Here is a 71,365-nt window from a genome sequence, read left to right on the forward strand (position 1 = left end):
TCAATACAAGAGATTGCTTGTACACAGAAGAACTGCTTGAATTACCACCTCGAGTTTGAAGAATAGTGGTTTCTCTTGCATGTGAAAAATGATAAACACAATAATTTTTATGATAAATTTCATAACCACGTTTTAAAATGAGGATATTGCTGTAAAATACTTTATTAAAATAGTATCACTTTGCAAAATATTTTCATTTTACCTCACTTTATAATGACGTGTTGTAAAATATATATATTATGAAAAATATTATGTGGGTATCATTACTCATCTCTTATTTATATGTTTTTTTTTAATTTCTGAGGTTTTAAATTTAGAAAGAGGGACGGAGAGCTTTGGAGTTTACTCCAAGAGGTATTGTTTTATAAATCTGGGGTGAACTTTGCTAAATTTTAGTCATTCTGAATCCTGGTAAGATATTGCGACATATCCAGCATTTATTACCCAAAAAGACATTTCTAGCAATAAAAAAAACCAGATAAATCATAAAAAATAAGAATAAAAATAATGAGTATGGCACATCAGCAATACAAATGGGACCATACGTGGAGCCACAAAGAGATTAGCAACATGACATATCAGCATAACAAGTGGACCATGGGACAACATAGGAATAGAAAGTTTAAAATTTTAAAAAGTTGAATTATTTATTATATTTTATGTAAAAATTTTAAAAAATTATAATAATAAGATGAAGTCATTTCTGTATCCAAATTAAACAAACAAAATGATGTTTACAACTTCTAAGAAGGATATAGTACTCATATCAGGGACCCAAAAGAACCCTAGCATGGGTTATCTGCTTAATTCTGATGGATGAGTTTGCCACATATATTAATGTTCAATCGGCCATTGCAGTCATCTTTTTGGTCCTTAGATACGTTGGGGTCCCCCTCAATCCATTACAACAGTACTGGCATGGCTACAGAGCTAGAATGCCTGGCCGGGCCTCTTGCTTCCCCAAAAGAAACTAAAGAAGAAGAAGGAAAGAAAGAAGAAAACAGAACTTTGTAGCCTGAAAATGAATTTGTGTGGGTCAGACTACTTATAAAGCATGCAATCTGATATTCCATATTAATGTGATGAACTCGTAACGTGACAGAAGCATTCGATATTATTGGTGCAAGTAAAGGGGAGCAATTTCATTTCTACAGTACTACACAATCTCCTAAATGGCCCTCATGAACCTTTTGCCACCTGCTGATCATATATGCATGCAGGAAGTAATGAAGACTTCCTGCCTACTAGTACTGATATATGCGCGCATGCTGTTGAACGGAGCAACGAAGAAGTTATATAATTTTAAAAACTATATTTGACGAAAATATTTTCATGGATTTCTTGTTTATTTTGTGCACTTAAAAATAACATTTATTTGGGTTTGAGACGGTTAATATTATATAGTCGTTTTGAAAAATAGTGAAATTTACTGTTAAAAAATTATTATTTTTCGTGTAAATCTCATATTTATTTATTTTTAAAGTAATTACACTATATTTACACACTAATATTACAACTATTATTTTTCATGTATTAGATCTATCATGTGCACCTATATAGAGCCAGTGGATAAATCAAACTAGTTAGCTAGTCATTATCACGTTCTTCAACAATAAATACAAATATTAAATACTAATTAGTCTAGTGACAAATACCTAATCAACGAACGAATTTAATCAATTTAATTGAATGTGGACGCGCGAGTTCCACATGCATGCCAATCAAATGGTCATAAACGGTAGACACGATATTGATTTGTTCATGCCACATTATTATAATATATGGAACGTGCCATCATTGATAGATATTGGTCTTAAACCAAGCTAATTATAAATTATATTATATATAGTTAATAATTTTAAAAAATAATTTTGTTATTAGACATGACGTACCAACATTGTCATCTCTCTCTCTCTATAGATTTTTTTTTTCAAACTCAAAATTATCTTGTTCTTACTCCTGCGTCATGCATTCATTCTCTTCTACTCCAAGATTTCTTTAAAGGTGTGTGAATGGTGGACTTTGCTTTAGGATAATAATTCGAAGCTTATAAATCATAAAAAGTAAGTAATATTGGTAAAAGTGGGCCGGCAATGAAAAAGCAGCTTCTATATCTACATATACATATAGGGAAAAATATAGTTATAAACATAATTATATACTAATCTGTACATCAATATGATGTGATTGATCAAAAAATAGATTTTATTAAAAACAGTGTTAATTTAAATTTTAAATATGAATAAATCAATATTAATACACAGATTAATATGCGATTATGCTTGTATATAATAAAACTTTACATATATATATATCATGTGGTGGTAAAGAGTTTGATTTGCGATTATTATTCTAATTTGGTTTTTGTTTAATTAATGATAGAAGATGAGCTAATTTGCAATAAAATAAAATTTGGAATCCTCTCGATCTTTTCAGCGCGCAACTTCTGCATGCGTGACAAAAGAGGTCTCCTTCTCAGAAAATGATATCTCGCCAATCACCGGCCAGCTGCATGCAACATATATGATTCCCTGTCTTTTTTCTTTTCGGATCAAACAAGTAACTATCGCCCATCTCCCATCCTTCTTTTTGGGCAAATAGAGAGATCTTTACACCAATCTTTAAAAAAAAAAAAAAAAAACAATGGAATTATAGCGCGCCTTAATTAATCCCCTCCTTAATTATAATTAAGCAGACCTTATAACCCTTAATTTTGACCCCAAATTATTTTGAATTCAGCGGTTAATTTAATTAAAGATGATTTATTTGGATGTCTCCTCCGCTGATCATCTCCATTTCTGTTTAGACCACGTACGTACAGTACGTACTGCATGCCAATATTTTTAGTTATGCCACAATAGTTATAAAAAAAGGTCCATTTAATGGGGAGGATGATGAGTATGACACCTAGCTAAGCTTATCTGCATGCAATGGTTCTCTATCGCGCTAATTAAATTAAACGAGACAATGCATGCTTTTGCTTTCTTTCAACTTCGTGCATGATGTGTATGTGTTGGCATGCATGCAGTTATCCCTTTGAGAACCAGAGAGACCTTCCACTGCTGGTGCCCAATGATACCGGATAAAAGGATTAGATCACCCTATCAATATCCCAGAATGCAAGAGAGATTCTGACCTTTCACTACTACTTTGATTTTCATTTTTCATAATTTTGTTATATATATATATAATATAGTACTGTATATGCCGATAAATTAGAGTTTATCTTTTTGCTTAGCGATCAGATCGCCACATATTCAATTTCGGCCTGATAATTAGGAAGAGCCATATCCGTATATGCAGCTCTAGCTAGCTCTCTCATGTAGTCCCTACATCATCTATCATGTCAATACTAATTTGTGTCCAGACTTTCATGCAGACGATCAGTGCTTGTGGGGTGTTAGGCCTTCATTTGGCTACACAGCACAATCAGTCTTATCTTTATTTAATCATTATAACATTTTCAAACTCTCACATAAAATACAATAAACGATTCAATTTTTTTAAATTTTAAAATATAATTAAAATTAAAATATATATTTTAATAATATTTTATTCAACTTTAATTTCATCTCATCTGTTTAACCAAACAAAACCTTAATTTCTACCCATTTGCATGTACCTATTCAATTAGGGGTGCCACCCACACTGGGGCAAATTGGCCCCTGATTATGTCTATCTCCTTCCACCCACTGATGGGCACCAAGGTCAAGGGATTTCATTCCCGCGAGTTCATATCACCCACTCATGGGAAACACCAATAAATCACCAAAACTTGAAAAACAACAACAAATCCGAAAAAAATCTCCACCCTATCTACAACAAATCTGTAGATCTTTACAAAAAAAAATCGAAACACAACAACAAAAACTCAAAACAATGATATGATAGCAAAATACGGTATACCTCAAGGTGGAGAGAGAGAGAGAGAGAGAGAGAGAGAGAGAGAGAGAGAGAGAGAGAGAGAGAGACCTCAATGACGAAGAGACTCAAGAGAGATTGAGAGGGGTGAAAAGCAATGAGAGTCGTCAGTAGGGAGAGGGGGAGAAGGAAAGAGATAGAGAAAGGGAAAATAAAGATCGACGGGGGAAAGAGGGAACAGGATATGGTTAGGTTTTAACCTAATCCTAAATGACGTTGTTTTCGACATTTATTTGAAATAATAAATAAAACATAAGATAGAACGATGTCGCTTTATTAATAAATTTATATATATTTATATATAATTATAATTATTTTGGGTTGGGCTATGGGGTGCCAGGCCCTTCCCCACCTTTCACAAAAGAGGGCAGGGTACCCCGACCTCGCATCGGACAGGTTAGCCCACTCCTACCATGCAAGGTGGGGTGGTGGAGGGCAAGTGGACGGGGCGTGGTTCCCCCTACATGCAATTGCCTTATCTACAATGTCAATATTAAATAATGTCGTAGACTACGATAGTATGACGACAAAAGACAAGGTTTTTGAAATTTTTTCTAATCTAATTCAAAAATTGACATGTATTTCTTGATCATGTGAAAAGATACATTTTATTTTAATGAAATGGCACATGCAATGTTTTACAATTAATACTTTTAAAAAATTATGTGTTTGACCTTAGACATTTTTCATATTTATAGATAGATTGGCACAATTTTATGGGCTACTCCTACACTAGTGCCCGCTTGAGGAGGTCCCAAACGGAGTGTTGCAAAGGGTCGAGCTGACATGGGATGTTCTGATTCTTATGGGCCCGTCCTGATCTTACGTGGGCGTGATTATTTCATTGGGCTTCTTTTTCTCTTTTATGGGGGTTTACTATAATAATGCTATGTTAGCGGGCCCTCCGGGTGTGTGCTGGGGTTTCTACAATTCTATTGGAGTGAGTGGGTTTCTAAACCCAACAGCCCAGCTTCCCCACCCATATGACCTTGAGGGAGGGTCCAAATTACTCCAAAAGCCCCAAATGTTCACCTGTCAATGCTGTCATCTTTTTACTGGAGATTTTTCCCACCCGATACATTTTCGCGTAGCGTTAGCCATTACCGCGCAAGACTTCCTTGATCCCTCCTCTCCCTCGTTGCTCTTCTTCTAGCACCAGCTGGTTCTTCTTCTACTTGTTCCTAAAGCCTTCTAAAATCCTTCATAAATTCTCAATCTATTTTCTGTCAAAGTCCATTGCGATAACCTTGTAGCAACACTCGCATCATGAGCCGCTATGACAGTCGCTCCGGCGACCCCACTTCGTACGGCGACCGCAGAGGGTAACTCTCATTCCCCCAATCTCTCTCGCTCATAGATGTACAGAATGCGTATATATGTGTGTGTTTCCCCGATAAATTTCCATGTGGGTTTCGTTCAATTATCTGTAATTTCCTCTAATTTCATTTTTACGTAAAGTTTAAAGTTTGCCCAATTATTATGAATGTCTCTCCCTTTCCCTCTTCTCTATTGCGTAGGTTTATTTGTTACTTTGCATACATTACGCATTTGCGGGCTTGCTTTATATACATTAAACTTCTTTTAATTCGGTTTTGTTGTTCTTGTTGTGGATTCTTGGTTTGCTCAGTGATTCTGGTTCTTGTGTGCCTTTCTCAATTAGGCTCACAATTAAACATATCTGTTTTTTTAACTTAATATCTACCTGAGTTATTCTGAATTGTATTAGTGTATACTCAATGCCTCATTATCAAGTACGGGCTAGCTTGGTGAAAATTTAATTTATCTACCGTTTCTGTGTTTGCACTCTCCGTCTATCTCTCACTATCTATTAACTCCAAAGTTAACTCTCGCACTCTCTTCAAGATATGTGAATTAGTTTACGATAATGAGCATCCTATGATCATAAACTGCCTAGTTTTGTTCGAATTACATTCAATTTTGTAATATGATATATGAATGTATTTCTTCTGCTTCCCATTATCAGGTACTGATCACTTTATTGCAAATTCATTTTGTGAAGTTCGGATTTTATTCTGGCTTCAATGAGCCGACACTGACTCATTTTCTATGAATTGAATGGATATTAATTTTCGGTGAATTTTGTGTTGTTTTAGCGATTCGGGGTTTGGTGGGTCTATGGGGTTCAGTGGCTCAGTTCGTTCCTCATTAAGCAGGAATAATTATGAAGGTGCTGAGTCACCGAGGAAGTTGGATTTGGATGGGTTGACTCCTTTTGAGAAGAACTTCTATGTTGAGTCGTCATCAGTGACAGCAATGTCGGACAGGGAGGTTGATGAGTATCGACAACGAAGGGAAATTACAATTGAAGGCCGTGATATTCCAAAGCCTGTCACTAGTTTTCGTGATGTTGGGTTCCCAGGTAACTTATCTTGGGAGAAAAACTGGCTCTGTTCATTGTTTGGGGTTTTGTACATGTTTCATTTACCATTTTAGAAGAACCAAAAAAAAAGACCTAAGATTTAAAAAAAAAAAAAAATCATATATATATATATATATATCTTGTAACTGCCTTGCACTTCTGTGAACTTGTTGCCGTTGGAATAGATGCACCGCTAAATCTATTACTGAATGTATCCCCAATGTCATCCCAAGAAAGAGAACTGCCAAAGGTGGAGTAACTGAATGTTACACCCTCGTATAAAAGTTTTTTTATATTGAAATTTAGGGCATGTTTGGATACTTAGAGTAGCTCATAATTTTGTAAATAGTAGTAAAATAATTTGAGTGAAGATGTTTTATTGGGTTTTGTGAAAGGATAGAAAAAAAGTTGATAAAAAATATTATAAAGTTAAAAAATTGTTTAAATATAATTGTTTAATATTATTTTCATTTTGAAGTTTGAAAAAGTTGTATTGATTTTGTGTTTGAATAATGATTAGATGAAAAAATTGAAAAGTGTTTTGTGTTTGAATAATGTTTGGGAATGAAATTATGAGCAATTTTGAGAATTCTCATAGTGTCCAAACATGCCCTTAGTCAACTTACCTCAACTTGCAAGGTTTTTATCTTAAGCGTTGCCATTCAGCATCCCTACACACCACATTTATTTTTATTTATTTTTTGTTTTATTCTTTTTAAATTAATTAAATTCTTCTACTCATCCATATACCACATATTTGGAAAGAGAAAAAAAAAGTGTGGTGCGTGGGGATGATGTAATGTCCCAATAGAAGGCCCAAACCACATAGCCTATACTCCAAAATGACTAGTCAATGATACAATTGGAGCCTCATTGGAACCTTATAAAGAGCAATAACTTCTCATTCCCAAGCAATGTGAGATACTATACACCACCTACCATTTTCTTTATAATATGGGGTATCACAATCACCCCATCTTAAATTCCCGACATTCTCGTCGATCATGTCCTTTGTAGGTGGCACGGCTCAAGTTCCACATTTCTGGTTAGGATATGCTCTGATACCATTTGTAACGCTCCAATGGAAGGCGCTAAACCACATGGTCTATACTCGAAAAGGACTAGTCAACGATACAATAGGAGCCTCATTGGAATCTTATAAAGAGCAAGAACTTCTCATTCCCAAGCAATGTAGGATCCTATACACCACCTACCCTTATCCTTATCATATGGGGTATCATAGATAATGAATAGAATTTTTCTTTTATCTTTGGATGATGGAATATATTTTTTTTTTTGGGAAGAGTTTTCTCATTAAGTTGTACCTTTTTTACAACAGATTATGTTATGCTAGAGATTACGAGAGCTGGCTTTGTAGAACCTACTGCCATTCAAGCTCAAGGATGGCCAATGGCTCTAAAAGGCCGTGATCTCATTGGTATTGCTGAAACAGGGTCAGGGAAGACACTTGCCTACCTGTTGCCTGCCATTGTCCATGTTAATGCCCAGCCAATTCTAGGTAAGGATGTAACAGTTTGGTTGATTGAATCTTTCTATATGTCATTCGTGTGCCTCTATTTGTACTTGATCAATCCTTGAGAATTATGTAATTTCCATCATATTTTGTCAGCTCCTGGAGATGGCCCAATTGTGTTAGTATTAGCTCCAACCCGTGAACTTGCGGTCCAAATACAAAATGAAGCTACAAAATTTGGTGCATCATCAAAGATTAAAAACACTTGCATATATGGTGGCGTTCCAAAGGGACCTCAGGTACGTGATCTCCAGAAAGGTAGGCTATCAATTGAGTTCCAAATGACTTCTTCATTCCCAAATATTGACTTCTATGAACTAGGGCCAGCTTGTGATAGATGGTTATCATGTGGGATGACTTAGCTATTAATTATTACTTTCATGTACAGGTTTTTTCTTTATTGTAGTTGCTTACTCCTCTTATTGTTGCTAATGTGAACTTTATTTCTTTTTTCTGGATCAGGTGTTGAAATTGTTATTGCTACACCAGGGAGGTTGATGGATATGTTGGAATCACATCATACAAACTTGCGAAGGGTTACGTATCTTGTGTTGGATGAGGCAGACCGGATGCTAGACATGGGATTTGAGCCTCAAATCCGAAAACTTGTTTCTCAGGTTTGAATTTCTCCATTCTATTTGAAATTTATGTGATTACTTTCGCGTCTATTATAAAAATAATTTATATAGATGATTGTTTCCCCTAATCTTCATCTCTCCTCTTTTCTTTTGTGTTCTTTGTATCTTTTGGTTTGTATTATGGTTTATATCTTACTGTAACAGACTATCTATTGTCTTAATTAGCTTTTGGCTTAAATAAAGTCTTTTGGTTTAGAATCCACATTGTTGACTTTTTGCATTTTAGCGTGGATCTCGTTTCTCTCTCCTCCCCTTGCCGTCCTCAACTCCCTCGCTCTTCTCTTCTCTTCTTCCCTTCCTTTCATGCCTCAGTGGCCTTACGATTCACCACCTCTCTTCTCTCTCCTTTCTCTTCTCCTAACTCTTATCTTCTTCTTCTCCTTCTCTCAGCCCAGCTTCTCTCTCCGTTTTCGTGGGTCACGGCCAAGCTGCAGCTACAATGATAAGACCACGGTCGCTGCAGTGGATCTGTAAATTAAAGGCCCATGACTGCAACTGTGGGTCTGTGAGTTTTATGACCCATGGCCATGGCAGTGGCCTGTGAGTCTATGCACAGATCTGTGCGATTTTTGGATATGTTATTGGATTTTTGTATTTTTCTTATGTATATGCGATTTTTCCCCCCTTTTTTTTGTTGGTGAAAATGTGTTGTCAAACGAGGTTGTTAGACGGTGGTGCCATCAATCCGCCTGCCCGGCAAGCGGATGCAGATGGTCATCCCGCCTAATCGGGGATAGGGTGCGGGATGGGTGGCTAACCGCCCATATAGGGCGGGTAGTACCCCTATAAGTATTGATATTAGCGATATATTCCTGTCTATTTGGACAGTTATTGGCTTTAGAGACTAAAGATGCCAACCTTTAGTTACTTGTATGTATCCAAACTTGTTACTTGTGGATAAAGCTGAATAATATTTTTACTTGCATACGCTTTTAACCAAAGTACTTAAAAGTTGCCTGCTTTTGTACCTTGTAACTATTTGGTTGAGCATCAACGAAGAAAATTCATGAATTAAATGTGAAAGCCAAGAATGGAGTTCGGCTTGGTGGATGGGGCTGGTGGCCATGAATATCATGAATAAAACACCTGTTCTCGTTTTGTATTTACCAAATGCAATTCAAGAATTTCTTTAAGGTATATGGTATTGCTGGTTCAATTGCATCTGTTGAAAAAGAAGGATATGAATATGATGCAGTTGCTTTCAAAGATCCAAATTTTGGTTGATGATGATATGGCGATTAGAGTTTTCAAATATCCTAACTGGCACGTATCAATGGTAATGCAGCACGCCCTTTCCTTCATGTCTAATGTTCTGTTTTATGCAGATTCGCCCAGATCGTCAAACTCTATACTGGAGTGCTACCTTGCCTAAGGAGGTTGAACAACTTGCTAGGCAGTTCCTTTACAACCCATACAAAGTAAAGTCCCCTCAATGAATTTTGTTACCATTGTTGGATATCTTGTTAGAAGGTTTTTTCTGCAGTTCAATTTTTATTCTATGCTTTTAATATATGAAATTGCCAATCATGATATATCATTTTACCCTGTTTTGAGGCTTCTTGATTTTGTTGCTTTGCTCCCTCCCTGCCTTTTGTTTTTTTTTTTTGGTCCAAAATTATCATAAATATTATTTGGTTTGTAATTAATTGATAGACTTCTGGAGGGACATATGTGTGTCTGTGGATAAATGTTCCGCATTGAATGCTGGGCTGTTCATTGAAGATAAAAGTACATTGAACCCAGATAAAGTCTTACCAGGAGTGATTATTCAATCAGTTCTCTCTTGGACTTTGTGTAGGTGATAATAGGCTCTCCAGATTTGAAAGCTAACCATGCCATACGCCAGCATGTGGACATTGTTTCTGAGCATCAGAAATATAACAAGTAGGCCATATTGCTTTATATTCTTGTACATTCCAATATTTTGAAGTCTTGTTTGTTTCTTACTTATAAAAAATATATGTTTTTTCGAGTCTTATTATATGATTTGATGCGTTTATCTTACTGATAAGCTTTATTTTCAAGATTGGTAAAGTTGCTGGAGGATATAATGGATGGCAGTCGGATACTGATCTTCATGGATACCAAAAAAGGATGTGATCAGATCACTCGACAGCTTCGCATGGATGGTTGGCCAGCCCTCTCAATTCATGGAGATAAAAGTCAAGCAGAAAGGGATTGGTCCTCTCAGAGTTTAAAGCTGGCAAGAGTCCTATAATGACTGCAACAGATGTTGCAGCTCGTGGTTTAGGTATGAAGATGAAAACTATTAATGCTTCTTCAAAGACTTCGTAGAAATTCATTTACAATTAACAGAATTCAACATCAACTTGTTTTGGAAACAAACCGTTAACTTCATCTTCCTGTCAGCCCTGTCCCTGTTTAAGTATTCTTTTTCAATTTCAATTGGACGGCTTTATGGTCCTAATCTACCCATAAATCCTCTCCCTTTTCAGCTATATCTTATGTAATAGCTTTTTAAGTATGAAGGCTGTTTTTGCTCTCAGCATATTTGAAAATTGTTTCGTTGATTAAATACTGCTGCAGAGCATTTCCCCATGGCTCGTTGCTGTGTAATTTTCCATTCAAGGTCCCTTTATTTATTTCTTATTTGCACTCGTCTGTTTATTTTAATCCAGATGCTGCTACTTGGTCATTTTCACAAATTCGTTTTTTATTTATTGCCTTGCATTATCAGTGGTCTGTAGATTGTGCTGTGAACATTATTTTAACCTAAATTGGTGTTATTTATCACATCGATATTGCTCATGTCTATTTCTGAACTCGTTTTTATGTTTATGGATATTGCCCTTGAATTCCTCCCCTTCATGCATAATTGATTCAAGAATTTGGTTATTGACTATTCATGTTACCTTCTATGTTTGTAAGTGATACCACAAGACTCTGTGTATGCTCTGGTATGGAAGCAGAAAGCATTAGGTTATAGGTTCTCTTTCTAAATAAGTTTTCGAGGCGAGAGGTTGTCAGTATACAGCATTTCTTCTCTATGATTAATGTTGTCTGGTTTTGTGCAGATGTGAAGGACGTGAAATATGTGATAAACTATGACTTTCCAGGTTCCCTTGAGGACTATGTTCATCGCATTGGTCGTACAGGAAGGGCTGGGGCAAAAGGAACTGCATACACTTTCTTCACAGCTGCAAGTGCCAGATTTGCGAAGGAACTTATTAGCATACTGAAGGAGGCTGGTCAGAAGGTCAGTCCTGAATTGGCAGCAATAGGGAGTGGTGCACCTCCACTGACAGGTAAGCTGATGAGTTTGATATTAAAGAAACACACACAATCACCCCCCAACAGACGTTTGTTCATGATCTGCATGTATTTGATGTAACTGGTTTGTGAAACCTTGTTTCTATATGTAATCAATCAATCAATCAGGTCATGGGTGTGACGCCCCCAAATTCCGTTTGGAATCGGACGGACATTTGAAGCGTCGAAACATGCAACACAAGGTTACCTGCCCCCGTTCATGACATATAAGATGCAATAATCCTAACATGCATATAACATTATGCAATATTCGCAGCGGATAATTTTTTCTTTAGCAATACTATGCACCAAACTGAAAATATCACAATACTTAAAACATACTTCATACATAAAGATCCATTGAATAACTAAGATCACAGCACTATTCCAAAATAGTTATGATCCAATAGTACTGGAGATGCAACTCCATCGTACAAGTAGTAATTTAACTACTATATTAACATTAACGACACACCGTCGTTCAGTCGACTGTGTCTAGTTAGTCAGCTCTTGATCCTCCTTCAGGTCCTGTAACAAGATCTACCATTCGGGAGGAATGGTAGTTGGGACTACCACAGTGAGATTTGATTACAAATCTCAGCAAGTTAACAAAAAACTTCCATACAGACTAATGATGCATGTATGACAGTAAAAGTATAAATGCATAATCAAATTCATAAGTAATTAAAGCATAACTTAGCGTACAACATAGCATAATTGATATAGCTTAAATTGAATCATGAACTGAACTTGACTTGACATGAACTTGATCTGAAACTTGACTTAGCATAAACTTGCTCTGAAACTTGAATTAACATGAAAAATACATACTCCACAGTTGTTGTGGCTCCATGTATTCTACGTGTAAATACATACTCCACAGTTGTTGTGGCCCCATGTATTCTATACATCACTATGCAGTTAAATACATACTCCACAGTTGTTGTGGCCCCATGTATTCTACACAAACTTGACTTAACATTAAAAATACATACTCCACAGTTGTTGTGGCCCCATGTATTCTATGTGTAAATACATACTCCACAGTTGTTGTGGCCCCATGTATTCTATGTGTAAATACATACTCCACAGTTGTTGTGGCCCCATGTATTCTATACATCACTATGCAGTTAATACATACTCCACAGTTGTTGTGGCCCCATGTAGTCTACATAAACTGAATATACTCAAGATGAAACGTGACTGGAATATGAAAGGACTGAAACCCTGACGTAACATAACGTGACTTGAACATAATTTGAAATACATAACCAACTTGAGATAGTAACATTTCGTAACATGGCATAACATATAACAGACAACATATTTAGCATGACATATTTGTAATGTATAGTAATACATGACAGAATATATTGTGTAACAGATAAAAATTGATGACAGAATAAATTCTGTATAATAGACAATTACATGATAACTTGGCATGACATGACATATATGATAACATACATACATACACTGTAATTCTTTTACTTAGCACACATACACAGTAGACTGCTAGTAAGTTAAAAGCTAACTTACCTCGATCTCCGCGTTTCTTATAAAACTTCAAGTACGATCATGAGTAACTGTAATTAGTGATTCTAAAAGTTAGAACTAAATCACTAATAATTTGAAATATGGAAAAATACTAACTTAAAGAGTAAAATTTTCATTTTACTCTCTACATGTGGGAAATTGACCGTTTTACCCATAACTTAAGGATTTTGCATACTAACTTCAAAAGTTTCCAAAATTTACATTTCTCATGTAAATTTTGTCCTAAACTTAAATATCAACTCAGAAAAAATTTAAAACAAAACACAACTATGGAAAACACACTATGACTGAAACATCTATAGGTTATTTCTCTTGATTTTTGTTGCAATTCCTTCCAACTTCAAAACTCATGCTTAAACCAAAATTTTGCAACAACATCTTCCAATCCTAAATTCAAAACCATACTTAAAACATCCATTTAGAAAAAGCTAATAATTAACACCAAACTTTTTTGTAAAAAGATCCAAGCACTTGAATCACAAGTTTTGACCTTAAATCAAAACATCTCCAAGAATTTCAAAAATCAAATCTTACTTCTAACATATTCATAATATCATCCTAACATCAACCATGCTTTAAATCATCGAACTAAAGTCACCAAAATCACAAAATAACATTTGGAGTTTTTGGTTTTACACTTAGTCCAAAAACATAAACTTTTTCCTCAACTAGTTTTGATAAATCTCTTGATCTATGACTTATAATTATATGATCTTCAAACCAAACCATCACATGGTTTAAAAAGATCTCCTAAAACATATATAAGCTTCTAATTCAAGATTACATGATTAGAAATTAACCAAAACATAAATTTAGCCAAGAATATCCACACTTTGGCTTATTTGAATATCTCTTTGCATAAAATTTCATATCTTTGAAACTAACATCAAATATCTTCAAAATAATAATATAACATGTATATAAGATACTTGGTATCCTCCAATAAAATTATTAAAGTCATTAGAATAGGTTTAGACCACCAAAGAGTTAAACTTTCTCAAAACAGAAACTGTTTTTCCTCTTCCAGTTTCTAAGTTTCTAAATCTAAGAAAATCTTTCATCAAAACCTTTAATCATGAAAAAATCCTCAACCAATAGTCATATATACATGTTAACAATACTCCATAAAAATTTCGGACCAATATCTATCCATTAGCTTGGTCAAAAACTCCAAACTATAACATACTCTCCAGATTCACGCCCAGAATGACCTTTCCATGGTTAAAAATACTTTTGACTAACCAAATGACCATGGAATGATACGAAAAATACATCTACGGAAACTAGACTCAAAGAGGAACAACTTATATGAAGGAGATTTTATGATAAAACACTTACAAAAGCTTCGAAATGGGTGTGCAAAAGAATTCCTAAAAACTGTCCGAGAGAGAGTGTTTGGTATTCTTTCAATGGAAAGCATAAATGAAGATAATTTCGTGGGGAGGGGTGGCTGGAGATACTTGTGGATAAGATATGGAAGAGATGAGGCTAGAGTGAGAGTTAAGTGTAGGACTCTCTTACCGGAGTGAGAGTGGAGTGTAGGACTCTCTTACCTAATAATATCTACAAAAATCAACTCAAGATATTTTTACCCAATAATATCCACGAAATTAGTTTAATATATTTTCTAAATGTGGAGTAGACTTGGAAGAGTAAGGTGGTTAAAATCTTTCCATGTGTATTTTAAATCTATGTTCTTAAGATATTTTCCAAATGTGTATTTTGCTTAGGTGTCATGATCTCACACATTGATTTCCTTCACAATTCCATCTAATGGTTTCTCTTTGTGCTAAGTATCTAATACTATTCATTATGTGTGGTTAAGATCTTGCCAAGTATCCAAATAAAATTTCGCTAACCTAATTTGGACATTTCACACTGTGATTTTGAAAACATTGCGTTTAGTACGTTTACCGAGATTACTATTCACTCCAAAAATAAACGTAATAAACTTAGTACTGAAAAATCCTAAATATTCAATTAAGCCTAGTGGTGTAGACTATAATGTATTCTGACACTTCTAACTATCTCAAATAATTAAAATCGCATTTCTGGCACCATAGTGAGTGATAACACTAACTATGTTGACAAGCTAAAACCTATGCGATTAGTCGATTCGTGTAAACTTACGAAATTTTTACGAGGTTCTTAAGGTCAAAAGAAATTCCACAATTGAATTTCTAGCGGGTTGTTACAATGGGGGTTTTCGAGATCGTGTGAGGGGTTATGGTGGTGGTCGATCTTGGAGCTAATTAATGAACTATCAATATAATGGCTACAGAAAAAAAGCCTGGCTGTAAGTACCCACGCCTGGCACGTTGTATCTAGTGGGCAGAATTAAGAATGCGTTGTATGACTAGAGTTTAGATGTCTCTGTCCAGTGTACTTCTATTTTCTGTTAAGTTCTGGTCAACTGCCTATAGGACTAACTGTAGATTCCCCCCCTCTTTTTCCTATTTAAATTAGTTGTTAGTATTGGACAGTGTAAGATAAATAATTGTCTATATCATTAAAGTTTTTGAGGCAAAATGCAATGAAACTTAAAAATTATTTATATTATTGTTGGAGTTGGGAATTTTGCTTGCATTTAAACATGCACTAATCCCCTAGGTGCTGTCCCTCCTTTATCTTTGTACAATTCTTACCCAACGAAAGTCTTTCTTGCACTGTTGAAACTGTGTTTTCATTTTCTGCAAGCCCTGGTATCAGTTTTTTCTTGGGAATTTATTCGTCAGTCTTCTTGAATTCATTAAGAGCATCACCTTTACAGCTTGGTGCCAAGTATTCTTTCGGAGGAAAATGCCAATGGGGCCTCAGTAAGTCAGTATCTCCTATTGATCTTGGGGACGACGATTCGAGAACAGAAAAGGTGGGGATCATCTTTGATTCGTGCTGCATGGATGGTCATGATTGGAGATCCGAATTCTTTCATCTTCTTTATATATATATATATATATATATATATATATGAAACAAACACAGTTGAGCAATTCACCATTCTTCCATTGATTGCTATGAATGCAAGATACTTGTATTTCTTATGCACAACCATTTTTGCCTAAGCTCCTGACTCTCGATTCGGTCCAAATTTTTGTTCATTTTGGCACCAATTACTCATCGTCTAAGCATATGCAATTATTTCTTGATTTGTTTCTTAAACTGTCTTGTATGAAATTGATTATTATTTTGCAAAGAAATGGCCTATTTTTTCTTGGGAAGAGATGGGAATGCTTAATGCTATTGGGTTATTATTTGTTATTTATTTTACCTAATCATTTGCTATTTATTAGAATTCTTTCGCTTTAATTTCCATTTACACAAACTCGATCTTTTACCAAGATGTCAAATAGAAATTGAACTCGAGTTTATTTCTTGACACTTCATAGTTCATATTTTTTTCACTTGATAAATAAACGGACAAGATCTTTCCTACGAATTACATGTTTTCCGTCTAGAAAATGAATCAAGTGTACAGGGAATCGTGTTTATTGAAACAGAAATATGCCTACATGGGAGTGTCAGGTTGATATTTATTAAATTTATTTTATAGGATGTCTTTTATGTCTAAAATATTTTTATATAAGGCAAGTTTTTAATAAAAAAAAATTGAATCCATTAAAAATAAATAAATAATTTCAAATGGATTCTACGCCGGTACAAATTATTCTGATTCTCCTGAAACAAACAGTGGGAAGCAAACTGGGGCGATCCGAAAAGTTCAAAGAACAGTGACACTACTAGTTGGTGGTACGCTGAATCGCTGATAGGTGATCAAGAAAGTACACGGAAAATAATTTGGGAAGCAAATATGAGCTACGAAGCTCCAAAGCTTTACGCCAACAAACCCAAAAAAGGTCAACTTTCAGAAAACCATCTCTCTCTCTCTCTCTCTCTCTCTCTCTCTCCGTTTGTTTTTTTGGGTGGGGTATTGGTTTTTAAACCTTGAATGGTTTTTTCTGGACGTCACAAACAGCACAAGTGAAAAAATTTCAAGAGCAGCAACAAAAGGCCCACAAATTTTCTTCACCATCATCGTCGTCCTCATCAATGGGGCTTCAGTCTTCAGTTCCGCCACCTCAGCAGCCCCCAAAAGAGTCACTTGCTCGGCGTTACAAGTTTCTCTGGCCCATGCTCTTGGCTGTGAATCTTGCTGTCGGAGGTCGCTTTCTTTCTTCTATTCCTCAGCTGTATGATAAAGTTTATTTATTTATTTTTTTTTTTTATCACTTTCCTACAGTTATTTGTTATATTGGTGTTTTGTTTGGGTGTATTTTATATAAAATGGGATCATGGATTTTTAGAATTCAGCTTGAAAGAGTGATCTTTGTGCTTATTGACTGCTTTTTTTGACATGTTGTATTCCGTTGTTAGCGCAGGGGCTGTGCCTTTAGCCTCAATTACCGAGGATTCCTTGATTAGTTAAATTTATGATCCAGAGACATTTTTTTTCCTTCTTTTTTGTGAGGGGAGGGGGTATTCTTATTAATGGTTGCGGTCGGAAGGGAATGTGTTAAATGGGCTTGTGATGGATATATGATTCTCCTTAGTTGAGAAATTGTGCGTGAATAATTAAAAAAAAATGGTGCGTGAATGTGATGACTCTTGAACTTTAGATATCATTTGTTATGTGATTGTAATTACAAGTATGCTCTTTGCTTGTCCTATGTGCTGAAAAGTTTAGGAATGTTCATGCTGAAGAGTGGCGGAAATTTTGGGGTTAATATATCATATACTATTACTGAGAAAGTAAACTCTAGCACGGGACTTGATGATATATTTGTGACTCTTGATCACATATCATGTATTTCGAGAGTGTATGATTGCTATCATTTGTGTTAGGGAAATCGGTTCAAAAGAATCAAAACAAAAAGAAAATAACGGGTGAAATTTTCAGTCATTTCAAAATAATTAGGAAGGCAATGTAGTTTACTGGTTAAGTTTTTTGATAAGTAGTAGTTACTAGTTAATATATAGATAGGTTATATGGTGATATATCATTTCGTCAATGCAGAGTTCCTAACAGACAGAGAACGTGCGGGGAGGGTTAATTGACTTTCTCTTGTTCTTTTTGGTTTAAGTATTTCAAGGCCTTGTTGTTACCTTAAGCACAATCAGTGGATCTTACTCAAGATATCGAGGCTTTGTTGATTTCAGTTCTTCATTTTTGAATTGTAGATCAAAACCAATAGAAATTGTTTGATATGTATTGAAGACAATGATGGAGAACTGGGAGAATACAATTTGATTGTTCGAACTCAAGGATGGGAAGCCTAGAGGATTGACCAACCCTTGGCACTCCTTAATTAGTATCTTATATACGTAATAGCTGTAGTAGTAGTCAGTGAATGCCCATGCAAAATGGGCCCAGGTTCTGCATTAGCTGTGGATGTGCATGTGCATGTAGGCATCTTGCTTTTTTATCGTCCTTGTCATTGGACTGATGGAAACAACTGAATCATCGAAATCTGTAATTTTCAAGTTAGTTTAAATTATGTAATAACCATCTTGAACCTTTTGATTTAGTCACTTGACAAAATTGTCTCTAGGGGTCTCAATGTGCTTCTCATCACTTTGAGGTTTGTGTGAACTTTATAGCATACGTCTTTATGAGTACAAAGAAGAAAGACACAGGTGTTGTGGAAGAAATTGCAATTCCAGCTTCAACAAATGCTGCTACAACTGCTCCTGTTGCTGAAAAACCCTTACCTTTGCCAACCATAATAGAGTCTGTGAAGTCGAGGAAACCAGTTCCACAGGATCAGCAGCGTGAACTTTTCAAGTGGTTATTGGAAGAGAAGAGGAAGGTTAAATCAAAAGATCCTGACGAAAAGAAGCGCATTGATGAAGAGAAAGCCATTCTCAAACGGTTTATTCAAGCAAAATCTATCCCAAGTGTCTAATTATTCAACAGCTGTTCTCAAATTTACAGATTACTAGAAATGATTTTATTTTGTATTTTTTTCATGTTAATTTTGTCATGGTATTTTATAGTTGGGTTGAAGATCAATGCTGGAATTTCATCTGATTCCATCTAAGTTCTTGAAGTCGTGAAGTGCAATACAAGGATAATGTTGATGCTGATCAGTAAGACATAGAACCGACTTCTATCTTCCCTGCTGTGCTAATAGACCTGTATGTGGTCCGACCAACTTTCTTGGTTGTTTCTATGTTTTTCTTATACTGCATTCGTTGGCTTTGAATATTTGGGACCAGTCTATGTTTATCTAGGTTAAACAAAAAAAAAAAAACACTATCCACTATAACACTTCCAGAATTTCAAATATTTTACAGACCCTTTATAAAGCTATGGAGGAGAAGATATACACTCTATGCTTAGCTGTCTGTATAATTTACTAATACTCCATCATTGACATTTGGGAATGTGGAAGTGAATTAATGAAACTTTTCTTGTCATACCTGCTTCAGCTTGTCTCTGCAGGCTCATATCATTTTCTCATTGCAAGACAGAACTGCAGTTTCATTTACTGTACTATTCTGGAAGTTCCAAGTTGTGGAGATTCCACGCTCAGAAGAAAAAATTAAAATAAATAAGTAAATAATCGTGAAGTTTCAAATGGGCCTAACGAGCGCATGCACAGTTCCTGTAGAGGTCGTGGACACCCCCCAATATGCATGCATACCGATAGTTATGTTTCAACCACCAATTGAGCTTTCCTGTTCTAAATTTACACGTAAAGTTAGTAAAAATATATAAAATATATCTAAAGGTTCCCAAAACTCGAAGAAATAGTGGAATGAATGAACAAAACACACAAATAAACTCTATAGTTTGCGTGAGAGAGAGAGAGAGAGAGAGAGAGAGAGAGAGAGAGAGAGAGAGAGAGAGAGAGAGAGCAATTTGATGCAATGATGATATTTGATTAAAGTAGACATTTTAAAGTAAGATACTTAATCATAAGTTAGGTAATTTGAAACAAAGAGATAAAGTAAAACAGAGGAATGGAGCTTAGCATTTAAAAAATAAGCAATCAAGAAATGGGCCAACGTGGGAACTGAATATTTTTTAATTATAGTCAAACAGAGATCTTGAAAGTTCTTGAAATAGATTAATTTAAGCCTGCTCCAGAGAAAGATGGGCCCTGTTTTTCTTCATTTGCTTTACTTCGCATTGGGGACGCACCGGTATTTGTGCTCATAGAAGATGTTGCCAATTACTCTTCCACCTCTGAGTAAAGAGAATTCCATATAATTGAACTGTATTTGTTGGCAAAGAGGCACAGATACATGTGGCCTCTGCCATATAGAATGAGAAAGGATGGGAACGAATGTGACATGAGAGGTTGGCCTTGTGTATGCAGGGGAGGAGAGAGAGAGAGAGAGAGAGAGAGAGAGAGAGAGAGAGAGAGAGAGAGAGAGGCAGGGGATGATGATGGAGGATTGCGGTTGGATTTATTGAGTCTCACATGAATGCACGAGGCCGCCCAGCTGGGGGGGGACTTCAAAGAACAATCATGCATTTGTGGGGACTTCTAGTTCTCACTCTTGGTACTGAACAAACTTATCATAACATTTACGAAAGAACTTTTAAGATTATTCCTCTCTGAACTTTTTAACCTCTGCACAGATGTACGCTACTGCTCAAACTGAAACCCACCTGAAAAAAATGGGCCATTTGGTCAAATACACAGTATGTAATCATTTCTAGGTTACTTCATACTCTATTCTGGGTGGGATTATTGGTCAAAATGGCAAGATTTAACATTACCTTAAATTGGGTCGTTCTGTCTTTCTTACCGGACTAATGGAATAAGTAGGAAAAGTTGTTTGGGCTTTAAAAAAAAAAAAAAATCTTCTGGGTCAGGCTGCCAACCTCAACCCAATAAAACCTGGCTAAGCTTCTGACCCATTGCTATGATAGAAAAATGGTCTTAAATTCGATTCTTACTGTTGACAGAAATGTGAAGAATTTGAAAAAGGTATCGGTCAGGCTTCCAACGCCACCCTAATAAAACCTGGCTGGCTATAAGCCTCCAACCTTGTGTAAATCCAGCCAAGACAAATCCTGCTTGTTTTAAAAAAAAAAAAAAAAAAAAAACCTAATGCAATTCTTTAAATTTATGCCCGCCCCAATACAAATATTCCATGTTCTACATTAAGTTGGCTCTAACATCTCTCTCTCCGCACGCGTGCTTGTACGCATGCATACTTCTTTCTGCTTAAAAATGTTATTCATGGCTGTGGTCACCATGATTAAGCATATTTAAGGCAAAACTTAGAGACAGAAAAGGAGAGAAACACAGAGAGAGAGAGAGAGAGAGAGAGAGAGAGAGAGAGAGAGAGAGAGAGAGAGAGAGTGCATGCGGGAAATTTATGCATAATGGACACCATGTGGCTTGTGTTAGGAACATCAATTTTCTTTTCCACCATAATTCTCTACACGAAAAGGTTTAGACTCAGATCATCACACAGAAGCACACTTCCTTTAGGCAGTCTTGGATGGCCTCTTATCGGGGAAACAATTGAGTTTGTGTCTTGTGCTTACTCTGACCGCCCCGAGAGCTTCATGGACAAACGTCGCCGCATGTAAGTGTGATTGTATAGTACATGAGCAGTACCCGGATCATTACTTTCTCTTAATTGCACCATCAAATCACGCATTATTTTCTCGTGATTTAGCTTAACATTCAAATCTACGCTTCTGTAGCATAAATATGGTCATCTAAAGCTAATCTACTTTGCTTAATTTTGCAGATATGGAAAGGTGTTCAAGTCACACATATTTGGAAGTCCCACGATTGTTTCAACGGATGCAGAAGTGAGTAAATTTGTTCTACAAAGTGACGCAAAGGCTTTCGTCCCGTCTTACCCCAAATCGCTCACGGAGTTAATGGGGAAGTCTTCTATTTTGCTGATCAATGGGAGCTTACAAAGGAGAATCCATGGACTCATAGGAGCCTTCTTCAAGTCGCCACATCTCAAGGCTCAAATTACAAGGGACATGCAAAAGTATGTTCAAGAATCAATGGCAAATTGGAAAGATGACCATCCCATATACATACAAGATGAAGCCAAAAATGTTAGCTCTCTCTCTCTCTCTCTCTCTCTCTCTCTCTCTCTCTCTCTCTCTCTCTCTCTCTCTCTCTCTCTCTCTCTCTCTCTCTCTCTCTCTCTCTCTCTCTGTGCCATTAATCTATATGGATTTGGGAAGTGAGTTCCTATCATTTAAGTTGGAGTCTATATTTTTCTTCGTCAATGTTTAAGATGACTCCTTGAGAAGAATACTTTAATAGACACAACAAAACAAGTTAAAGATGCCACCTCTCTTGAATCTATATATGCTTCTACCATGAGTGAATAATCTCTCTGGATCCTACTAACTAATTAGGTCTGAAGAATATTTTGGTTTAAATTAAGGAATCCATTTGTCTATGGGGTTCACAATAATTTTGCATGAATCATATTGTTTGGAAAATTAGATTCATAATTATTGTGTTACCTGGTCTTTTTGAAAAGTAACTAAGATTTCCCTGTCTGTATCCAGATTGCCTTTCAAGTACTAGTCAAGGCATTGATTAGTTTGGATCCCGGTGAAGAAATGGAGCTTCTAAAGAAACAGTTCCAAGAATTCATCTCTGGCCTCATGTCTTTACCCATAAACATTCCGGGAACTACGCTCTACGGTTCACTACAGGCAAGTTAGTTAACTCATGATTTGTCTACAATGTTGTTATTTTCTCTAAAAATATTGATCCATGGATTAAATTTCACTATCAGGCAAAGAAGAAAATGGTTAGTATAGTAAAAAACATAATCCAAGCTAGAAGACAAAGCGTCCTGATCTCCACGGTTCCAAAAGATGTAGTAGATGTGTTGCTCAATGATTCAAGTGAACAATTAACAGACGATCTAATAGCAGATAATATGATTGATATGATGATACCGGGAGAGGATTCAGTGCCGGTTCTCATGACTCTAGCCATAAAATACCTCTCGGATTGCCCCACTGCCCTACAACAGTTAACGGTATGGAAATTTTCTCTCTTGTTAATGGAGTTAATAACCAAATTACCACACTGATCAATCTGCATTAATATTCAAATATGATGGCTAATTGGTTTCAACACAGTTTTACTCGATCGTACGTACTTTACTTGGAGCTGTCAGCTGCATATATACATCCTTTTCGGCGAACCCGGTTTGCGGCCAAGACTTACTTTTTTGTAAAGTTCATGATATTTAAGTCCAATTTTTGGTCTGCTTTTGCATGTCCTTTTTTATTTCTTTGTCATTTCTAGAAGTACTGCTTAATTTCTTTCCTTCAATCTACTGGTACATCAAGTGGAATCTGTAGCTACTTGCTAGGGTTTTCCACACTATATATGGTACGTACTACTAGTTATGTGACAGTAAGTACTCGTCATGTATAATCAACAGAATCAATATTACATTAATCGTAGAAATTTGTTTTGATGTTATTTTTCAAAAAAATGATGTGCATGCCTTTGATAATTAGAGGAAAATAATACCATGCCTGCCTTTTGGAAGAGACCTGTAGAGATTTTCTTTAAAATTAGTGTTTCTAAATCATTTGGTCGGCCAATTATTGGGTTAGGGAGACATTAATTGCATGCACGTACGTGTGGACGTTTCTTTTCGCATATATCAAGATATTTATTGGTTCCTATTTATATGTTATAGTCGGGTTGTCATCTAAATCTTGGTACATCTGATCAGGACGAAAACTTGAAGCTGAAAACACTCAAAGCTCAGCTTGGACAGCCTCTGTGTTGGAGTGATTACTTATCATTGCCATTTACACAGAATGTAAGTTTTATATATATATATATATATAAGATCATAAAAGACTAAAGGAAAACTAAATAATCCACTCATTAATTAATATAAAGTAATACTAACATGTTTTTCTATTCATCTATAGGTGATTACAGAAACTCTAAGGATCGGAAATATTATAATTGGTGTGATGCGAAAGGCCATGAAAGACGTTGAGATAAAAGGGTATTTGATACCAAAAGGATGGTGTTTTTTCGCATATTTTAGATCGGTTCATCTTGATGAAAATCACTATGACTGGCCTTACAAGTTCAATCCATGGAGGTGGCAGGTATATATATAAATGGAGGACTCAATCTTTTCTTTCCCATATTAATTTGGTTAATTTCCTGTGTTCATGCACGATCTATTTTTCCTTCTTTGAGCTTTCTTTTAGTAATGGCTTCGGGTTTCGGACAGGACAAAGACACGAGCACTTGTAACTTTACTCCTTTTGGAGGTGGGCAAAGGCTATGTCCTGGCCTTGACTTGGCCAGGCTGGAAGCTTCCATCTTCCTGCACCACTTTGTCACTCAGTTCAGGTAATGATCAGAATTTCCCCAACTCCCATTTCACCAATATTGGGGAACTTAAGCGCATGGAAATAATTTCATTTTCTTTGTTATTTTATCCACGTGGAGAAAAACAAAAGATAAAGCGGCTAGATTTGTAAATCAGCATTAATGGAAAGAGATAATGATGATCATCTAATTGGTCCCGATTCATATCCCACCACACAGCTAATTAACAACGCCGTAGCTACATCAGCTGTGTGCCTGACAGAAACCTAAAAGGAAGGGAGGGACCCTTATTTCGAGATAATGTTCTTCCATTCTTAAAGCTGTTGATCTAGTTCAAAAAAATCCTTTTGCATCTTTATGGGAGAAATAAGCGGAAGTCCAATATTGTGAAGGTTGTCGTGACAAAACAGTACTGCATTTCTTCTACACTTTTTTCGCATCTTAGCAGAGACAAAACATAGCAAAAAACATCATGCTTTCTGTCATTTTTTTTGGCTTTCTCAGTTTTTAGTAAAGGCATCTTTTTCATACTTTGTTGAAAGAGTCCTCTCCATACTAGATTCCAAATCATCCTTTGGCATAGATCACACGAGAACCATTAAAAATAGATCTTTCCACTGATCTTTCCCAAGTGGGACGTCGGTATAAAATTATAAAACCAAGTCTCTCTGCATACGTTACTTGCACGTCTTTTACTGCAGAGGATCAGCAAAGACACGACCATATGTGACTGAGCTAGCCTTGTATTTACCATTAGAAAGGCCTTCATACTTATATATATGTGTGTGTGTGTGTTTGACGTACATTTTCAAGATTTTTCCTTAGTCAAGGCTCAAGCGCGTCGAAAACATGATTCTCGAACGGTTCACAGTTCGTGTCTTCATCTGCAGTGATAATTATTTGCAATAAAGTCACAGATCATCCTCACATATATATAGGTAGGCAGCGACTAGTAATTCATGTATATATTAAGAAACAAGGCTATGGTCAATCTAGAGTAGTTAAATCAACGTCGGAAAGGCTTTAAAGTTTTGTTTGACTTGGAAAAAATACATCATCTTTTGGTGGTCTTGTCTGTTGACTGACTTCCTTTTTAAACAAAATGCCAACTTTTACATAATCAATAAACTATTTAATATATCCATCTCATCGGGTTGTGCATACGAATTCCTTTACACGCTTCAAGCCTCTGCATTGTTATAATCCTTGATCGATAGTAAAACAATGTTTTGACCGATCGACCGATTTGAGTGTTGGACAGAGGAAGAGTCATGTGCTTGATAATTAGAGTTTGATCATGGAGTTTTGAATATAGGTTTCTATCTTTTTTCTTCATGCAGTTGGGTGGCTGAGGAAGACACAGTTGTTAACTTCCCCACAGTGAGAATGAAGAGGAGGATGCCAATATGGGTCAAGAGGAGAGGGAACCCTTGAGCCAGTTGTTTTGGCTCCCAAAGGGAAAAATCTCAAGTAACTTCGACACGATGGTAACCCAAAATAATAATAAAAACATCATGCAAGAAGACAAAGAAATGAAGGAGAGAAAGAGTTGGCTCGGCCACAGAGCCCACACGTGTGGGGCAATCACAAGCTGACACTTTTGTCCTCTTCCACATCTACTTGCACATGATATCGACAATAGGAGTAGAAACTTTTGTAGACCCAAATTATTCAACGGTTATTTTTTTCTCGCTTTTAACTTTTTTTTGTTTTCCCTTTCGTTTTAACTGAGAAAGACAGTTTAATATGACAAGAGATATCCACCATTAAAGTGTCTGTACAATCGAAATAAAAGTGGAAACCAAGGGAGCTACTTTTGGCTTTTGTTTCTTAGAATTATTATTATTATTATTGTTGTTATTATTTTCCTATAATTTACGGAGGCAACTTTTGATAAGGTAGTGGGCGGAGGTAATGATTTGTGTGCATGCATGGGGTCCCAAATACCAAAAGCATTTTTCAGGACAACTAGCGCGCGCGGTATTCATGTATTTAAATTAGCCCATTCACAGTCACGCGCGTAGGAGATTGGATGAGAATGGTGAGGCCGGCCGGGGATCAGCTAAATTCCCATGAATTAACGGAAATCCACCAAACTTTATCTTCGGAATTAACTCGCTGATCCATTAATGGGCCGAGTTCTTGAACGTTGAGGTTTGAGAAGGAAGACGGTCGAAATCCAGGCGTTTTGGATCATTTGAGTAGTTGCTATATATATTATGTATCATATATATATACTTATAATACTTATTTCGTTAGTTTTTTTTTTTTTTAATTTTAATTTTATAATTTTTAGTATATTAATAACTGAGATATAAAAAAAATATTTAACATTTTATAATAATTTTGGATGGGATAAGTGAGATTTAGTTGGGTCTTATAGAAACCGATGGAACCGATCGTTACCAATATAGACCGATCACCAGAGTTTGTAATCGATAGAGAACTGCCGACAGTATAAAATTAAGAAAACCGACGCCAACTATCGAATTGACCAATTATATATATATTATAAAAATTAAAAAAAAAAAAAAGGCTTCACTTAAGTTCTGCTTGGCCCCAAAAAATGTTTATCTCAAATATAAAATTCTCATCTCATCATTACAACTTTCTCAAATCCTCATACAAAATATAATAAACAATTTAACTTTTTCTTAACTTTTTCAAATCCCAATACAATAATAATATTAAAATATAATATTTTAATATTTAATCTTAAAACTCAAAATTCTCATATGAGAATTCTCAGTGGCCAAGCAGAACCTTTAAGTGTAAAACGACGTAGTCTTTGTTATAAGTTTTATAAATAAAAATAAAAATAAATTAGGGGAGGGTTGGTGTAACAGCCCGCTAGAAATTCAATTGTGAAATTTCTATTAACTTTAGGAATCTCGTGAAAACCCCATAAGTTTTCACGAATCCATTAATCGTATAGGTTTTTGTCTAACTACATAATTAGTGTTATTATTTACTATGGTATCAGAAGTGTATTTTTGATTATTGGAGATAGTTAGAAGTGTCAAAATGTATTATGGTTTGTGCCATTAGACTCGGAGGGTTATTTAAAGTCTTATGGCGCAATAACATTTTTTTCATATTTTCGGACAAAACGTCTGTTCAAAACTGTAGATATTATTGGATAAAAAGAAATATCTTGAGGTAATTTTCGTGAATATTATTGGGTAAAAATATTTTGAGTTGATTTTTATAGATATTATTAGATAAAAATATCTTAAGTTGATTTTTTGTAGATATTATTGGATAGAATATTATGAGATAATCTTTTATAGATATTTTGGGTAGGAGAAAACTACACTCAACTCTCAACTCCAGCCTTATCATCTTCCTTATCTCGTCCATAAGTAGATCTAGCCATCACCTACAAACTTATCTTCATTTACAAGTTCCTTTAAAAGAATATCAAATACTTTCTCTCAAACAGCTTTTAGGAGTTCTTTTGTACGCCCATTTCAAAGCTTTTGTAAGTGTTTTATTATAAAGTCTCATTCATATAAGTTGTTCCTTTTTTAGTCTAGTTTACATGGATATATTATTTTCCCCATTTGAAGATCATTTGATCAGTCAAATATTATATAAACTATAAAAAGGTCATTCTGGGAGATAAACTGGAGAATATGTTATAGTTTGGAGTTTTTGACCAAGCTAATGGATAGATATTGGTCCGAAATTTTTATGGAGTATTGTTAACATGTATATGTGACTATTGGTTGAGGAGTTTTGCATGATTAAAGGTTTTGATGAAATATTTTCTTAGATTTAGAAACTTAGAAACTGGAAGAAGAAAAACAGTTTCTGTTTTGAGAAAGTTTAACTCTTTGGTGGTCTAAACCTATTCTAATGACTTTAATAATTTTATTGGAGGATCCTAAGCATCTTATATAAATGTTATATTATTATTTTGAAAATATTTGATGTTAGTTTCAAATATATGAAATTTTATGCAAAGAGATATTCAAATAAGCCAAAGTGTGGATATTCTTGGCTAAATTTATGTTTTGGTTAATTTCTAACCATGTGATCTTGAATTAGAAGCTTATATATGTTTTAGGACATCTTTTTAAACCATGTGATTGTTTGGTTTAAAGATCATATATTTATAAGTCATAGATCAAGAGATTTATCAAAACTAGTTGAGGAAAAAGTTTCTGTTTTTGGACTAAGTGTAAAACCAAAAACTCCAAATGTTATTTTGTGATTTTGGTGACTTTAGTTTGATGATTTAAAGCATGGTTGATGTTAGAATGATATTATGAATATGTTAGAAGTAAGATTTGATTTTTGAAATTCTTGGAGATGTTTTGATTTAAGGTCAAAACTTGTGATTCAAGTCCTTGGATCTTTTTACAAAAAAGTTTGATGTTAATTATTAGCTTTTTTTAAATAGATGTTTTAAGTATGGTTTTAAACTTAGGATTGGAAGATGTTTGTTGTAAAATTTTGGTTTAAGCATGAGTTTTGAAGTTGGAAGGAATTGCAACAAAAATTAAGGGAAATGACCTATGGATGTTTCGGCCATAGTGTGTTCTTCATAGTTGTGTTTTGTTTTAAATTTTTCTGAGTTGATATTTAAGTTTAGGACAAAATTTACATGAAGAATGTAAATTTTGGAAACTTTTGGAGTTAGTATGCAAAATCCTTAAGTTATGGGTAAAACGGTCATTTTCCCACATGTAGAGAGTAAAATGAAAATTTTACTCTTTAAGTTAGTATTTTCCATATTTCAAATTATTATTGATTTAGTTCTAACTTTTAGAATCACTAATTATAGTTCCTCATGATCGCATTTGAAGTTTTATAAGAAACGCGGAAATCGAGGTAAGTTAGCTTTTAACTTACTAGCAGTCTACTGTGTATGTGTGCTAAGTAAAGGAACTACAGTGTATGTATGTGTGTTATCATATATGTCATGCCATGTCAAATTATCACGTAATTGTCTATTATACAGAATTTATTCTGTCATCAATTTTTTATCTGTTACATAATATATTCTATCATGTATTACTGTACCTTACAAGTACATCATGCTAAGTATGTCATCTATTACATGTATGTCAAGTCATTTAATATTCACTGTTGCAAGTATGTCATGTTAAATATGTTGTCTATTATATGTTATGCCATGTTACGAAATGTTTCTATCTCAAGTTGGTCATGTATTTCAAGTTATGTTCAAGTCACGTTATGTTACGTCAGGGCTTCAGTCATTTCGTATTCCAGTCACGTTTTATCTTGATTACTTATGTATGGGGTCACAGCAATTGTGGCGCATACACTACGTGAGACACAGCAATTGTGACACGTAGAATACATGGGGGCCACAACAACTGTGGAGTATGTATTTAAGCAGTTAAATAATAAGTTTCCGTAGAATACATGGGGCCACAACAACTGTGGAGTATGTATTTACATGTAGAATACATGGGGCCACAACAACTGTGGAGTATGTATTTTTCATGTTAAGTCAAGTTCGTGTAGAATACATGGGGCCACAACAACTGTGGAGTATGTATTTTTCATATTAATTCAAGTTTCAAAACAAGTTCATGCTAAGTCAAGTTTCAGATCAAGTTCATGTCAAGTCGAGTTCAGTTCATGTTTCAATTTAAGTTATGTCAATTATGCTATGTTGTATGCCAAGTTATGCTTTAATTACTTATGAATTTGATTATGCATTTATACTTTTACTGTCATCCATGCATTATTAGCTTGTGTGGAAGTTTTTTGTTAACTTATTAAGATTTGTAATCAAATCTCACTTTGGTAGTCCCAACTACCATTCTCCCCGAATGGTAGATTTTGTTACAGGACCTGAAGGAGAATCAGGAGCTGATCAACTAGACACAGTTGACTAAACAATGGTGCGACATAAATGTTAATATAGTAATCAACGTAAATTACTACTTGTACGATTGAGTTGCATCTCTAGTACTTTTTGGATCATAACTATTTTGGACTAGTCTTGTGATCTTAGTTGTTCAATGGATTTTTATATATGAAGTATGTTTTAAGCATTTGGGATCTTTTCAATTTGGTGCATAGTATTGCTAAAGAAAAAATTTATCCGCTGCGAATATTACATATTGTTAGATGCATGTTAGGAATATTGCATCTTATATGTCATGAACAAGGGCAGGTAACTTTGTGTTGCATGTCTCGACGCTTCAAATGTCTGTCCGATCCCAAACAAAATTTGGAGGCGTCACAGTTGGTCCACTTAGTTTCAAGATCGACCGTCACCTAATTTTAATAAACTCACATTCTTCTTCTTCTTCTCTCATCTTCTTCTTCCTTCTATTTATTCCCTCTGCAACTACAACTTCACAGCCCGGTGCTCGCCTCCTCCTTCACAGTGACATCGATGGCAGACTGACGAAGCAGACCAACTCATGTTGACATTGAAGACCCCAGTTTTCTCCCCCTAATTGGCCAATTCGAAAGCTCTCCAGACACCGTCGGTGCAACATCCGTTTTGGATCAAAACTGCACCAAATATGTATGTTTCAACCTTAAGATTTAGGCCTTGAGCTTGTTTGGTTATACATATGAGATAAGAAATCTATTAATAGTAATGAGATAATTTATGAATAGTAAAAGAGAAATTATATTTATAATTGTGGAGTGCGTAAGGGCTGCACAATCTCTTTAAAAAAATGTGAGTAAATACAGGATCCTCATTATAAAAAATAAAATTTAAAATTTAAAAAAAACTAGTTTTTTAATAGTGGACCATATTCTTTTACAAAATGATTGTGCAATATTTACATAATCCACGACTATATCTAACATTATTCATAGTGAAATGGTTTTAGTTTAGATTTTTATGAAATTTTGGAAAAATAAATAAGAAAAAGTTTAATAAAAAATTTATAAAGTTAAAATAAGATTATAATATAATCTTTGTTTTGATATTTAAAAAAGTTGAATTATTTTTTATGTTTTGTTTAGAAGTTTGAAAAAGTTAAAATGATTAGGTCATAATTAATGAAAAAGTTGAAAATTTAAAATTTAAAATATTTTTATTTGAATAATGTTTATATGATAAGATGAGATGAAATTAAATCATGAGATGGTTTGAAAGTTTGTAAAACCAAACCAAGCCTTATTTAATTACACGTGTCTTCTAGTTTATAAATAATATACATATAATGATATGAATTGCATATTAACTTACAAGTGAAGTGTCAATAGCTTGATGATATATGATCCGATTTTCTAAATGTAAAACTTGAATTCGAAACCTCACACTCCATATATATAATTAAAAAAAAAAAAACTTACAAATGAAGTTTTTCATAAAATAAACAGTTCGATAATTTAGCAGCAAAGAAAATCCAAATGTTAATGATTTATTTCTCTCTCTCCTCATCCATTCCCTATAAGATCGTATGGACCCGTAAAATCCCAATCAATCGTTCTATAATATTTGGGCACTACACAATAATATTTCCATATCCCTCTTTGTGTGATTAATCAAGCTGGATCCTTACCTCGTCTTAATTTGTGATATACACAATACATATGAGCTATGGGGTCAATACTTTTTAAGGCCAGAATGGTCGTAAATTATATTTTGCTTTTACATGCATTTGCCTTTATCATGAATATTCATGGGTGTCTTCACGCTTTGTTTTTACATTTTCCTCAGCTATATGTATTTCTCTTCTCGCGATCATAGATATACGTACGTGTTCTGAAGCGTATAAGATTGGATTGCGTTATGGGCTTGATGAAAAGAAACAATCGCTTTTAGAGCTTCGGTTTACACTTTACGGAAACCGGCCCATTTATTTTCAACCTATTACAGCGACTTCGTCAATTTATAAAAGATAAATAATTTGTACAAATTTTAAATAAACAAATATCATATAAACTTTTAGAAAAAAGTGAACTCTACCTAAAAAGGTGTAAAAAAAATTATTTTTTATTAATGAGACCTAAATTTTTACAAATAACTTATAAGAAATTTGTCTATTTAGAACTTGTACATAATATTACTTTTTATAAAATTATATACATTGACGTTGGTGGCTCATGATGAGAGTTGGAGCGATAAATAAAAGAGAGATTTTAGGTATAACTTAGTTGGGTAGGTCTTGCATATGTTCTTTATAAAAAAATCAAATCCTACTATATATATATATATTATCATTGTGGGGTAGGCCTGTGCAAAAAAGAAGTTTGGCCCAATCCATCTGAAATGACTGACTTGAGCCCATTTGAACAAAGTCTTGTTCAATGGATTAAGTTCAATACTGGGTTTAAACACCCTATTAACGATCGAAATCAATCATCGAAAATGTTGCTACTACCTCTCTTATCTTCTAACCCTAACAACCCTTTCCATTCGTCATATGCAAGTTGGGATCACCGCCACCAACTAAATCATGTTCTTGTAGCTTTTGGGTGTCCTAGAAAACCATTGAATTGTTGAAGACAAACATATAATCCATAGCAGCACTCCTTGCTCTGATTTCTGCCACATCAAGTGGCCATCCAAAGCTTCCTAGATTATTAAGTCCCAAGGATGAAGAAGATGTCTCGCTTTCAAACCTGCTTCTTGATTAATCGCACCAGTTCCCACTTGTATTGTATTCATCCACCATGTCACAAAGTAAGCTCGATTAACTGCTTCTTTATTTATGCTATAGATTCTCTCATCCAGTTGTCTTTAGTTATGGCTTTAGATTCTTTGGCCTCTTCGTATTGGTTGTTCGGTTTCTTTGAGCTTGTTATGATTTCATAAAATTCTCATTTATGTTATGCCAACTATATATGATTCCACCTCGTATGCAAGCCCTATAAAATCAAAGAGTAGTCTTACATCCCTAGGATCAGAGTCAGAGGCAATGATGTCGCCAACTGCATCGAGTTGATCGATTCTGTAGACGGCTTCGCTTATGTAGACGAGGAGAACTGCATCAAGTTCATCACTTATGTAGACTAGGAGAACTGCATCAAGATGGCTTCACTTATGATGTGCAGAAAGGGCATTTTTTGTTGTTGTTGATAAATGTCAAGCATACGGATTCGGCAAGCTTTTATTTTGTTTGTCAAGCCGAATTAGTTTAGTGCCTTATGTGATGACATTCGGGTCAGATCAGGCACAAACCCGATTGTATTAGGCCAAGTTGCAAGCCTATTGTGGAGTACACTTATTTATAAAAGTTCTTCGTAAAGATTATATATGTAGAATTTGTACAAATCATTACTTTTAAATAAACAAGACAATTTCCAAAATCGTTCGAGATCAACCCAATTAAACTCAAGTTTAACTTGATTTGTTTATCAAATAATCACTCATAAGTACAAAATTATGAACAGCTATTAAACTATGTTGTATAAAAGTTTGGGTCGACTCAATTCATCTAAGAGCTCGTATAGGTTTAAATAATTTCAAATTAATTTCATATTTATCTTTCTATTATATTTATATTTATAATGAGAATCTTCTATATATAAAAAGTGTGTATGAAACGGAAAATCTTGTTTTAACGGTTTTTCTTGTTTTTCCGTTAAAGTTAACACCGTTTGTTTTAACGGTTTGACACATAAAATGAAGACATAAATGTTGAGAGAGATAGCATTCAATGTTATTATATGATTTATTAATCTCAATAATTATAATACTTAATAGTTTATATAATAATAAGTAATTAAAAATTAGTTATTATATTTTTCTCTTTCTCCTTAACATATACACGTGTATTAGGTGTATAAGACGTGAATCTCTAAGTATAATATACGTGTATTATACGTTTCATTAACTCAGATTATTGAGTATTCCAAATTTAAAAATCTCATATAATATATAATATAAGTGTGTTTAATCAAAGTGTTTTTTTTTTCTCATGGTAGTAGGACGTGGCTTCCGCTAAGTCATATTCCATACGTGGGCTTGCTATGATAGGCACGTGACAAAGGCCGTGATCCTTGAGCTAATCAAGAAAGAGTAAATTCGGCCAACAATTTTAAAATATATTTTATGATTTATATATATGCTATATATAGAAAATATTATACCACAAATTTTATAAAAAGATTATGTTTTAACTTTATGTTGTCTCTGATCGACTCAACCAACAACAAAATAAGAATTTCAATGTTGTCTCTATTGATTGTCTACAGGATGACATAAATTGATGAATTATAATACAAATATCAAACGACACATATTTTGAACTACCGTTTGTGTTAGACTTGTATTAAATTTTTCGTATACATCTTTGCTAAAATTATAGATGTTATAAACATGTATTGGATTATATGATACTTTGAACTAATTTTTTTATTTTCTCCAATATGCCTTAAATTATTAAGTGACATCAATAATTTTTATAAAATATATATTATTTTTTATAAATAATCATTTCATAAAATTAGACAAACGTGCTTTGCATGTTATTCTCACCTAGTATTTTAAAAAGTATAAAATCATGTTCTTTTGAATCGTTTTGAATATAATCATTGGTACATGCACACGTATGCATGCATATATCTATTTTATTATAATAAGTAGTTATCTAATTGTTACAATTATTTTTTTATTTTTTTGTGAATTTTTATTATTTTCTCGTTAAGTCTGTTACTTTCTTATTTTAGAGATACAATTATCTTGTATCCCTAAGTCTGTTCTACTTTTTTCTCATTCTTGATTCACTCTCTCCTCTTATCTCAAATCTCTCTCACAATGAGAGTGATATCTACCTTTCTACCTAGGGGTGAGTATCGGCCGGTCCGGACCGGCAAAACCGACCGGACCGGCACTGTTTGGACCGAACCGGACCGGACCGAATTGGGACCGGTCCGGTCCGGTCCAATTTTTAAGGGACCGAGAGGATTCGGTCCGGTCCCGGTCCGGGAGCTTTTCACCCCGGACCGGACCGAACCGGACCGAATAGAAATTAAAAAAAAATATATTTATATATATTATTTATATAATAGTTGTATATAATTAATTATATAATTATATATGATATAAAAAAATATTAATAGTCTAATATAGACTATAGTTATAATATGTATTAAATCACTATAACTACATAGAGTATTAGTAATAAGAGTATTACTATTATTTAATATAGTATTACATATAGTATTACTATCATTACATATAGTTATTAGTTATAGTATTAGTACTAGTATAGTTATTAATACTAGTATAGTTATTAGTACTAATAGACTAATAGTATTAGTTATTAGTATTACATATAGTTACATATATAGTTATCACTATAACTATTATTACATATAGTTATTAGTTATAGTATAGTTATTATTACATATAGTTATTAGTTATAGTATTATTACTAATAGACTAATAGTATTAGCATATTACTAATATATATATATAATAGTATACTATATATATATTAAATATATTACAATATAATTACATAAGTATTAAAAAAAATGTCATTAGATAAAAAAAATAAAAATAAAAAAAAAAAAAAAAAAAGTCAACCTTGGACCGAATGGACCGACCGGACCGGACCGGACCGAATAGGACCGGACCGAACCGGTCCTGAGGGAGTTCGGTCCGGTCCAGGGTGAGAAAACCCTGGACCGAATAGGTTCGGTCCGGTCCACAAAACCTCCCCGGACCGAACCGAACCGGACCGAACTCCCCCCTATTTCTACCTATCCTCTCAAATCCACTCTCTCAACCTTTTCATAAAAACACTTAAATCTTAATTTGAATATAAATATTTAAATTTATAAGAACATTTATTTTTCAAAATAAAACAACTCTTTAAAAAAGGTTGGAACACGCTCAAATAATAAATGAGCTGTCTGAGAGTATAAGATGAAACTCAGTAATCAGGTCGAACTCATCTAGCATTCAAATAAAAATTAAATGAATAAGACTTCTCGTTACTATTCACTTAAACTCAACTTATTTACGTAATAATTATAGCCATGTCATTACACATGTCATTATAGGCTTATAGCCATGTGTATTTTATTTTGGTAATCCTCAAAATTCATATATCTATTTTTAAAAGAGCACCGCTCATTTATATCGCTAGTTATGTTTTTTAAAATTTTCTTATATTTAAATATTTTAAAAAAATAAAAAAAATATATCAATATATTTAAAATTATTTTTTTAATTATTAAATTAAAAAAAATTATAATTGATCAAATGGAGCGGTATATTATAGGCATCATTTACTAGGTTTTTTGTTTTTAAAAACACGACAATCATTAGTATTGTTATTGATTATCTATATCCAAAAATAATCTCACTTTTTAACTATTAAAGAGAAAAGTCACTTGCATTGGATCATTTGTAACCAAATTTTTTAACTTTCAGCTACAGTAAACAAAAAGAGAAAAACAAATTTGATACTTACTGTTTGGTATGCAAATGCTTATTTTATTATTTTTTTGGAGGGGCACGGGTTCATGGGTTGGGGGCACAGATTTAATTACTTATTTCTAAGTCCTTTCTACTTCAAAGCATATGACCGAAAAAAAAAAAAAAACTACTACAAAGCATATGAGCATAAAATTACAAAAAAAAAAAAATAAAAAAATACAAAGCATACGAGCTTAAAAAAAAACTACAAAAATAGATGAACTTTATATTATTTTATTATTATATAATAAAAAAATAACTATTTCAATGTAAAAATTTATATAAATAAAATAGCTAAAATTTAAATTGATCTTATATTCATTAAAATTATTCTTTATATATGTATAATCCAATAACACTCTTACCTAACAAGAATATAACACTGCTGCCATAAAACCCGGACAAAAACACATTCAAACTGTAGCCAAACAACTGTTGTCGCCCCAAACGACGCCGCATAGGATATTCACTTTTACCTTCACCAAATGCAAGCAAGCTTGACAAATTCGATTCCTTCCAATATCTCCGATTTCCCCCCCGTTAAAAATCATCGAGGCGCTCAAGAATCCAAGATCTCATCGCAGTCCCTTACCAGAGACCAAATTCAACAGGTTTACTTTTCTTTTCCTTGGCTTGTTCACTTAGAATTTGCGATTGACAAGTTATGACCTCTTTATCTTTGATTAGGAAGCTAATAGCGCATATAGATATTTTAAGTGAGTTAGGGTTTGTATGATCACTATTTTATGATTTTTTTGTTATTTTTATTTTGTTTTAAGTCCTGTGCTTGGTTGCTCAGAATATGGTGGAGGAAAAGAGAAGGAAATCGAATTTATCTTATTCGTGTTTTATGATGTTTACTGATGCAAAAATTGCGTGTTTTATGACGTTCTGTAGTTCAATGAAATGAAATAATTCGAATTCTATGAGTAATCATGGTTTAAAGGCGCTTAAATGGGTGGGTACTACGTAAATTTGTGCGTGCACACCGTATAGTTATTTAGGTTTCTAACTATCAGAGTTCCAGAGGTTGGCATGTTTGTCTATGTGAAATCTGATATGCATGCTTGTCCATGCGATAGTCAGTGTCGGATGATGTAAAACTTCAACTTTGCGATTTATTTTAACAGTGATCACAATTTATTAAACTCTTAGGAGTGCCCATATATGACTGTATATTTAAAGAATTGTTTTCGTTTAAGCTTCACAGTTTTTTTTTTTTTTGGTTGCAAAACATATTAATAGCAATATTATATCTGAAGTTGATGGTTTCACATTTTGATGGTTTTTAGGGTACATTGATATGGCAGGGCGAAACCGTGGCCCCCGTGAAGCCTTCAATGATAGGCATGGTTATCCTGAAGGACCTTTCATGCGGGGTCCTCCGATTCCTAGGCATCCTCCTCCTCCTCCTCATCCTCATCCTGCTTTGCTGGAGGAAGAGCTTGAAATGCAGCATGCTGAGATTCGGAGGCTCTTAGGCGACAATAGGAGGCTAGTTGAAGACCGTATGGCTCTGCATCGAGAGGTTGGCGCTACCAAGGAGGAGCTTCATCGCATGAACCTTATTATTTCCGACATTCGTGCAGAACAAGAAATGCGATGTAGGGACCTTAGGGAGAAGGGCATGAAGCTGGAGGCTGATCTCCGAGCAACTGAGCCTTTGAAAAATGAGACCGCACAACTTCGCACAGAAGTCCAGAAGCTGAATAACCTTAGGCAGGACCTTGCAGCACAAGTTCAGAGCCTCACAAAGGACATTTCAAGATTGAAAGCTGATAATCAACAGATTCCTCTTTTAAGAGCAGAGATGGATGGCATGCACCAGGAGCTTATGCATGCTAGGTCGGTACTGAGACTCCATATGTAGCTTTCTTCTCCTAGCTTAAGCCTTTTGTAGCATGAAAACTTTTAGATTCATGTTTGTTTACTAATTGAAAGCTTTGTTCTGTAGAGCTGCGCTTGATTATGAGAAGAAAGCAAACATTGAATTGATGGAACAGAGACAGACAATGGAGAAGAACTTGGTTTCCATGGCCCGTGAAGTTGAGAAGCTACGTGCAGAATTTGCAAATGCTGACAGGCCGTGGGGTGCTGGTATCAACTGCCCATTTCACCCTTTTCTTAAAGAAGCTTGATTTTGAATATTATCGTGATAGTGTATTACATATTATGACTTATTTATAGGCATCCATATCATTGTATATGCATTTTGCACCTATAGTTTTTGTTTTTTATAGGTAATAAGAAATTTTATTCCAAGTAAATAGGCATGGCCCAAGTACATAAGAAGTGTACAAGAGAATACACCTAAATAAAAACTAAAGCAAAACAAAATTAAAGAACGGCATTACAAATATTCATATCCCTCACTAGATTGTTCACCCAAAAATTTAAAGTGCTAAAGAAAAAAATCCCTAAATTCCCCCATAGTACGTTCAAAATCTTGGAAGCACCTCCCGTTTCTCTCAAGCCATAAACACCAAAACAAACACGAAGGAATCATCCTCCACTCAGCTTTATTGCCTCCACAATCTGCAGCACCTTCCCAACTAGCCAAGAAATCCACCACATGAAAAGGCATCACCCAAGCAATGCCTTTTTTTTTTTTTTATAAGTAAACGATAGTATTAATAATAAATAGGCATAGCTCAAGTACACAAGAAGGTATACAAGCGGTAAAACCTATCTAGGTGGCTATAGTAGTCACTAGAAACTTGTGTACATTTAGGCCATTAAAGTCTATAGCTAGAGACCATAGAAATAAAGTGCTGAACAAATAGATACAAAGCTCCTCAGTTGTCCTCTCCTTGTCTTCAAATGTTCGTTCATTTCCCTCTTGCCAAATACACCACATAATGCAGATAGGTACCATCTTCCACATAGCTTTGACATGTAAATCTCCCCCCGGCATCGCCCAACTGGCTAATAGTTCAAGTACTGACTTCGGCATCACCCAATTTAACCCTACTCGATGGAATACTTCACACCACAAGGCTCTCGCTATCTCACAATGTAGCTGGAGATGGTTCACTGACTCACCATCTTTTTTACACATACAACACCAATCAGTAATGATTACCCGCCTCTTCCGCAAATTATCGGTAGTCAGAATCTTGCCCAGAGCTGCTGTCCAAACGAAGAAAAGTGTTTTGGGCAGTGCTTTATTCCTCCACAATCTTTTCCATGGAAACGAAACATTCGGTATAGCTGTAAGGGCCTTATAGTAAGAGCGAACCGAGAAAATACCCTTACCCATATGTTTCCACCACAGTTTATCTTCATGCAATCCGTTCGGCTTCGTAGAGTACACTTGGTTGAAAAAATTAGTGAAACTGTTTACTTTCCAATCATGTGCTGCTCTACAAAAAGTGATGTTCTAGTGAACTTGATCCCCCGAGCGAACCAACAGGTCCGCGACCGAAGCTTTTTGATCACAGGCCACTAAATATACACATGGAAAAGTGTCCTTCAGTGCCTCTTCCCCACACCAAATGTCCCTCCAAAAACTTATACGTGTGCCCTCCCCCACCAAAAGTTTAGTATTATTGGCAAACATCCTCCACCCTCTTCTTATTTGCTTCCAAATCCCCACTCCATACTAGGCCTGAAAACCGACCTCTTCGGTTCGGTATTGCGCCGAACCGACCGCCGAACCGACCACCATTTTTCCTAATTTTGCCGACCGAGAACCGACCGTTCAAGGGCTGGAACCGGCCGGAACCGATTCCAGTCGGTTCACGGTCGGTTCACCAGTTTGGGCCAATGTTTTGGGCCTCTTTTGGGCCCCTTTTCAGAAGGCTTTTTTTGCTCATTTCAAAGTGTTTGGGATTTTTCTACTCAATCTAGTGAATTTATTAGTCAATATTCACAATATTTTAAATTTTTCTTCTTGTATTTTTAAAATTCATTACTAGTTTAAAACAATAAAAATAATATTGTTTTAGAAACTAATAATAGTAACTAGTAAGTAGTAATTACTAAATAATACTTTAAAATCTAATAAGTTAGTTAATAACTAACTACTAAGTAATCAATAAAAGTATCCACTAAATGAGTAGATGTTTAATACAAATACAAATACAAACCAACACAAATTGTTTTAAGTAATAAACAAGCAACTAACACAAATTAAACATTAAAATCTTGGATCTTTAATTCTTCATTCCATATTCGAAAAGTCTTCAATTTTCAATAGTTGTGACGCCTGATTGTGCTCCTATTTCTATATAAATATGAAAAAAAAAATTAAGATTAAACATCAAATATTAATAAATTTGGATAATCAATAAATAAATGAAATTAATTTATAAAAATAAATTAATATTGAATGAATACATTACCAGATTCCACTACAAAACTCTCCACATTATCCATGGCCTCTCGAAGATCAATTGGCGCCGACGGATGTCGTAACCAATTTTGAGTACAAATAAGTGCCTCAACTGTTTTCGGAGCCAATGAACTCCGAAACTGATCAAGTACACGCCCTCCTGTACTAAATGCTGACTCTGAAGCAACAGTGGAAACAGACATGACTAACAAATCTCGTGCAATCCTTGCAAGTATAGGATAATTAACCTCATTCTGTCTCCACCAGATCAACAAATCAAAAGATGAACTGAGTGCCTCACAACCATCTGATAAATATCGATCCACCTCTGTTTTAGCAGCTGATTCAATCTCGTTATCTGGCTCATACCAATCCATATACAATTGTGACTCTTCTTCACTTTCTACTGAGGGTATAGATGTCGAAGCGGGCACATGTTCTTGACTACTCGAAGTAGAACCAAATGTAGCATTATACTCATCGTATTAGTCGAATAGTAACTGCCTCACACTAGACACCAAATGTAATCCTCGAGTCTCATCATAAATTTTTCTCAAGTTGCGGGTGAGAAGGCCTAACTTATTTCGAGGATCAAGCACAACGGCAACCAACAACAACAAGTTCAGCTTATCCAATAAACCCCAATACTTATCATATTTCGTTCTCATGCTTATGGTCATGTTCATCAAACAACTATTAGAACTCTGACTCAGCCTAACCAATTCTTTTTGGAGCATGCAAATCTCCACAAAACTTGTATTTGCCGTGACATGAAGGGACCCAGAAAAGCGACAAGTGACATCATAGAACATCTTCAAAAATTTCACAAAAACCCGCACTGTCTCCCACTCATCAGCTCTAGGAGGCCCCATGTGTCCCTCATTAAAATAAGATAGAAAATTGTAATCCTCACTCTCCATCCGCCTAAAAGCCTTTTCAAATTTCTCAGCCGCATCCAACATCATGAAAGTTGAATTCCATCGGGTTTGCACATCAAGACACAACAATTTTTTACAATCAATTTTTTCTTTTTCTGCACACTTCTTAAACTTGTTTAATCTAGCAGGAGAGGAGCGCACATATCTAACTGCATTTCTAACCATTGTGATGGCGTCATTACACTCCTTCAAACCCTCATTCACGACAAGATTTAAAATGTGAGCACAACATCTCAAGTGCATGTACTTACCACCCAACACATTCCCCGTCAAAAAATGCTTCAAGTAAGAAATTGCAGTATCATTTGAGCTAGCATTATCAACAGTCACAGTAAATATCTTATCAATGCCCCAATCAAGGAGGCACGATTCAATATATTTTCCAATTGTATCCCCTCGATGATTAGGGATCAAACAAAAATTAATGATTTTTTTCTTCAACTTCCAATCATTATCAATGAAATGGACAGTTAGGCACATATAATTCAAATTTTGTATCGATGTCCATGTATCAGTAGTCAATGAAACTCTCATCTCCCCGTCTTTAAACAACTTTCTAAGCTTGGCCTTTTCAGATGTAAACAATTTCATACAGTCTCTTGCAACTGTAACACAGCATGACACTTTAAATTTTGGTTCAAGTAACCAAACCAACTTCTTAAATCCTTGTCCTTCAACAATTCTAAATGGCAATTCATCAATAATTACCATTTCCGCAATGGCCAACCTCACTGCATCTTCACTATATTTGTGGGTTACAAGATTTCTTACCACGCTACTATCACTCTCTCCAACTTCCTCACCCGCCAATGTTTGTTGATATCTATCTAGAGGCCCGCGTTTATGAGGATTTCTTGGACATGCAGATAAGTGGTTTTGCATAGTTGAAGTCCCATTTCTCTTTGAGTGGAAAGCATAAATCTTGCCACAATAGTTACACTTAGCCTTCGGATCATCTACGTGATAACCCTCAACTTTAGTAAAATGATACCAAACAACTGACGGGTCCTTCCCTTTCCGTTTCCTAGGAAGTGGACAAGTACTACTAGGAGCACTTGAAGGTTTTGGTGTTTGGGTCTCTCCCAAATTTACGGTTTGTTCATCATTATCAAGATCAATTGGAGTTGATGAGGAATCCATCTAACATATGAAACATTAATTTCAAAATTAATTAAGAAACATATATATCATTCATGGCACCAACAAAATAATATATTCAGGTTCATGCAATTAGAGATAACTGAGAGAAACTAATTATTTAGTTCTCTTGATCTGCATCATATAGCACACTCTAGAATAATAGAACGATAAACAATATTTAAACTTCAAGACTTACCATCTAGGATTAGTTATGAAGTTGCACTTAATCGTTTTCTTTCAAACTTGTGCTCATCTTATAGACAACTTAATTTATATAGATATATATTCTAACATAACCCTTAAATTAATTTTTACTTTTTTAAGAAAATAGTAAAAGTTAATGATAATACATAATGTTGTTATAACAATCTTATTTCTAGAAATCATCAAAAAATAATATTGGGAGTATATCATTACTCCTTTATTTCTTAATCGGATTTAGCAAAGAAAAGGGTTATAATTATCATGAGCTAGCCCTCCAAATGCAATCTTAATTATAATCAGTAGCTTTCCATATTTATTGGTTAATATTCCATGAGTACTATAGATAATTAGTCAGTGATGGATTCTATGTCAAGGCTTAGTGGCTTAAATACTAATTACTATGCTGCTTTACTCAAGAAACAACAAGATCCTAGCATGTCCGAGGCAGTTAGGCACACTAATTGATCTTCGAGATTGAACAAAATTTGAAACACTAAAAATATATATTAATGTCCGATGCAAAATAAACACTAAAAATAAACATTAATCTAAAAAAATAAACACTGATCTTCAAGAACCAACAAAAGTTGGAACACTAAAAATATATATATATTTTTGATAAATACACTAAAAATAATATATATATATATACTAAAAATACACTAAAGATTAATACTAAAGATACTAAACAAAATACACTAAAAATATATATATATATATATGTCCGATTGTCCGATGCAAAATAAACACTAAAAATAAACATTAATCTAAACATTAATCCAACATTCCAACTTAGTAAAATGTAAATAGCAAGATCCTATCAAAAAAAAAAAAGAAACTTACATTACTTAGTAACTTACACCGATAGAGGAAGCCGGAAGGTGCGTCGCGCCGTCGAGCAGAGGCTGGGAAACCGAGAGGAGGCCAGACGCAGGGAGCTGAGCAGTGACCAGGAGAGGGCCAGACGCTGGGAGAATGGGAGAAGCCGAGAAGCGATCGGCAGCCGTGGGAAGATAGTTTCTGTTTTCAGAAACTGGGAAGGGCTTAGGGCACGGAAGGAAATGGAAACTCGAAGGGGAAGGGGGGGTATTTTACCCTAATACCAAACGGCGCCGTTTGGCTTAAGCCAAACGGTAAGCCAAACGGCGCCGTTTATATTTAAACGTAATCATTTAAGAAGTCAGAAAACGATGCCGTTTCAATTATTTAAGTGAAACGACGTCGTTTTTATATGTATAAAAATGAAAAAAAATATAACTGAAACGGTCGGTCGGCTTATCGGTTTATTTAGACCTGAACCGCACGCCGAACCGACTGATGCCGGTTCATGATAATTTCCCTCGACCGCCGACCGGTTCTTGGCCGGTTCCTGGCCGGTTCCGGCGTGCTGAGGTCGGTTTGGGGCGGTTTATCGGTTTTCTGTACACCCCTACTCCATACGATCCATTCCCCTCTCTAGTACACCATCCCCCCCAAAGGCTGCCATATTTACTATGAACTACTACTTTTCATAGTGCTTCCAGCTCCATATTATATCTCCAAAACCATTTCCCTAGGAGAGCCCGATTGAAAATTCTCAGATTCTTTATCCCCAACCCTCCTGAAGAAATTGGTTTGCAAACCGTATCCCAGTTGATTAGATGAAACTTGAATTCATCCCCTAAACCACTCCAAAGAAAATCACGGTACAATTTTTCAATCCGTGTTGCCACAGAAGCTGGAATTGCAAAAAGAGACAGAAAATAAGTGGGTAAGTTAGAAAGAGTACTCTTTATCAAGGTCACTCGGGCTCCCTTAGACAAGTACAGTCTCTTCCATCTAGCCAATTTTCTTTCTATTTTCTCAATAACTGTATCCTAGATAGCTATGGCTCGTGAAGTCGCCCCCAAAGGTAAACCCAGATAAGTCATAGGAAGAGCGGTGACCTTACACCCCAATGTGTTAGCCAACTGTCGAGATCTACTAACATTCCCAATTGGAACTAATTCTGATTTATCAAAATTTACTCTCAAACCTGATGTTGCTTCAAGGCATAACAGTAGCGCTTTCAGAGTCCTAAGTTGTTCTTGTTCAGCCTCACAGAAAATCAGCGTGTCATCAGCAAAAAGTAAATGAGATATCGAGATAAGGCCCCTATGCAGATCACCCACGGAAAAACCAGCCAGCAAACCATTATTAACTAGAGTCATTATCATTCGACTCAGGGCCTCCATTATGATAACAAAGAGAAGAGGGGACAATGAATCCCCTTGTCTTAAACCTCTCGAGCTGTTAAAAAAGCCTTCTGGACTGCCATTAATCAGAATTGAAAATCTTGCTGTTGAGATGCACCATCTAATCCATCTACACCATTTTTCCCCAAAACCACACCTCCTCAAGAGATATATAAGAAAGTCCCAATTTACATGGTCATATGCCTTTTCCATGTCTAATTTACAAATAATCCCTGCCATACTGGATTTTAATCTACTATCCAAACATTCATTGGCTATTAATACCGAGTCCAGAATCTGACGACCCCTAACAAAGGCATTTTGTGGCTTTGAGATTATCTTTCCAATGGCCTCCCCCAACCTGTTTGCTAGAATCTTTGAAATAATTTTATAGACCCCGTTAATGAGGCTAACGGGCCTAAAATCCTTCACTTCTACAGCCTCGGTCTTCTTCGGAATTAATGCAATAAAAGTCGTGTTCAAACTTTTCTGAAATTTCCTTGACGAGAATAATTCCTAGAAGACATTCAGCAAATCCTCTTTTATCACCTCCCAACAAGTGTGGAAGAACCCCATCGAAAAACCGTCTGGTTCTGGCGCTTTGTCTTTCCCCATTCGTCTGATCACTTCATATATCTCCTCTTCCTCGAACGCTCTTTCCAATCTTGCCGCAATCTGTGGCTCAATGGAATCAAATACAAGTCCATCCACTTTTGGCCTCCATCCCTCTCTTGCTGTAAATAGTTGTTCGAAAAAATTTAGCACATGTTCCCGTATCACAGGGGCCTCCGTACACTCTCTACCATTGATACTCAGCATCTCAATGGTATTATTCCTCCTATGCGAATTTGCCACTCTATGGAAGAATTTTGTACTTTTATCCCCTTCTTTCAGCCACAAAGCTCTTGATTTCTGTCGCCAAGATATTTCTTCAAAAGATAATACCCTTTCTAACTCTTAAGTCAATTTTGCCTTTCTTGTTCTTTCCTCTACGGAGAGAGATCTGCCTTCGTTGATGCTTTCAAGAAACTGTAACTCTCCCATCATATCTTTCTTTTGCTCCCCTAAATCCCCAAAAGATTGGGAATTCCATAGCTTTAAGTCCTCATTTAAAGCCTTTAATTTGCCTGCAAGTATATGAGATGGAGTACCATTAAACTGATAAGAGGACCACCAACTCCTAACCTTATCCACAAAACCCTCGCTTTTAAGCCACATGTTTTCGAACTTGAAGTAACGACGCCCACTTTGAATGCCTCCGCCATCCAGTAAAATTGGAAAGTGATCTGAGCATAGACGTGGCAATCTCCTCTGGCAAACATCTGGATACTGACATTCCCACTCTGGTGATATTAAGAATCTATCCAACCTCGACCACGTCTGATTATTGGACCAAGTAAAAGGGCCACCTATAAGTGGTAGATCCACCAGGTTCAACTCAAAGATGCAGTCGGAGAACTCCGTCATAGCTGGGCGTGTACGACTATCACCTGATCTTTCACTAGGGAACCTTGTGATGTTAAAGTCCCCTCCTATACACCACGGGAGATCCCACCAGCTGTGTACCCTCGCAATTTCTTCCCAGAGTTGATGTCTAATGTTGTCAACATTCGGTCCATATATTCCTGCAAAAGCCCACAAAAAGTTATCTTCCACCATCTTAAGAGAAACGGCCACCGTATATTCCCCTATGAACTCCTCCCTCTTCATCATCACCCTTTTGTCCCACATCACAAGAATACCCCCTGAAGCCCCGTTTGAAGCCAAATAGACCCAATCTACATATGGGCAATGCCATACACTTCTTACTATTTTTTGGGTTACCAATTTCAATTTGGTCTCTTGTAAACATACAATATCCGCCCGCCATTCCCGTAACAAGTTTTTTATGCGAGAACGCTTATTATACTCATTTAGCCCCCGAACATTCCACGACACTATTTTTGGCTTCATAAAGAAACAAAAGTACCCTTCCCTTTGACCCTATCCCTACTAGCACTACCCTCTTTCGAAGACCAGTCCAATCTCTTAAGCTGCCTACATTTCTTGGCTCCTTTATTCTTAGAACGTGAGTGTCCCACCTCAATGGCCGTGAGAAGAGCCAAAAACTGTTCTTCATAGCCCACACACTCCATGCCCACTATCTTTTGAATGTCTTTAACCTTGTTGAAAACCCAATCCGACATCTCACACTCATTTGGTAGAAGACAATCTAAAGGAAACGGGCTCTTGTCCCCCTGCCCTTCACACTGAATATGACCTTCCCATTCCACCAAAGTATTATGTATCTCCACTCCATCTGAGATGGTTTCCGATGGAACCACAAGTTCCTCCCTTAAGGTCATCGTCTGGTTTAACTCTTGAGAGTTAGGGACCATTGTTAAATCATTGTAATGAGAAGCAGAAGCCTCCCTTATGACATCCGAAATGTTCTGTCCACCACCCGCAAATAGAAAAGCTCTCGGGAACTGGTTTTCTTCATTTTCCTCCATATTCCCCTTATTCTGTTCGATTTCGTGTTCTGAAAAAGCTCTAAGTGTTCACCCTCTGAGCCTTGTATCTCCGTTTGAGGAAAAAACTCCCCCGTCGTACTTATCGGTTTAGTCTGTGCGTAAAACTCTGGAAAAAGAACCACCGGGGGCTGTATTTCCTCTTTTTCCTCCACACAATACGGCAAAATCTGTTCTACTCTCGTTGCTGGCGATGTCTGCGTTGCCGGCATGATTTTTGCCGTCGTTCTCTGTTCGGTCTGAGCATGGGTCGTCGTTGTCAATTGTGTTGCCGAGGTAGATGGGTCGGATCTCGTGTTTCGGATCCTCCATTTCTTTTGTATTACCGGCCCGTGAGCTGAGGCTAGGCTCCCTGGTAAGGCCTTTACCTGCAGGCCCCTTTTTGTCAAAAATTTGAGGCCTCGTGAAACCCTCTTTCCCTACCTGGCCCAACTCAAGCCCATTATAGGCCTGTCCCATTTCCTTCTTTAATAATAGTTCGATTTTCTTATGCATATCTTCTATCTGCGATTTTGCCTCCCATAGCAATGTCAACGTCTCCCCGTCAGTGACTCCCTCTAGTTGTCTGTTACAACTCTGACACAAAACTAGGCACGTCTCTCTGTCAGGCTCCTGACCCCATGCCATACCTTTTTGTACGAGCATATCTTCCTTCTCAGTTCTCTGACCCTGCGGTTGCTCCACCATCAGAGCCTCCTTGTAGGACAAAGGCTGTGACTGCACCAGCCATTGCTTGACCATCGTCTTCTTCCTAGTTTCCTCATTGTGCACATTTCTCTTTTTATCGAAGAGATCCCACAGCGCCTCCCCCATCTTGTTCCACCCATTTCCTTCTTCCTTAGGTATGAAAATGAAGTTCCTCCTCCCACCCACTCCATATTCTACCACTGCTAGGTACCTACCTCTCGAATTTGAACACCTTTGAGCAATGAAACTACTGCTGCCTTCCCTTTTTGAGGTATAGAATTCCTTTTGATCTTCCTTTGAACAGACCTCCATGGCCTTTGCCAGCCACTGCACCGTTGCTGGGCCCAGAGCTATCTTTGCCACCATCCTCCAAGATTTTTCTGTGATAACCACCCTGCCCCCCTCCTTTACCAGCGTGAAGCATTTTGAATCAATAACTAACTCCTTACACCACTGCATAGCGTATGACCCAAGCAATGCCTACCCTTGCGAATAGCTCATTCCACAAAACAGTCACCATTTCGCAATGAAGAAACAGGTAGTTAACAGATTCACCATCTTTTTTACACATGAAGCACCAATCCATCACATATAAACCCCTTTTCCTCAAATAATCAGTTGTTAAAACTTTCTCCAGTGACACCAACCAGCAGAAAAATGCTACTTTACTGGGCACTTTAGCTTTCCAAATGCATTTCCAGGGGTACGTTTTATTACCATGACTATTTAAAACCTTATAATAGGAATTCACAGAGAATCTGGACTTATTATCATTAACCCACAGCATCCTATCCTCCCTGATCAGATCAATCTTCGAATTATAAAGTTTTACATAAAAATCAGCAGCTTCACTCACTTCCCAGTCCTGTAAATCTCTAGAAAATTCCACATTCCAATACAGCATATTATTAGAAAACAAGTATGAATCAGCCACAGCAGCCCCTTTATTTTTAGCAACCCTAAAAGGCTAGGGAATGGTAATTTAAGGGGAGAATTATCACACGAAACATCACGGCAAGAGAAAATATTATTCCCGGTCCCCACTTTGAAATTAATATTTTGCACCTATAGTTATAAGCTGACTGTTGTCTCTAGAGTTCCTTTGATTTGACATGTCAACATTATGGAGAGTATCAGTTATCAATTTTTGTGTTGTTGTGGGAGTCAGAAAATTACTTAGAATTGTCACAGTTGACAAGAAAAACAAAAGTATGAAAGAAAAAAAGTCAGGTGTATTGGGGTTGGCCACATGTCTTTACAAAGCTCTCTATTTTTTCCACTCTACCAGTGATAACGTATTCGATTGTGTTTTAATCATCTTAGCCTCTGGCGTCTTCCTTGTTATTTCATATTTCTTGTTGCACCCTTACAAACCATCTTGGTGTGGTGTTAATTGAAATACATACATATGTTCCTATTGGAGTTTCATTCTCATCCAGCAACCTAAGAACTATGCATGCATGAATGTATGAATACATTCTACATTTATTTTGAAGGGACTTTGGTCTCTAATTGTTGACCTTGGATAATCTGTATAAAGTAACATGAGGAGAAAAGGATACACTTGTGTCCTATAAACTTCCATTTATAATCACATTTATTGCCAAGAAAAAAGAGGTATGAGAATATTGAAGTTTCTTTGATGAGGAAAACAATTGGGAGAGGCGGGGCTTACACGTTACTGCTTGCAGTGGATAGGTTCTGCCAGAGGAAAATTATTCGCCTGTTTCCTATCATGGATAGGAAAGAGGCTAATAATTCTCATAGGTTGGGGTTCTCTTCATATATTCTGGGTTGTGTTACACAATCTCTATGACTTCCCAAGTTCCAAGATAATTTTCTTCTTCTACCGCCTGCTATTAGTTTCTGACTAGATGGAAATTCTTGTCCTATCTATGGAACATGAGATTCCATATAAAATGGACCTATCAGTGGTTGGCATGGTCCCTGTCTCCCCCGTGCAGATGCACAGAGAAAGATATTATGACCAGTTTCGTGTCTGTTTACTCATGCTAACTTTGGTTCTTTAGCAGCTCAAGAGTGTCTCACTACTAATTGGGAGTAATGGTTGGGGAAATTGTTGTTTAAAATCTTTTACCTCCTGAGTACTTGGGCTATGCCTATTTATTCAATAAAATTGTTTATTTATATAAAAAAAATATTTTTCCTCCCGAGACCAAAGGGCCTTTTAATTGTTTCCTTGCTTGTTTAGTATTTATAAACATTATAACAGCTGTCATGCATTATAAAAAACTTTTAAGGAATGGGCAGTGCTTTGAAGATAGAGAATGCTCAATGGGAGAACTTAGAGAGTTTTTCTTTAGTGCTTTGTTTATTTGGGCTAAGTCTCTTGTATTGAATGGAGATAATCTTCATGATTTGCTTTTAGCCTTTTCTAGTTCCTAGCTTGTATTTAGGTGTTTTCTCTTGTATACTTCTTGTGTACTTGGGCTATGCCTATTTACTTGTTAATAAAACTTTTTATTCGTAAATATTAAGAATTTTATTAAAAGGCGAAAAGATGCAATCCAAGTGCAACGAAATGTGTACAAGAAAGTCATTTATAACAAACTAGAAGAGCAAGCACATTATGTCTTTGCATATTTGGAGTTTCATTGTTGTGTTACACTTTGCTTCTACTATTTTAAATTATTTATGGTCTCTGCAGGTGGAGCATATGGGATGAAATTCAGCAGCTCAGAAAGCGTCTTTCCTGCTTCTTATGGAGATGGATATGGTGTTCATCTGGTAAGCATCCTCATATGATGGAAATTTCTTTATTGGCATTTTGAGATTATTTTTTGCCATGTTAGAGTCCTAGGTTTCTATCTTTGGTTTTATTATGTCATCTATTTTTTTTTCTTAGGGTGCTGCTGACAAAGGTCCTCGGTATGGTCCGGGTCCAGCTTCATTGGGAGGAGCTGAGAAGCCTCGCACGACTCGTCGTTAAGATCTGGGTGATGACTGTTTGAATGGAGCAATGGCTTTCCTGTTCCTTTTGATGTCCGTTATTTCAATATAAATGGGCGAGAGAAGTGTTAGTTTCCATCTACATCTGCATGTCATATCAATAGTAATTTATCTGGATACATTGTGTATTCATCCTAAATTAGCATCTAAACGATTTTACTGTTTCTTTGGAGCATAGTATGTTGGAATATTTGGCTCTATCATTCGCTAAAATTTTGTTATATTACCATTATTACTTCTGCGCTTTATTCTCTTTTTTCTGGGCACTTCATCTTGATTACACTTGTCTTTCTTGTTGGCTACAAGCTGACTATTCTGGAATAGTGTGTTAGTGTATCATCCACACAACTTTCGAAATCTCAGCTTTATTTGATGATATGAATCCCATCCTTTGCTGAGTTCTGGCCCCTCTAGAGTCTGAAGTATATATATATATATTCTATGGAATCGACAGGGAAAATTCATCCTGCCTTACTGAGATAATGTGGTCTACTTCTACAGATGAGGCTTTGTTTTCAAGTTTTAATATGAATTACGGTGCTTTCGTGCATTATGGATGTAATGCACTTGAAGTGTTATCAACTTACAATTTGGTATTTGGTTATTTGGTCTTTTTTCCCCATTTGAAAGTTTGATATTGAGGGTGTTAAAATGCTTTCCGGAAATTGGTTGTAGAGTGCCATTATATTGTTATGGGTGGAACTTTTTGCCAAAGAGGATCAAGAGTTATTCATGTTTAGATTGTAGATCTAGGGTGAAAATTTCATCGCGGAATATGATAAGCTAATCTTATCACTGTGGGATCAGATGATTTGAAACACGTTTTGCACTGGGAGTGCTGATTGTGGCTACCCATTAATAACTGCCTTTTCAAGAATGCATTTCAAGAATGTGTTGCAGGGACTACACAATATGAAATTAAAATCAAGAACAGAAATATTTGAGGTTGAAATGTGTATTGTTCAGCACGGTTTTTATAACTAAATTTTTAACAAGACCATGGACATTCTTTTAGGTGGGTTGCTAGGATAATATCTTGTTTTGGAGATTTGCAGGCTTTTGTAGTTCTGTTATTGGTAGACTTGGTGACCAGGTGTCATTTCTCATAGGTTTTGTGAAATCATGTTCCTTGGGTGAAATTTGTGGCTTTGTTGGAGTATCATAAGTATGTTGTTGCGGTGGATCTTGTGGTTTTGCATATAGGTACACCAAGCATCTATTATTTGTTTAGATTACAGGATTGATGAAAAGTAATTATGCCTTGCAACTAAATTCTGAGCTATGGCCATATTTTTAAGTTGACATAGACAGTGGGTTCAGGACATTGGCTCATCTGAAGGGGAAATATTCTTGGGAATTCATTGATGTAACGCTGGATTCCTGTTTTTGTCCCTTTCTTTCATTAGTCCTAAATGGACTTTTGTTCTTTTCCTATTCTGTTGTGTTGGGTGTGTTCTCTTATATACTTCTTGTGTACATGAGTTGCACCCCCTCTGGGCTATTAATAAGATCGATTGATTTATGAAAAAAAATTTATTTGTATAGCATTGTGCTGTCACCATAATTGAGTGTATCAAAGTGTGGTTCGCTTTTTATGGACATATCAACAAGAAAGCACTAGCCATGAAAAGCATTCATTGGAAGAAGGCGGAGTTTTTAAGAATGCAGGAGGGGCTTTAGCCTTGATGAATTTTTGTGACAAGCGATGTTGGAGTCTGAGAACAACAGCTGCCACTGAGCAATCCTTCCTGATACCGCTGGCTTCTCAAAAATATACTTAAAATGGGTCCATATTGGAGAAAAGCCAGACTTTGTAGGCTAGCATGCCATGTCTAACTCTCCAAGTGCCCAGACAAGAACAAGGAATGCCCGAGTTTTAAATCTTACTTCTCTTATTATGCCATATAATCAGGTTGGGTGTTATCATAAATTGAGAGAGCATCAAAGGGTTATTCTCTCTGCAGTTTTAAGTTCCATTATTTGATTAAAGTTGTTTTGGGTGAGAAGATATTGATCTACATGTGTTTTACCCCTTCTCTACTCCCGACAGTATAGATAGTGGAGTTAGATTTTAGATGGTTCCAAATGAGTGAAGCTTAACGCTTATGATACCTGGTAAATTTTAGTTTGAAAGTGAGGAATGGGGATTGTTGCTCTAATGGAGAGGAAATGGAGACTCTATGCTCCTCATTTGGGCTAGTTTATTGGAAGTGGATTATAAAGTTTGTTTCTTTCATCTCAAAGAAGGATCATTTGGATCTGGATGATAGAGGAAGTAGGAGGCATGATGGAGATACGAATGTGTCATACCCACAGGCAAGAAGTTCCATTTTTTTTGGACAGCCTTCTCACAGGTGTTGTTCTAGCACGGTTTATTCGCTAAGTAAACGTGTGGAAATTGAAGAGTTATGCAGGTGAGCTATTCTCATGATGTTCTCTTTCTTTACTTGGGTTACTACCCTGTAAACTCTTTGGACACCAAACAAAAAATCTGCCACTTCTGTAAGGAAGAAGTTGCTCCAACCATTGAAATTACCTGGAATATCTGAAGAAGCTTTTATATGAAATAATATTCAAGAGATGTGGCTGTTGAGACTTGAACCACTGTCAGCTGGTTTGGAAGTGGTGCACCTCAACCGTTAAGCCAAGTGAAGGCTTACTGAATATCTGAAGAAGTTATGGTGGCAATGCCATGCGACGAGAGGTCGTGCTGATTTGATCTCCATAGGCAAGTATTTCGCCCCCTTTTAATAGTTGCATGGGTCTGGAATTTCTTATTTGTTGTTAGACTGTGTACTGATATTAAATACTGGCTGTGGATCCCCATGATATCCTAAGATTCAGGTTTGTATGTTTAATATAGAACTATACTTTCAAAGTAGGCTCTCGTTTGTTTTCATTGTTGTGGTCTATGTTTAGCATAACATCTTAGATTTTATTACTATTATATGCCCATTTACACTTCACACATAGTAGGATCAACCTTCTAATGAGATTTACCAACCCATTTCATTGGATGATATGGCTTGCTCCTGAGTTTGCTATTTTGGGCCGATATGGTAATTAGCTTCATTAGGGACCTGTGAAGACACCTGCATGGTTAGCTGCTGTTGAACCGTGCCACAGAACTTATAATATGAGTGTATCAGTTTTTGCTGAATTATTACTTAATGTAATGAGAAGCAGCAATGTAGGATAACAGCTTAAAAGTCGGTTCCTAAGAATTATTAGATATGTTCCTGGGTTGCATAATTTAATGGATTCTCAGATATGTGGATATATGAAATGGTCCTTTCTTTCAAAGGGCTTGTTTTTCACCTGGGTTCTTTTTGGAAGTTGGAAAAATAGTTTCTGCTTGAAGGAGAAATTTTCAGTATATTGAGTGACAAACGGAATCCATGGTCTTGCCTGTGAAGCTCTCGTCCAGATGAGTATGCCCAATTTGTAGTTTATGAGGTTAAGATGGAGCACATGGATCATTTTAATGGTTTATATAATGGGCTATGTTTCACAGTGGTTAGGTCCTATAATTGGAGAGAGATGTTTCTGTTGGGAGTTTACTGAAATGGGTGGATGTCTGTTGAACAACTTCAAGTTGATCTTATATTCGGTCAGAGATGAATGGCTACTGTAGAGCAGAAAACCTTCTCTGCAAGTTATTTTCTGGTGGCTCTGTATTGTTTGATTTTTAATCTGATGTATGAGCCTAGTACAATCATGGATAAAATTATAAACAGGACATCAAGATCGATAGCTTTATGTGGTACAGTTCACATTCTGCACTTGGACCTTTAATATTGGTTAGAGAAAGTGCCTTTTGAATATATGTGCCCACTTTTTTACTTGGATCCATTAGGCAGATGAACTATTCTTATCTAGCTTCTCATCTAGCTTCTTTTTGTTTGGTGTTAGACGGTGATTTGTTGCTTCATGGTTATTTTTTTCATGGTGTAATCCGTGTAATATGGACTTGAAGAGAGAAATGCTTTGATATAAAGGATAAATTAAGTGGGAAATGGTTTCATATGGTCACTATGCGTTTGCCTCACCGTGATGATCGAAGTAATTTTGGTCAGATATTCCAGGGTTAGCATTGAGTTAGAAAATGTTGGATTCTGGCCTTTGGGAATTATTGATGGGTCCCTGGGGCTCTTTGCATGGATTATGGTCTGCTACTGATATGACTAGGATAATTCAGGATAAATATAAGCTGTAAATGTTATTGTGGGTATGGAAGCACAGGGTGTTGTGTGCATGTTTGGTGCCGCCAAGTTGGCTGCTTATTTTTTGCTTTATACTTCTAAAACCACTTAATACGTTAATTAAGAAATATGGTCATTTGATTAATACCAACATTGCATACATACTGTTGTACCTTTTTATTGATGCATGTGTGTATGTTGATATTGTAAATTAGCGGGTTTTAACTGATTTACTCATATTGTGTGCTGCAGATAGAAGTGACTTCCGCAGAAGGTAGAGGAAGAGAAAGGATGATTTAGATAAACATCTACAATGCTGGCTAAATGGTTTTTGAGTGTGTGGTTAGCGTTGTGGTTGGAGGGTCAAAAGCACTTTTCATGTCTACTTGCCCCTTGTTGCGGCAAGGCGCTGGAAGCACTTTTTGCAAGAAGCGGGTTTCTTCTAACCACACTACCGTTGCAGCAGCAATTCACTGTTCCTGGAAGTTTTCTTTCATGGAGGTTTAATGACTTCTCTTATAACCCCAATAGACCTGCTTCCTTTAATGCCCCTTGTCTACTACTATCTCATTTTTTCCCCTACCCTAGCCAGTATCCATCTGCAATGTGCATGATTGCCAATCCTTCCGGTTCATTGCAGGATTTCAATGCCACTGAGTGAAAACTCCTCGGCAAGAACATGTCAAATATTTGTGGAAGGTATTTGATTTCTGATGCCAATGTGATGCTGGAGTTGGTTGTAGACATGGGTATTTCTTACGGTTCTGAAGTTGTGTAATGCAATTTTGCAAGAGCTGGCTGGATAATGGATAACTTTTGTGACCGGTCGGTCATGCCAGAATCGCAAGAACTAAAGGTCACAAAGACATCTTTGGCAGGGCTGCATCTGTTGGGCTTAGTTTTTATTTTAAATATTCGGCTGGGCGGAGGTATTGGGAAGGTTTAGTTGATGGGCTTGTTTGGAAGGAAAGAGATAGGCTTCAGTGGTTACCCCGCGAGGGAAAAATAATTCATTACTTTTTTCATGATCTATTTGAATTGATTTGAATTGGAGCACTCCTTAAAATGAATACGTCATACAGAGTTAGGAATAAATAAAAGAATACATGTACCTTCATGCTCCATTTCAATTTATTTGATTTTTGATTAATCCAGGTCGAAACATGGCGCAATGTATCGAGTCCAATAACAAGCAATTTTTTTAAATTTGTTAGATTTTTTGTTGTAAGTGATACTCAAGTTGCTCAAAAGATTAATTGGAGAAAATTGTTCATATTTTTGGAAAGGAATACAAAATGTTTTAGTAGAATGCGGTGTAGAAAGTGAAGGTATGGAAGTTACCTCAATCTCTTTTATATTTTTGGCAAATGATGATGATGATAATATATATCAGTTTTGCTACAGGTACCCGGGGTTGGGTACCTTTGGGAGAATCCGATATATATATAAAAAAAAGGGAGAAAGCCGAAAATACAAATGAAACCCAACCCAGAAAAACAGTTAGCGTCTGGGGTGGCTGCAGTAATGCATTTGGTTTCGTTGAAGAAATGATCAGCTGATCAAAACACTTAGAAGGAAATGTCCAATTGGTTTGAATTAATTTTAAAGATCTTTTTTATATGTTCTGTCCATTGTTTCCAAGAGTTTTTGACTTTAACAAGTGGGGTTTCTCTGTTTTTAGGCCTACTGAATTAAATGCATTGAGGGGCACAGATCCTTCTCTCTTAGTGTGGCCTAAGCATCTACACGGAAGGACACCCAAGAGCTTTTCATCCGGATTTTGGACCAGATATCCAGATGTACTCGGCCAAAAACTCGGATTTCAAACCCAGGCTGAAACTCAGTCTGGTTATAACCCGGTCCAGAACTTGGGTGGATCCGGATTCGTTGAAACTTGAAAATCCGAGTTTCGGGTTGTACCTGAATTTTTTCTTTTCTTTTCTTTAACTACAAAAATCTATATTGTTAAATTTCTTTTAAGAAGGATTTTGTTTTTATTTTAAAGCATATATTCATTCTATTACAAATTTTTCAAGAAAAAATGTTGAAAAGCATATTCTTTTATATACAAAATTAATTATTATTTTTAACTAAATGCATCTAAAAAAAAAAAACTGTAATCACTACATATTATATTATTTGGTATTTATACGTTACATTATAAAACATAATTACAAAATATGAAATTACATATAAAAAATGGATTACATAGAGCCACTAATACATATTAATATGTCTGCTTCATACAATCAATGCATTTCTCAATAGCCATTGTTGGTCCAAGCTTATCTACAACTCCTCATATACGGTTTGAGTTGAGTATCTCTCACCAATAGTCTCCTAGCACCCCTGTAATTAATAAGTAGCATAAATTTTAATTAAGCTAAAGAACAATCAACTTATTTGAGTTGAATCAATAAAAAAAATTCCTAGATAATCCATTTAGAAGCTGTTTCACTTCTTAATTCTAGAATTCCAAGTACTAGACAATAAGGTAGAGACAAAAGAGGTAAGAAAACATATATCAAAATATCCTTCTGGACAACTAAATTAATGTTGGAAGTTTGTAAAAAGATGCATGCCTTCTTTAAAAGCAGAGGCAAATAATAGCCACAAGATGACTTCTTGTCAAGTCTTGTCCCATCACTAGTTTGATTCTTTCCAGTATTCTACATTTTCATTGGCTGATTGCATGCATTTTCCACCCATGTTAGACCTTTGATGGATATCTTATATATGGAAGATACCTCAACAATGAAATTCCTAACTTTCAAACTGAAAAAAGGCTTTGAAATTTCATTGCACTTTGGAAGTCTAAGAAAATTAAATGGGGACTATCTACATTGAAGCAGGATGCAGTTTATTACATATGGGTGCAAGTTAACCTATACTCCAAATCAAAGGCCCCAACCATCATCAATTTTCTCAAACTTGTAGCTAAATTCAATCGAGGACCTTACAGAGCAGTTATTTGTATGAATTCAATGCATGCAGAAATGAGAACATCATCACAAATAAATGGGAGAAACGGTTCAAGGTTCTACCATAATCATTTAAAAAAAAAAATACACAGAACCTGTTAAGCTTCATAACGTTATTAACTTATTATTATTATTTTCGAAACCTTTCTTGCTGAAAAACCAATGAAACGATTGCTTCCAAGAAAGGTACAAGGAAATTCAAATACATCATTACTGGAACAGAGGCTTCCAATTCTGAAACTAAATGGTGGGATTAACAATTTCATTTTAAATAAATTATGTCAAGATTTATTAGTTGATGGCTTAAAAGTATCTCTTCTGCATACCTTTTGTGTAAATAAATGCAAGGGATCAATAAAAGAAACAACATCAAAACTACAAGTTTTGTGCCAAAAACAGATCAGAAAGACATTGAAACTACAAGTTTTGGGAAGTTAACAAGGGAAGCAAACTCATTTGATAGAATGTTTTACTTTCCTATAGGCCAAACAAAGAATAAGCCCAATGTTCTGACTTTCTTTCAAATAGGTCCTTAGGGTGAAAAACCAAGCAATTTAAAGAGCATAATTAGAATCTACCTCATCTAAGTGCATGATGGTGGCTGCAATAAACAAAAAAAATTATGAATATTAAGGTTTGTACTCTTTTGACAACACAATAACAGATCGAACCATAAATATTAACGAATTAAAACGGTATTGGTCGTAATTATAGGACTCAAGTAGTGTTTCCTCACACATACACACGTGCCCATGCCCGTGCCCTAACAAATAGAACAAACTTCTCAACAGAAATCAGATTAACAATAGTTTATAGAACAGGGCACTCTTTTACATGGGCTATGCTTATAGCTATCAATAAAAGTTCTTGCTTACCTATCAAAAAAAGTTCATAGAACATGGCAGCATTCAAATAATATTTCATAATACTTTCTTCCATCCTGATAGCAATGACTCTTAGTTCTCGTATTGCAAAAGGGTTAAGACACTGAGGAAATACCAACCTAAGAGCCACGATAAAAATAGAATAATAACGAAACAGAACATAATTTTTTAGTCTTCTCTGTTTTACCATTCTCTTTTCCCAAATAGAACGAGATTTTTAGGATGAAATTGATGCAATGAAAGGCCGAGTAGACTCCAACAATCAAAATAAAAAAAATGTAGGAACCCTAGATCTGGGCATAAAACACAAAAAAATGAACACAAAACAGACCCAAATCAACAGATTAATAAAAGGAAAAAAAAAATCCTAAAAAACAGTTGTAGATCTAAACTTGAACAGATTCTAGCATAGATTTGACCCTAAAAAACCCAAAAAAAAAAAAAAGAAAAAAAGAAAAAGATACATGCAGATCTAAACTACCTTTCACGAAATGAACATCTCGAGTAAGAGAAACGGCGAGACCAGAGTATACGTGCAGCTAAGGCTAAAACCCATAAAAAAAAAAAAAAAATTATACATTAAGATCTGAACTACCTTTCAAGAAATGGAAATCTCGAGTGTGTCACGTGGGTTGTTTCCAAACTGGTTTCGTGTGAGAGAGAGAGAGAGAGAGGTCTGCTATCTGTGCTTGGGGAGAGAGAGAGAGAGAGAGAGAGAGAGAGATCGACGATTGAAAAGTGAAACGAAGGTTTTGATATATATAACCCAGGTACTGAGTTTTAAATCCGGAACCCGGATTGTATAACCGGATTTAAACCGGAATGGTTTGGATTTTATAATGTGGGTTTTGGCGGAACTTGATTATCCGGATTTCGGACTGGGTTGGGAAAAAATCCGACCGGAATGAACAGTCCTAATTGCGCTAGAAAGTTTCTCTATTCATTCATTATCCACAAGCTCTGAAATTGTGGTCACACCAAAATCATATATAATTCACTTTGAAGTATGTTTGTATGCCATTCTTCTAGTTCTAGGTGGGGAAGTCATAGTTAAGGATTTGGGACAGTATATTTTACTCCTTTCATTCTCGGAAGGCAGAGAGTATATTTTACAGCATCCATGGTATCTACCAGCAATGCACGTGGATATTACACGTGGATGGACGTGAATGTGAGAGGCCCAAACCGTGTGCAAATAGACTTTTTTTAAATATATATATATATATATATAAGGAAATTTTTTACATAAATTTCCATTTCTGTTCACTCTAATTAACATGAAAAAAATGGTCCTTGATGTGAAAAAATATTTTCTTAAATTAGTTTAATTATATTTAAATATAAATATATATATATATATAATGTTTACCATATTTAATATTAGAAATTTAAAAAAAAAGTCAAGCACTTTCTGGTGGTGGGACCTCTAACCAACCACAAGTTTTTTCTTTTTTTAAAAAAAAAAAATCATTTTTCAATCTTATAAATGGATGATAATTAAAAGATTTACAAATATAATTTTTCTTCAAGAAACTATGTTAATTAGAAAATTACTTAAAATGATATTAGATTTGATTAAAAATAATAAATTTTACCATAAGAGTAGCGTTGACTGGGTAAAATTATTAGCTTAAAAAACAAATTATTGGGAATTTATACTCCTTTTATCTCTTCTATCACCTGGGAAAGTAGTACTGGAACGGTATCAAGGTAGTGATGCGATGGATCTTCCTGTCATCGTCGCGTGCAAAGAGATGATGAAGGAAGAAGAGTAGGCCCATTCTCTGCAAGCGACGCAAGCTAGCTAATTGCCTTACTCCATCCATTTCCTTTTCCCAACTTCATATCACTTCTAATTCCTATTTCTTGGACAATTATCTGAGTGATCATGTCATTGCACTTCAAAGGGTTTTAAAAGGCAAAGTTAATGCTCACAAAAATAGAATGCTAGCTGCTAAGGTACTCAAGTACGAGTTTATATATAAGGTTTCTTTCTTTTTCCTTTTTATTCTTTGTCCTCATTCCTATATTTCAGACTTGATATTTATTACAATGGAGGACATCATGTACAGATTATTGACCAAATAAATAAATAAAGGCACGTTCAAGCTCATCCTATAATATTTACATCAACGGTAAAGAATAGGCTAAGTCAATCTTTTCTGTCAAACAATAAAGTTTCGACGTACATTGACTATGTAGTAAAAACTGATGGTAGCAATATCGATCTCCTTCCCTTCACTGGAGTTTTTGTGTCTGGAAAATGAACCCCGTTTTCAGTTTCCAGGTCCTCCACTGAACCAGCTTGTGTTACTTTCACAGGGTAAGTTACCAGGTGCACACCTTCCATGTCTACCACTTCTTCACCACTGTAAATGTTCCACATTTTATCTCCTATAGAGCGTATCTTCACCACGCATTCTAAACTTTGAGGCTCTCGGAACGATTCCTCAGCACGTCCAGTATGCTCGAACCAGAGTGACATACGATATGCATGAATATCGCCACGATTCATTTTGTCCAATTCGCTTTGTTTGGATTGATGGCATCCTATTGCAATTTCAGTGTCGCGTTGCCCGTCCATGGAGCGCTGGTTTATATTTGCAGATCCAATCAAAATGTATAGGTCGTCCACTGAAACATAAGTACGGCAAACACGGTGAGAGATAGACAGAGGAAATTGGGGAGAAAACGAAAAAAAAAACACCCAAACAAAGCCCCAAATTAAACTAATGAACATGATTTGGCCATCAGGGGAAGACTCCTGCAGCTTGAATAAGAAGAAAAGAAAGAAGGAAAGGAACGTCCCCAAGTATAAATTAATGTATAAGATAATTATCATACCTATCATGAGCTTCGAGTGTACGTAAACCATGAATCTCCTATGCTTTTGAGCATTCGAATATTGTGTTGCCGGGTGAGGAGAATGTGGAGGATCAAACTCTCCTTCACCCAAATCTTCCCTATTTGCAAGGCAGAAGAAATTCAAGTAGTCTCTCGGGTGCCCCGGCTCGCCACTTTCTTGTATTGCTTCTCCTATCAACTTGTACATCATTGACATTGTTTCTCTAGTCCAATGCAGTATATCGTGAACTACATCACTCTCAGGCACTCCTTCTGGCCACATTGGTATTACTATATAAACTGCAAACCTCTCCTTTGCTTTGATTTTATTGACAACCTTGAGTGCAATCTCAATTGGGATCAAATTTCTGCAGCCACTATGTTTGTCTTTCTCCCACAAATGGCACCCTCCAATGAAATATTGGTTCTCAATGTATATAAACCTCTCGGCACGCCTTATTGCTTCTACATAAGCTTCATGGATGCTTTGCTCTACCGTTAAGTTCTTTAACATTTGGGTAACTGACAAAAAGTCAATTGATCGAAATACTTGAACTTTCCAATTCCTTTCAGATGAAGTGCTTGAATTACTCTGACGATTGAGATTTGATACAGTACTTGTGGGGACTAGTAAAGAAGGATCACATTGCTTAGACCATCGTTGCTCGAAATTGGTTAATACATCCCAAGCGGCTTCTCCGGTAATACAAGCATGAGCATCATGCCATGGCTCCCTTGGTCCCCCTTTGTTTAAGCAAGCTCCTGCAATACTTGTCTGATAAAAATCATCAGAATGCGATTCTGTGTTGAGCGTGTGAAACAAGGAGTGCTGTTCTGTATCGTAGCGACCATCACAGAGATCTAATCCCCCAACGAAACTCATAATTTCTCTATGGCCTGGATTAATCTGTGAGCGAGTGTCTACGGTTATGATCTTCTGATGATGAGAGAACAGTGGGGCAGACTTGGGGTGTAATCTTGGGCACAATCTGCATACCACTTTGGTGTGTATGAAGTAGGCTAAGGCATCTTCATCGTGTGTTCTCATTAGTCCTACATTCCTGATAACTGGTAGCGATGTTTCATCATCCCAAATCATAATCCTTACGGCTACACCTTCGTCTGCTTTCTGCTTCAACAATTCACCAAGCTTTACTCCTTTTGCATGTGGAATATCTGTTTGAGAATCTCGGACCTGCTTAAAAGCATGTTAGGCTCCTTAAAGAAAATGAGTAAAACGTAGCTAGATGGGAAATAATTATTACGGTAATTACGTACCAGCACCATCTTAGGATTGAAAGACCAGCCTGCAATGTAAATCAAGTATTTTGCATCCTCAATGGCTTTGTATACATCCTCCCATAATCTTCTTGGAGGCCCGCTAGGAAAGGAAGGAGGATGGAAAGTAGAGAGATGATGAGCGTCTTGATAAAGCGTGACATGACAGTTGGATCGTTGCGGAAACGTGGCATTCCTCAGCCCCTTAAATTCTCCATGACCAAGTGTCTTCCTCCAGCTTGGTTCGAATTCTGCCGGTTTAAACCATAACATGAATCGTAGTTTCAGTTCGGGATTCGGTTTTCCATTTTCCATGAGTAGAGGAAAGAACCCGTTAATGAAGCTTGTTTCCTTTAGAATCTGATGGGCCTGGATGTTGATCTTTCCCAAGATGGAGCATGATGTTTTCATTGTAATGGTAATAGTTGAATCGCATGGATGAGCACAGAGAATCCGAAAGGTCTCGTTCCAAACGCGGTCACGTTCATGGATGGTCTGCGCTACCTTCTTGTCGTCTATCTCTATGGTCACGAAGGCAGCCTTTCCACTTGGGAATATACACTGCAAAAGGAAATTAATGGTATAGATCGGCATGATTCTACGTATATGAACCTTTTATCGATGTCACTATATTTATTTCTAGTTTGTACTTACATTGAAAGGAGATAGAGGTGTGTAAGGTGTCGCATGGAAGATGGTAGCTTCGAGTGTTCCATGGAGGAATATTTGCTTGCTCTCCATAATGCTTGCTCTACGTTTTAAAACGATGTTGCTCTTGAGAGAGAGAGAGAGAGAGAGAGAGAGAGAGAGATGTAATTTGAATTTGTTTTGATATAGCTACAAGGCGAGGCCAGGGATGTGTCATGTCACTGCTCACTTATATAAGGAAGGGAGATAATGTCAATGGTGCAACAGAAGAAGCAACAAAAAACTTGGAATGCAAATGATGAATGCGTTGGCGGTTGGAAAAACTTGTGAAATTTTCCATGTCCATTCTTAGAGACCATATACTTCTTCAAGTCTATGACAAAGTTTTTTCTTCAAGTAGAAGTTTCTTAACTCAAATCACACTTCTTCTTCCCAGCAACGATTTTAATCAACAACGCGGAAACGACCAAACAACACTTGCGCGCATGTTGCCCTGTTCACACTTTGCCCATTACTCTTTTTAATTTGTACGTACGTAGTACCTGTTCTTCCATCCGGGTCATCATCATAATCAGTTCATCATATATATATATATAGCTGACTTCTTCACCGATCGATTAATTAGCTGGGTCTGACTCGATCATGACATGAATATCAAATATATTTTATAAACAGGCGATTAAGAACAAGTACTAAAGCGTGTTAATTAAGGAAACAGTCATGAAAACTTGAAGTTCTAGACATTCCCGATGATGATGTGTTATTTAGTCAGCTACGTACGCCAACTTTTCGACTTTCCTGGGCCTCTTCGAAAGCATGTTAATTCCGTATCCTTAATTTTGTCCATATAAAATACTACGCTGTTCCTGCTAACGTTAGGGAATTTATGTCGGTTTTCCCAAGTCTCTAGTCAGGTCTAGAAGCTAAAATCATGTAGTTCTGAGTAAGTCTCACGTTGAAAACTTTGGCATGTCATTATGAAAATCCAAATCAATATATATATATATATATATATATATTTATATATAAAATGTAGCCGTGTCGATACCGTCTACGTATATATTCTCATCCACCCGGATCATTTATATATATATATATATACACACACACACACACACATACACACAAACATATGTGTATATATATATATACTACGTATATACCATATCCATTGGGACCCATATGAACGTTTAATTTCTTGTGGAACTTTACAATTTATAGGGCACGCACATGCCTCCCAACAGGAAGATATGATCCGTACTTTAATTAATTACTAGTTGGGAAAAAAAAAAAAAAAGGCGTTGAACCTTCGTGGAAGCTGGACTTGAATTAATTGGAAATTTTGGTACAGTAGTCATGTGTTTTAGCGGCAAATATGTCCTCATCTTCAATTTTGTGGCTTTGTGATAGCTTGGAATCACACGCTTCGGAGGAAAAACTTTGTACTTCGGCGTATTCTTTTTATCGATGTACAAAGTTTAAGATGCATGAAATTAAAAGGAATTGAATTCGGGATACCCAAACATTCTTCTTTTTATCATTTTTAACGAGATGGGTGTGTTCGTTCCCTTTAGGCCCAACTAGAAAACAAGTATGGCTTAACGAAAGACACTCAAAGACAGCATTGGGTCCATGAATAATGAAAGTAAAAAGTCCATTTTATTTCTTTCATCTTTCCCAGTAATCTAAAAAAATTAACAAGACAACATAATCCTACTGGATTTTGTAGGACCAACATATTTCTTTGATTAAGATACTTTTTCAATTCAGAATCGACCACTATCTTTATCTTCATCTGAATAATTACCGACACCTCTTTTTATACTTATCTCAATAATTACACACAAAATTGACACCTATTCAATATTGAGCTCCATCATCTCATTCACAAAGAGAAATGATCCGATGCATAAGCTCTTCATAATTTAGATCTTCCACGTGGCGTGATAAGCAAATCCTCTTACCTCAAGTATCCATGTGGAATTTTCTGATTTGACTTGATTTAAAGTATTTCGAATTTTGCTATACATTATTCTATGGCACAATATATATATATATTTTAATTTATTTTTATTTTATTTTTATTAAATTAATTGAATTATTTTATTCATTATTCGTACGTCATATATTTATTTTAAAAAAATAATTATATATAGCATGTAGAATATAAAGATAATGAATTGATTATTCTTATCAAAATCTCATGCCGAAGTATCCACGTTGCCTCCGTGAACTTCACTCGTTGGCCAAGGCAAAACAAACCCCACTCCCCAAAGAAAGAAAAAAAGTTATTCGGCCTTCCAACGCGCCACGTGGCCAAACTGGCCGGCCTTGTTGAGACCTTGCCGTCGCTATATCATTGCCGTCCCCACGACGCTTAGCGTGGTCTTATCCGCATAAGAGTCCGACTTATCCCTCGTTGGACCAGTAGTTGGAAGGCATTGGGGCCCTTTGGATCCACCACTATTCAAGGAAAAGAGATGTACCAGCCTGCACTTGCCCTCTATCAGGTGCCCTCTGCCTTTCCAAATCCCAACCTTTCATTTCCCAAAGAGAAATACTTGGGTCCCGAATTCGGGACTCCAAAAGTCTACCGAATGTTTTTTTTTATTTTTTTAGACTCAATGATTAAGTAAATTTTTATAAATGAAGTTGTGAATTTTTTTTTTTAAATTTAAGAATATAAAAAAATAAAAGAAGAAAAATCAAAAATCAAATAAAAAAAACACTGAATTCGATGGGTACTCTTCGGTGATTCTAGCACCACTCTTTCTTAAATGATTATGAAATTTGGTTTTATACTCTTCAACCTCAATCTATTAAGACTAAAGAAATTCTATTTATAGTCCTCAAGTGAAGACTGCATGTGCAGAATTTTTATTAAAGAAGAAAAAAATCACTTTACGAGGAATATTTTAATAATTTTAAAAATTTTTAAAGATAAAATTATCTATACCTGCATTGCAGTCTCCAAATGGGTCTATATGTAACATTGCTTATTTTGTTTTAATGTGAGTTTCATAGTTACTATTTTTTTAAAAAAATTACTTGACTTTTGTCCATTCCAAAATTCTAAATATTATTTCTCTAACTTATATTAATCACCCAAAGTTACAAAAACGACATATAGTTTCACTTGAAATGATTGAGCCATTTTCATTCCTATACAAACACATGGTGAAATTCAATACGGGATGTATATAATCACATTTTATCCAATCAGATCAAAATTGTCCTGTTTCTTTTGAAATGTATCTATTGTCCTAACCCGATTTGGGGGTTAATCATAATTGATATTCCCCATTCTGTTGTTGGGTTGATCATAATTCACATGCAACAAAGGTGTGCCCCCATCAAGCCCTGCTCCCCCACACCCCGGGAAATGCACCTCCACCCTTCTTATTATATGCTCCCTCCCTCCCCATATTTCCTCTCTAATTTATATTTAAATTCCACCACTCCTTCCTCACGTTCCCTTCTCTCACTGTACAACACAAGGTCACAAACGCATCGTCATCGTCATCTTCATCCCTGTTTTAGCTTTCCATACTATTTCAATCCCACCAAATAGTCAAACTCTCCAACATGACAACCTACGGAACCATCCCGACATCATCCGCGCCGGGACCTTCTACGAATCTCGAATACATCTCTCGTGCCAAAGAGAGGATCAAGGCCGGCCTCGGCACCCGCCGCCCATGGAAGCTCATGTTCAATTTCCGCTCCCTCGCCCTCCCCTCCGGCCTAGGCGATGTCTTCTCCAGGGTCCGCACCAACGTCGGCTTCTTCCGCATGAACTATGCCATCGTCGTCCTGCTTATCCTCTTCCTCAGCCTGCTGTGGCACCCCATATCGCTCATCGTGTTCGTGGTCATGATGGCCGTGTGGCTGTTCCTCTACTTCCTGCGCGACGAGCCGCTGGCGATCTTCAACCGCACGATCGATGACAGGGTGGTGCTGATCGTGCTGGCGGTTCTGACGATTGTGTTCTTGTTGCTGACGCACGCCACGTTGAATATTCTGGTGGCGCTGTTGATCGGCGTGGTGTTAATCCTGGTGCACGCAGCCGTGAGGCGGACCGAAGATCTGTCCTTGGATGAAGAGGCCGCTGGCTTGATGACCGGAGTTCGCGGTAGCCCCGGATCTATTTCCTCTTAAATTAAAATTTTTTTTTTTTTCCTTTTTTTTTTTTTTTTTGGCTCTCCAATTCGCTAATTTTATTTTTTGGGCGACCCAAATTGTTTTTTTTTTTTTTTAGTTTAATTATTTGTTGAGGTTTTCAATTGGTGATAAGTGTGAGAAGTATTGATCGTTGGTCCTACTTTTTCTAGTAGTTGTGAGCTTTTAAGGGATTCATGTAACCTGTTGTCCAAATCCTCTGCCACTTTCTTTGGGACCCCGGGTCCACCTACCAAAGAGCAATATGTTTCTATTTTCAAGGGGCAATGTCATAAAATTGGACAACAACACGTTGGCTTGCGAGGTTGACGGATTTAATTTTGGCAGATAAAACGGCCCATAAGCATGTGCCTCTGTTACTGCATTTAATTTTTCAAGCTCGAGGAGAGAAAAAGAACAAGGGCTTCTTCGGTCAGTTGAGACCGTCCTTAGTCCTCACATCTAAATGATGATTCAGTATATTCGTGTTTTTAAAGAAGATAGATAGACTCTCGCTCAGACAGCTTAATCATTCCCAACATTGTTCTTATAATGCCCCATAGTTTTTCCAGGATTTTGAGTGTTGGGCGAACTTTTAACAAGCCCAACATGCACTCTTTATGTCCCAGCAGTGCCGTGCGGAGCTCCACTGCGATTTCTCATTGTAGTAGAAAAATCAAATGAGTACGTAACAATATTATCACTAACTGTATCCATGGAGATCCCTTTCTTAACATCTTGGTCTAGAAAATATGGGGATTAACCGAATTTCTTTGCTCCCTTTTTTGGACCGCATCAGTTGCCATGAGAGGTTATTATTGGGGTCTCATGACATGACTTTCATCCCTCGTTTTGTATCTTTAATCTTATTAATTGTCGTGTCTCTTCAAAAAATCACCATCTCAAAACAAATATTTTGTATCAAATGATTCTCCGGATAATATAAAGTTGATAATTTTTTTTTTATTTAAGCTAAAATGGAATTATACTATTTTTCATATTACCAACCAAAAAGAGTCATTTTTATGGGTTCTTTGAAAAATTATCAAAGGAAAATAGATCTAAGAAATAAAGAAAAAATAATGGTAAAATTTGGCGACCATTAAGTTTCTTTGGAAAATCAGAAACGTTCGCCTCCATAGCCACCTGCCTCCTTTATTGATTCGAACAAAGTCGCGATTAAAACAGAGAATATCGCCTTAGTGTGTTGTAACGACTAACAAGAATGACGAAAACATTAAAAGTTATGTCGTCGTAATAGCATTAATTTTTATGCTGGACCCTTTGGTGAATGATTAAGCTAAAACCTCAAGCCTCTCCCGCATCGAATCCTGTGAACTACCAGCTTCACCATTACCGGCACCGCCGGAAGGCCCCGCAAAAGCCACCTTCTTTCCGATATCAGCAGCCGAGATGGCTCATCACCAGCCATACGATCCCTACTACCTCCACCACCAACCACAGGCACAACAAGTAGACTTCAACGATGACCGGAGCAGAATCAACACGCTCTTCGTGTCGGGGCTCCCCGACGACGTAAAGGCGCGTGAGATTCACAATCTATTCCGCCGCCGCCCTGGTTTTGACTCTTGCCAGCTGAAGTACACCGGCCGCGGAAACCAGGTTCTTCTTTTCTCCCTAATTTTTCTTTATAAGATTTTCACTCTTTGTTTGGTTCCCGAGCAAATACTAGCCATAGGAAAACCTACAATCCCTCTAAACAGGAAAAATAAAAAAACTTTCAATGTTCTGTTGCTTCGTTGAACTTTTGACGATAAAGACCTCGATTGGTTGAAGGGAGGCTGCTGGTCCTAAGTTGTTTGTGAATTTTGAGCTTCAATTTTTCTCTGCTTCCTTACCTAGAAAAATATTAGATGAAGAAATAAGATTTTTATATGAGTATCATGACTCTGGTGAATTCGGAAACTTTTGTTATCCCATTACAATGAATTAATGAGAATTCTGACATTATAAGGGTTTTCTGTGTGCGTGAGTCTGTTGCTTTTACGGCATTCTCTACAACTAGAGATAATTTAGAGTTTTACATTGCTTGTCAAGAGTGTCAAGTCCTGGTTAGTAATTGTAGTCTCCAATTTTTAATTCTACTGAGGATCTTCAGTGGACGTTTGATGATGATGATGATTTAAGTGGGCTAGATAACACATTGGAAGGTTCTTATTATTTTCGCAGGTCGTGGCATTTGCCACCTTCTTCAATCATCAATCAGCAATTGCAGCACTGCACGCTTTAAATGTGAGAACCTATTTCCATCACCAAATATAATGGTTTCTTTCACCCGTATACCTGCGTTCTGGTTTGGTTTTTTTATTGTCTGTTTGGCATTCCCTTCTTTTTTCGCCAATGTCAATCTATGTAATATT

The 71,365-nt window shown here is 36.1% G+C and overlaps 6 protein-coding genes and 1 pseudogene across 12 annotated transcripts in view; 6 read left to right on the top strand and 1 right to left on the bottom strand.

The window, feature by feature from the left end:
- Positions 1–4,925: 4,925 nt before the first annotated feature.
- Positions 4,926–15,859, top strand: LOC122281422 (annotated as a pseudogene).
- Positions 11,600–19,500, top strand: LOC122281429. 3 transcript variants are annotated; one of them, XM_043092906.1, is made up of 4 exons: positions 11,600–11,739; positions 16,989–17,154; positions 17,274–17,459; positions 18,896–19,500. In XM_043092906.1, exons 2-4 carry the CDS (start codon positions 17,109–17,111, stop codon positions 19,198–19,200), a joined length of 537 nt encoding a protein of 178 aa, XP_042948840.1. In that variant the 5' UTR covers positions 11,600–11,739; positions 16,989–17,108; the 3' UTR covers positions 19,201–19,500. The 3 variants fall into 3 exon arrangements, with proteins under 3 accessions (XP_042948840.1, XP_042948832.1, XP_042948848.1); XM_043092898.1 differs by lacking the exon at positions 11,600–11,739 and adding an exon at positions 16,071–16,169; XM_043092914.1 differs by lacking the exon at positions 11,600–11,739 and having other exon boundaries at positions 17,023–17,153; positions 17,272–17,459.
- A 1,903-nt stretch (positions 19,501–21,403) lies between these two features.
- LOC122281481 (3-epi-6-deoxocathasterone 23-monooxygenase CYP90D1) lies at positions 21,404–26,451 on the top strand. 2 transcript variants are annotated; one of them, XM_043092990.1, is made up of 9 exons: positions 21,404–21,844; positions 22,013–22,337; positions 22,803–22,952; positions 23,036–23,284; positions 23,388–23,456; positions 23,996–24,085; positions 24,201–24,386; positions 24,515–24,636; positions 25,956–26,451. In XM_043092990.1, exons 1-9 carry the CDS (start codon positions 21,639–21,641, stop codon positions 26,047–26,049), a joined length of 1,491 nt encoding a protein of 496 aa, XP_042948924.1. In that variant the 5' UTR covers positions 21,404–21,638; the 3' UTR covers positions 26,050–26,451. The 2 variants fall into 2 exon arrangements, with proteins under 2 accessions (XP_042948924.1, XP_042948931.1); XM_043092997.1 differs by lacking the exon at positions 23,388–23,456 and having other exon boundaries at positions 21,405–21,844.
- A 10,999-nt stretch (positions 26,452–37,450) lies between these two features.
- LOC122281492 (protein FLX-like 3) lies at positions 37,451–57,500 on the top strand. 2 transcript variants are annotated; one of them, XR_006230241.1, is made up of 7 exons: positions 37,451–37,605; positions 38,287–38,839; positions 38,949–39,091; positions 51,688–51,767; positions 51,886–52,056; positions 56,444–56,692; positions 56,832–57,500. XR_006230241.1 is itself a non-coding variant. In XM_043093011.1 (5 exons), the coding sequence occupies exons 2-5, from the start codon at positions 38,298–38,300 to the stop codon at positions 51,967–51,969; spliced, it is 849 nt and encodes a 282-aa protein (XP_042948945.1). In that variant the 5' UTR covers positions 37,451–37,605; positions 38,287–38,297; the 3' UTR covers positions 51,970–52,237. The 2 variants fall into 2 exon arrangements, 1 of the variants encoding a protein (XP_042948945.1); XM_043093011.1 differs by lacking the exons at positions 56,444–56,692; positions 56,832–57,500 and having other exon boundaries at positions 51,886–52,237.
- Positions 57,501–62,004: 4,504 nt separating this feature from the next.
- Positions 62,005–65,037, bottom strand: LOC122281446 (phospholipase D alpha 4). The gene is made up of 4 exons (XM_043092929.1): positions 64,833–65,037; positions 64,179–64,739; positions 62,901–64,095; positions 62,005–62,690 (listed from the first exon to the last, which is right to left on the bottom strand). The coding sequence occupies exons 1-4, from the start codon at positions 64,917–64,919 to the stop codon at positions 62,251–62,253; spliced, it is 2,283 nt and encodes a 760-aa protein (XP_042948863.1). The 5' UTR covers positions 64,920–65,037; the 3' UTR covers positions 62,005–62,250.
- A 3,154-nt stretch (positions 65,038–68,191) lies between these two features.
- Positions 68,192–69,147, top strand: LOC122281515 (PRA1 family protein F3-like). Its single transcript, XM_043093054.1, has one exon. The coding sequence runs from the start codon at positions 68,412–68,414 to the stop codon at positions 68,982–68,984; it is 573 nt and encodes a 190-aa protein (XP_042948988.1). The 5' UTR covers positions 68,192–68,411; the 3' UTR covers positions 68,985–69,147.
- Positions 69,148–70,164: 1,017 nt separating this feature from the next.
- The window catches only part of LOC122281501 (protein WHI3), a 3,992-nt gene continuing 2,791 nt past the window's right edge, over positions 70,165–71,365 (top strand). Inside the window, exons 1-2 of one of the 3 annotated variants that reach the window (XR_006230243.1) lie at positions 70,165–70,607; positions 71,175–71,237. Coding sequence is in view for 2 of the 3 variants with exons in the window: in XM_043093036.1 (XP_042948970.1) it covers positions 70,398–70,607; positions 71,175–71,237 (273 nt within the window). In the remaining variant the exon portion in view is untranslated. The remainder of the gene's footprint in view (positions 70,608–71,174; positions 71,238–71,365) is intronic. The other 2 variants (XM_043093036.1, XM_043093028.1) reach the window with 2 other exon arrangements.

Source organism: Carya illinoinensis, chromosome 1 (assembly GCF_018687715.1).
Source record: "Carya illinoinensis cultivar Pawnee chromosome 1, C.illinoinensisPawnee_v1, whole genome shotgun sequence".
Classification (NCBI taxonomy): domain Eukaryota; kingdom Viridiplantae; phylum Streptophyta; class Magnoliopsida; order Fagales; family Juglandaceae; genus Carya; species Carya illinoinensis.

What these genes read in the sequence shown, in the direction of transcription:
- LOC122281429 (XM_043092906.1), top strand. Translation starts at nt 17,109, where the DNA reads ATGAGCTACGAAGCTCCAAAGCTTTACGCCAACAAACCCAAAAAAG. An exon ending in CGCCAACAAACCCAAAAAAG is followed by an intron (nt 17,155 to 17,273) that starts GTCAACTTTCAG and finishes CGTCACAAACAG; the next exon opens with CACAAGTGAAAAAATTTCAA. An exon ending in TGTGAATCTTGCTGTCGGAG is followed by an intron (nt 17,460 to 18,895) that starts GTCGCTTTCTTT and finishes TGAACTTTATAG; the next exon opens with CATACGTCTTTATGAGTACA.
- LOC122281481 (XM_043092990.1), top strand. Translation starts at nt 21,639, where the DNA reads ATGGACACCATGTGGCTTGTGTTAGGAACATCAATTTTCTTTTCCACC. An exon ending in TACAAGATGAAGCCAAAAAT is followed by an intron (nt 22,338 to 22,802) that starts GTTAGCTCTCTC and finishes GTCTGTATCCAG; the next exon opens with ATTGCCTTTCAAGTACTAGT. An exon ending in CTGCCCTACAACAGTTAACG is followed by an intron (nt 23,285 to 23,387) that starts GTATGGAAATTT and finishes GTTTCAACACAG; the next exon opens with TTTTACTCGATCGTACGTAC.
- LOC122281492 (XM_043093011.1), top strand. Translation starts at nt 38,298, where the DNA reads ATGGCAGGGCGAAACCGTGGCCCCCGTGAAGCCTTCAATGATAGGCAT. An exon ending in CAGGAGCTTATGCATGCTAG is followed by an intron (nt 38,840 to 38,948) that starts GTCGGTACTGAG and finishes TTTGTTCTGTAG; the next exon opens with AGCTGCGCTTGATTATGAGA. An exon ending in TGACAGGCCGTGGGGTGCTG is followed by an intron (nt 39,092 to 51,687) that starts GTATCAACTGCC and finishes TGGTCTCTGCAG; the next exon opens with GTGGAGCATATGGGATGAAA.
- LOC122281446 (XM_043092929.1), bottom strand. Translation starts at nt 64,919, where the DNA reads ATGGAGAGCAAGCAAATATTCCTCCATGGAACACTCGAAGCTACCATC. An exon ending in CACCTCTATCTCCTTTCAAT is followed by an intron (nt 64,740 to 64,832) that starts GTAAGTACAAAC and finishes TTCCTTTTGCAG; the next exon opens with TGTATATTCCCAAGTGGAAA. An exon ending in TCAATCCTAAGATGGTGCTG is followed by an intron (nt 64,096 to 64,178) that starts GTACGTAATTAC and finishes GCTTTTAAGCAG; the next exon opens with GTCCGAGATTCTCAAACAGA.
- LOC122281515 (XM_043093054.1), top strand. Translation starts at nt 68,412, where the DNA reads ATGACAACCTACGGAACCATCCCGACATCATCCGCGCCGGGACCTTCT.